The sequence below is a fragment of the Lotus japonicus genome, chromosome 6 (genome assembly GCF_012489685.1).
Source record: "Lotus japonicus ecotype B-129 chromosome 6, LjGifu_v1.2".
NCBI classification, from domain to species: Eukaryota; Viridiplantae; Streptophyta; class Magnoliopsida; order Fabales; family Fabaceae; genus Lotus; species Lotus japonicus.
In genome coordinates, this window is record NC_080046.1 from 33,083,761 (window position 1) to 33,155,849 (window position 72,089).

Sequence of the window (72,089 nt, forward strand, 5' to 3'; positions counted from 1 at the left end):
TCCAAATTGCACCCAAGGGGAGATGGACCTTTCCAAGTATTAGAAAAGATCAATGACAACGCCTACAAGCTGGATTTGCCAAATGAATATGGAACTATAAGTTCTACTTTTAATGTGGCTGATCTATCTTTGTTTGATGTAGGTGATGGGTTTGATTCGAGGACGAATCCTTTCGAAGAGGGAGGGAATGATGAGGATCGGTCCAGCCCAGACAAAGACCCTTTGCAGGAAATAGGAGGTCCAATGACAAGGTCCAAGACCAAAAGAATGAAGCAAGCTTTGCAAGGACTGATTTTGGAGCTCAAGGGAAAAGAAGATCAGAATAAATTAGAAGCAACTCCAAAGTGGGTCAATTTCCTTGAACACAAGAATGATGATGACTTGGACCCAACTTGAAGGCATAATTTCCAAGAACCCAATCTGCATGTTCAAGATGCACTCATGGACATTAATATTTAGTAAATAAGTCCATTTTAGTTATTTTCTTGAATTTTCGTATTTAATATAGGGGTGAATTTTCTGATGACATTTTGTATTCCCCCTAGTTGGTTTTTAATGTCTTTTATGAGCCTTTGACTCATCTTTAGGAACAGTGGGTTTTTACTCAAGTTTCCAATGCTAGTGGAGCTATAAATCTCTAGTGGAGTCTATTAAATGTTAGTGGGAGCATTATTACTTATTGGAAAGAGTAGCATCCCACTTAGCCTATAAATAGGGACTCAATGTATGGAACAAAGCAGTTTTTGAATCTGAATGATATTGAGTTTTCTCATATTGTGAGAGCTTCCCATTTGTTCTTGGGTTAAGAACTAAACTTGATAACTTTGGTTCTACCGGCAGGTCGCGGTTAGGGTCAAGTTCCCTTTTTATCTTTGATAACTTTGGTTCTACCGGCAGGTCGCGGTTAGGGTCAAGTTCCTATCTTTTGTCCCCGGTTTTCAAGACGATCCTTTGTGTTCCCAAATCATATCACTAGATGTTTGATATCAAAGGTGGATGAGTTGAATCTATGGCCCCAACGTCTAGGTCACATCAATCTCAAGAGTATGCAGAAAGTTATCTCTAAAGATGTTGTTCGAGGGCTACCAAAACTGAAAATAGATGAAGAAAAGATATGTGGAGAATGCAAGATTGGAAAGCTGACCAAAACATCTCATGCAAAGCTTCAGCATCCAACTACAACAAAAGTCCTTGAACTTCTTCACATGGACTTGATGGGACGCATGCAGGTAGAAAGTCTAGGAGGTAAGAAATATATTTATGTTTGTGTTGATGATTATTCCAGGTTCACTTGGATTGACTTCATGAAAGAAAAATCAGAAACCTTTGACATATTCAAAAAGCTATGCCTGAAACTTCAAACTGAGAAGAATTGCTCTATAGTAAGAATCAGAAGTGATCATGGAAGAGAGTTTGAGAACTCCAAATTTTCTGACTTCTGTAATTCAGAAGGAATAAGCCATGAATTCTCAGCTCCAATTACACCTCAGCAGAATGGAATTGTTGAAAGGAAAAATAGGACTCTTCAAGAATCCACCAGGGTTATGCTTCATGCAAGGAAGATTTCTAACAAGTTCTGGGCAGAAGCCATGAACACAGCCTGTTACATTCACAATAGAGTAACCATTAGAGCTGGAACCATAGTCACTCTATATGAACTCTGGAAAGGAAGGAAGCCAGTTGTGAAACACTTTCATATCTTTGGGAGCAAATATTATATTCTGGCTGATCGTGAACAAAGAAGAAAGCTAGATCCTAAGAGTGATGAAGGAATTTTCATGGGATACTCTACAAACAGCAAAGCTTACAGAGTGTACAATTCTCGAACAAAGGTAATGATGGAATCTGTAAATGTCTCTATTGATGATCAACCAAATGAAAGAGAAGACACTGGTGCAACTGAAGATGATGATGGTCCACATGTCACAGCCGATGTCCCAACTATTGACCTCGACATTGAATCAGAAACCAGTTCTGATGAGCAAGATCACAAGATGACCTCTACAAATAAAGCTCCATCGATCAGAATTCAAAAGAATCATCCTCAAGAGAATATTATTGGTGACCTCAAAGAAGGAGTTACTACCAGGGCTAGAAGCTATATTGCTCATGAATGTTTTATATCCAAGTTAGAACCCAAGAATGTCAAGGAGGCTCTGACAGATGAATACTGGATAAATGCTATGCAAGAAGAACTTGATCAATTCAGAATAAATAAAGTATGGGATCTCATTCCTAGGCCTGAGGGAGTAAACATCATAGGAACCAAGTGGATTTTCAAGAACAAGTCAGATGAGAATGGTGTAGTAACTAGAAACAAAGCAAGACTGGTGGTTCAAGGATACACTCAGATTGAAGGAGTAGACTTTGATGAAACCTTTGCTCCAGTGGCTAGGTTGGAATCCATAAGACTTTTGCTTGGTGTTGCCTGTCTTTTGAAGTTCAGATTATTCCAAATGGATGTCAAAAGTGCCTTTCTAAATGGCTATCTGAATGAGGAAGTTTATGTTGAACAGCCAAAGGGATTCACAGATCCACATCATCCTAATCATGTCTACAAACTCAAGAAAGCCTTGTATGGATTAAAACAGGCTCCTAGAGCTTGGTATGAACGTCTTACAGAGTTTCTGGTGAGCAATGGCTATTGCAAGGGAGGAATAGACAAGACATTATTTGTGAAAAATGAAAGAGGAAAACTCATGATTGCACAGATATATGTTGATGATATTGTGTTTGGTGGGATGTCGAACGCGATGGTGGAACATTTTGTCCAACAAATGAAGTCAGAGTTTGAGATGAGCTTAGTTGGTGAATTGAACTACTTTCTGGGACTTCAGATCAAGCAAATGGAAGATTCCATGTTTATTTCCCATAGTAAGTATGCTAGGGGCATTGTCAAGAAGTTTGGACTTGAAAAATCTGGACATAAAAGGACTCCTGCTGCTACACATATCAAGCTGTCTAAAGACAATCAGGGAGAGGATGTTGATCAAAGCTTATATAGAAGCATGATTGGAAGTCTGTTGTACCTTACTGCTAGCAGACCTGACATTACCTTTGTTGTTGGTGCTTGTGCAAGATATCAAGCTGCTCCAAAGACCAGTCATCTCTTACAAGTGAAAAGAATCATTAAGTACATAAATGATACTTGTAGGGTATTGTGATGCAGATTGGGCAGGGAGTGCTGATGATAGAAAGAGTACATTTGGAGGGTGTTTCTTCTTTGGAAACAACTTAATCTCTTGGTTTAGCAAGAAGCAAAACTGCGTGTCTTTATCCACAGCTGAAGCTGAATATATAGCTGCTGGAAGCAGTTGTACTCAACTTATTTGGATGAAGCAGATGCTCAAGGAATATGAAATTGAGCAAGATGTCATGACATTGTACTGTGACAATTTGAGTGCTATCAATATTGCCAAGAACCCTATTCAACATAGCAGAACCAAACACATAGATATCAGACATCACTTCATCAGGGAATTAGTGGAGGATAAAATTGTTACTTTGGAACATGTCCCCACAGAGAGACAATTGGCTGACATTTTTACCAAGCCCTTAGATGCTACTACATTTGACAAATTAAGAGGAAATCTTGGGATTTGCCTCTTCGAAGGAGCATAGCAATTAAAGCCCCTTTTCTGTCTAACGGCTAGTTTCCTCGTAACTACCATTAACTGTCGTTGTGACATCATTGCTTCCTTCTCACTCAACTGCTATATAATCATCACCAATGGCTTCATCACAATCTCACAACAAGTTGCCAATCTTGCTCTAACAATCTCTGTTTTTCATCACTTACATTTTTCTCAATTTCTTGTATTTGTCTTTTTGCTTTACCATTTCATCATGTCTTCAAGCAAGAAAGAGTCTGTGAAGGGAAAGATAGAGAGAACTGTTGGTGGTTCTAGGGTTATGGGTTTGCACACAAGTTCTTTCACTCTATCCAAGAAGAACTCAAGAACTCCTTCCAAGAAGCACTACAAGTCTTGTGCAACCCCAATGCAAAACCCTGAAGCCCCTGTGCCTGAGGATGTTTCAAACACTTCTGTCTCTGCAAATGATGATGACGATGTCGCGACATCTTCCCATGGCTCCGATGAGACATTGTCTGATAAGCCTGCCAAGGAAGTTTCACTCTCAAAGGATTCTTCCTCTTCATCCAAGAGTTCTGATTCCAAGGCTGCAAACTCAACGGATGTTTTGTCAGAGGAGTCGATGAAGACCCCTCCCATTGTTCATGATGTCTCTGATGATGAAGATTCAGAGGATGTGCCTCTGGCAAGTGTTGCTGCCAGAATGCTTAAACGAAGAAGAGCATCTGTTGAAGAAACCCCTGTTGTCCAGAAGAAGAAAGCCAAGATCACTACTGGGTCTTCAAAATCAAGGGCAACCGATGTGTCAAGGAAAGGCAAGCAGAAAGCTGTGGAATCGTCTGGGAAGAAAGCCAAGAAGACTCATGGGAAAAAGCAGAAAGTTTCCAGAATTGATTTGGAGACTGAATCAGATGTTGAAGGCGATGTCCTGGACATCACTGTCTCTGAGAAGAAAATGTTCTCTGGTAAGCGTATTCCGTCAGATGTTCCTAATGTTCCTCTAGATAATGTGTCTATTCATGCTCCAGAAAATGCCTTCAAATGGAAATATGTCTATCAAAGGCGTGTTGCCAAAGAGAGGGAGATTGATTCTGATGTGTTAGCCTGCAAAGAGATCATTGCCTTGATTGCAAAAGCAGGGTTGAGGAAGACAGTGATGAACATAGGAAAATGCTATGACAAGCTTGTGAAGGAGTTTATTGTCAATCTCTCTGATGATGTTAATAATTCTGCCAGTCCTGAATTCAGGAAAGTGTTTGTTAGGGGCAAGTGTGTGAATTTCTCTCCTACTATCATCAACCAAACTCTTGAAAGAAGTGTGGTAGAATTTATTGAAGAAGAACTTTCTCTGGATACAGTTGCTGAGGAATTGACTGCTGGAAGAGTAAAGAAGTGGCCTGCTAAGAAGCTTCTGTCAACTGGGTTCTGAGTGTGAAGTATGCTATTTTGAATAGGATTGGAGTGGTGAATTGGGTTCCCTCTAACCATACTTCTGTTGTAACACCCCGATTTCGGTGGCGTCACTTTAGTAACCAAAATAAACTTAATGCGGAAAAACGTGAATATTATTTTTTTTATAATAATAACTAAGACGAGACGGAATTAAATAAAACCCAACAATAACAAAAATCAGAACTAATATACAATATATAAACAGCCCCCGCTGTAGTAGCAACCTCGTCACGAGTAACCTCCAGTGACGGAAAGAAAAGTGCAACGCCCGTAGGCAATATATGCAAACCAAATGAAAAGGGTGAAGTGCCCGCAACACTATCCCTCAAAACTGAGAATCAGCTGACCCAATGGCCTGAAAATAAGACTTCCTAAGTCCAACCAACTCTCTGTGATTCCCGTAAGGAAACCACACAAAAAGCTATAGGCGGATCTACCCTGTCCCCTAAGTAACAAATGAAGCAAGACTGTCAGAGCTAAAACTCTACTCCTACACTAATCCTAACTCGAGGAGCTCATACCAACACTCAAAACTATGTGCTAGCATGATCGTCGTCTGAATCAGAATCCAGAACGACCAAGTCTACTAACCCTATCCGTCCTCCCCTCGCAACCGCAGTGCGCTCCGATGCTGGACTCACGGGCTTAGGGCCCGAACCCTGATCATCAATGATCGCAACAGAGGGTGCACTAGACCCTGCCGAAGGCACTCCCACTGGAATCTCCTCTGAGGGATCCTCCTCCTCTGAAGATGACGGTGGCGGCGGTGCTCCTCCGAATCCTGGTCCGCAGTGCACGCCCGGTGGCAAGTTGAAGCTGATAGAGCATCGCCTCAACACTCCTGACCTCAAGAGTCCTCCACTGTCCACGTGGTCCTCCATGATGCGCCCTGAATACGTCGCTCGGTGGCTCGCGGGGTCAACCACCCACGACCCGGGGTCGTCCTGATCTATCATCTCATACCTAATCCCCCCCGAAGGGTGGACCATGGTGAACCAGTCCGCAATACTCATCTGACAAAAGGCGTTGTCCGCCAAAACACACACAGAAGACGCGAGGGTTAACTCTAGAGAACTATGTAGATAATAAACCCAATAGGTACAAGTAATAGATAGCCACTTAGGCTTATAGCTAGAGATGTCATTCCTAGGGTTGCATGTTCCACAATAACATAAACGCAATAATAGCAATTAGCATGCTCCAAATAGGTTTAACAATTACCAATCACACTCAACAACTAAATTAGTATGCATGTTGCATGATATGTATGCAGGTTAACCCAGTCAACCAATATGCAATCCGGAACGGATGGACATCAACGGATCAGCCCTTCACCAGCCACGGTGGTGCCATTTCGGCCCGCGTGCCTCTTACTCCAACAACAACGGTAGTCAGATCAGCCGTAACCCGTAGGTCTGCCATTTCGGTCTGCTACAAGAGACGTCTACAGACGCTCTATCACGGAAATCCGGGTCTTATGACCATTTTGGAATCCGACGAGGTCCAGAGTACGTCCTGTGTTAATACCCCATTAATGTTGCATGAATGCAGGATGATTAGTCAACCAACGTCTCCGATCTCACTCGACACGTCGCCACGTGTTCTAGGTAAATTAAAGTTTCTAAAAGCTTACCCTAAGGTAAAGTCGATTCTGCGACAAAAGACACCCTCCACGCCAACACATAACCCACGATGATCTCCAAATCATCCGACTCATCTCAATCCGATGGTCACAACTGCTCAGCGAGCACAGAGTATCATACTCTCGGAAAGTAACGGTTTCCCGGACTTATCCCCAGGATAGCCCAACAACATCGCTGCTCCAACAGCACAACAACCAACGCTGCTCCAACAGCACAACAACAAACGCTGCTCCAACAGCACATCAACAACAGACTCAACACTTGGATCCGACGACACTTCTCGTTTTCCAAAACTATGATTTTCATCCAAAGCCTCCTTTCGAGATTTATACCATTACTTAAAGATTTAGAGGTTGTTTAATGTCTTATGAGTTTTCTTTACAAAATAATTATCCCTTTAGTCTTATCGCGAATCCTATAAGTTCTCGGGATCTTCGAATCCCCAAATGACTCCAGAGAATGTCTCGATCCATAAACCCTATACAAGGCCCGAATCTCATTCGTCCTATCAAACTTTCTCAAAACTCTCAAAATAAAATCGGCATGACCTGCCCGCTATTCTCACCATTCAGAATCTCAGATTTCCAGTGTAAAGCATATTTAAATCATCACAATCAACAACGTGTCATATATCAAGAAATCTCAACATTAACACTTAGCACTTAGCATATAAAGCATGCACCACACATCCTAGATTACCCACATAGCACATAGCATGTAAGTCAATCTCAAAAACATTCAGTAGATGAATCATCTACATTGTCAGCCGAAGCCTCAGAAAACATTTTCCAATCACACACAATTCCAGTGCATAAACAGTAAACAATGTCGAAACATCGACCCTAAGCATTAACTAGAGATTCAGTGAGAAGCCCTCACCTGTAGATTCTCCAGGACGATCTCCTAACACTCGTTCACAATCAAAGGCTTGCTCCTCTGGGAATTCCTCAAAATCACCTTTAGAGCAAAACCACAGAAATACTATCAGAATCTATCGAAAACTAAGTTATCGATACTTACTAAGGTTACTCGAAGTAATCTATACTCTAAGGTACGATAATCTAGCGCGAAAGGACAAGTTTTCGGAAAAGGAAATTTTCCTCCTCCCCCCTATAGGGCTCGGCCACTTTGGTTAATTGTGGGGTTCGATTTTTCTTCGATCAAACTTGGTTCCTATGCTTTCATAAGCCGTAACTAAGGGTATTCTGAACTCGGAAAAATTATCGGATCAAAAACTGTCGCAGGGGTATTTTGGTCATGATTTTTAACTTAGAATTTAAAAACTGAAATCCCAAAAAGCAAATTTGACAGGGACGTTACTAACGACGTTTATGACAACTAATCCTACTAGCACTAAGCTAAGGCGATAGTTTTCAGCCTAAAGGTTGAAGCTTTACTCCAAAAACTCCAAAAATGGGTATTTAAGGCTAAAATTGATTCCGGCGGAAATCCGGCGACATAACGGAAAATTTAATCCGGCAGAAGTGATCTTGGGCATGTAAGGAAGATGTTTAGAATCAGAAATGAAATATTCAGGATAGTTTTGCAAAAACCTCAAAACTATCAGCTCAGAAAAGTCTACAGAAAAGCTATGGAAAAAGCGATCAGAGGTAAGGATTAGCGACTATACCTCGAAGCCTTGAAGCAGCAACTGATTGATCGACGATCAAGCAAACGATGAAGAAAATCTTCTCCTCCTTCTTCCTCTTTGTGGCCGCGGGTTTGGGTGGGGAAATGGGTAGTTTTTTTTGGTTTTTTCTTCCTTTCTTTGCTATATATAGAAGGTGGAAATTCGCGGGAAAATGAAAGTTTCGCGAATCTGATTTTTCCGGCGTCATTCTCCATGAATTATTAGATATGTTTTGGCAAAAGAATTCCAAAACTATAAAGAGGTCTCCTTGTATTTTTGGCAACTAATGCATAGTCGGTATAAAACTATTTTACCCGATAAGTTGCTTTTTGCATCGGATGTCGGAATAGAAAACTTCCTTCTGAAGAAAGATTGAAATCATCGAGAGAAATGGGTGTACGCGTGTAGAATATTCATTTGAAGCTCTGAATAGATAAAGTCCCCATAGTCGGGTGATTCTAGGGTTTTGAAATACCAGGGATTCGGTTTCGGCAAACTTCCGATGATTGGAATCGGACGTTCGTAGATCCTAGAGTTTCGCCTCGAAACGATTGTGATATATGGAAAAAGAGAAGTTCTAACATTTCTCTGAAGATTTTTGGAATTAACTGCCATCGTGCCTAAAAGTGAAAATTAGCTATATACTAGGGTTTCTGACCTAGGTTTAAGCGTAAAACGTTCGTGCTATAACTTTTATCGATCATAATGCAATCCTTGAACTTTTCCTGAACTTTCTCCTTCATAAATATATTTCATTTAATAAACTTTCGTTCAGGTTTCCCTTCACATTACATCAACCCTAATCGTGAATAAGAAGTTTATTCACTTAGCATGAACTTAAAAACTCGGGCCTTACATTACTACTCTCCAAAAAGAAAGTTTCGACCTCGAAACTTAAGGGTTAGTAAAAAGTTCTGGATACTGTTCTTGAATCTTCTCCTTCAGCTCCCATGTCGCATCACCAGTGTCTTTATTCCAAATGACCTTCACTAACTCGATCTCTTTCCCTCTCAACTGTTTTATCCTGGTGTCACCAATGCTAATTGGCGGTGTCTCGAAAGACAGATCATCCTTCAACTCAATATCATCCAGCTCGATAACATGTGTCGGATCTGCAATATATTTCCTCAGTTGTGACACGTGGAATACATCATGAATATTTGATAGAAATGGAGGTAGTGCAATCTGATATGCGACTGGTCCAATTCGACGAGTGATCTGATACGGTCCAATGAACTTGGGCGTAAGCTTCTTTGACTTGATTGCTCGACCAACACCCGTCGTCTGAGTAACTCTCAGAAATACATGATCTCCTTCTTCGAACTCCAGAGTTCTGCGCCTCTGATCTGCATAACTCTTCTGTCTACTCTGAGAAGTCCTCATCTTCTCTCTGATCTGCTTGATCTTCTCAGTGGTCTGTTGCAGAAGTTCCGGTCCTACCAACAGATTTTCTCCGTTTTGGTACCAACACAAAGGTGTTCTACACTTGCGGCCATACAAAGCCTCATACGGTGCCATACCAATGCTCGTATGAAAACTGTTGTTGTATGTGAACTCAATCAATGGCAATAAGGTATCCCAACTGCCCTTGTTGTCCAGAACGCAAGCGCGTAGCAAATCCTCCAACGACTGGATTGTCCTCTCAGTCTGTCCATCAGTCTGCGGATGATAAGCAGAACTTAGTCTCAGCCTTGTTCCCAAAGCCTCTTGAAGAGCTCCCCAAAAATGTGATGTAAACTTCGGGTCTCGATCGGATACAATACTTGTCGGTACTCCGTGAAGTCGTACAATCTCCGCTATATATATCTCTGATAGTTTCTCCACGTTGTACGTAGTCCTCACCGGTACGAAATGAGCCGACTTAGTCAGTCGATCCACGATTACCCAAATAGAATCGTATCCCTTCTGAGTTCTTGGCAAAGCCACGACGAAATCCATCGAAATGCTATCCCATTTCCATTCTGGCACATCCAAGCTTTGTAGCATACCTGAAGACTTCTGATGCTCCACCTTCGCCTTCTGACATGTCATACATGCAGCTACATACTCAGCCACTTGTCTTTTCATTCCTGGCCACCAAAAATTCACCTTCAAGTCCTGGTACATCTTCTTCATTCCAGGATGAATGCTTAACTTGCTCTTGTGACCTTCATCCATAATCAACCTTCTCAAGTCAGGGTTGTTAGGTACACAAACCCTATCCTTGCACCGTAGGATATTGTCACTTCCCACCTTGAATTCTGGGTCCTTACCTTGACTTACCAAATTTCTTTTCCCGAGCAGAAACTCATCTTGTAACTGTTGGTCTCGGATTTCCTCCATCAACCCATTGGTAATTCTGATCATCCCGAACTTCAGTTCTCCCTCGGATAATTTCACATCCAAGCTCAAATCTAGAAATTGCTCTAACAGCTGCAGCTCCTTCACCATCATCGACGAGATGTGCATCTTCCTGCTCAAGGCATCAGCAACAACATTCGCCTTTCCAGGATGATATTGCAGAGTGAACTCGTAATCTTTGAGAAATTCCATCCACCGGCGCTGCCTCATGTTCAGCTCCTTCTGCTCAAACAAGTACTTCAAGCTCTTATGATCACTGAATATGGTAAAATTGCATCCATATAAGTGATGTCTCCAAATCTTCAGCGCAAATACGATTGCAGCTAGTTCCAAGTCATGAGTCGGATAATTCTTCTCATGCACCTTCAGTTGTCTTGAAGCATAAGCAACCACCTTCCGATGTTGCATCAGCACACATCCCAAACCTTGATGCGAAGCATCACAGTATACCTCATAAGGTTCCTCCGGTTGCGGTAAGACGAGTACAGGTGACGTCGTCAACCGTTCCTTCATCGTCTGAAAGCTAGTCTCGCACGCTTCAGTCCATGCAAAAGGTTGGTCCTTCCTCGTCAGTTGAGTCAAAGGTCCAACTATCTTCGCGAAGTTCTCGATGAAACGACGATAGTATCCCGCCAAACCGACAAAACTTCTGATCTCTGTCACTGTCTTCGGCCGTTCCCACGACAATACGGTCTCTACCTTTGCTGGATCCACAGCTATCCCCTTCTTAGAGATCACATGGCCTAAGAATTTTACCTCCTTGAGCCAAAATTCGCACTTAGAAGGATTGGCATACAACTCCTTCTCCCTCAGCACTTGTAAAACTTGTCGCAAGTGCTCCTCATGGTCTTCAGCATTCTTTGAATAGATCAGAATATCGTCGATAAACACCACGACGAATCGATCCAAAAATGTATGGAAAGTCATATTCATGTAAGCCATGAATATTGCTGGTGCATTTGTCACCCCAAATGGCATCACTAAGTACTCATAGTGTCCATAACGGGTTCTGAATGCCGTCTTCTGGATATTCTCGGTCTTGACCCTGATTTGATGATAACCCGACTTCAGGTCGATCTTCGAGAATATTGTAGCTCCTCGCAGTTGATACATCAAATCATCAATTCTAGGTAACGGATACCTATTCTTGACGGTTACCTTGTTCGTTCAATTGTCGGTAGTCGACACATAACCTCGACTTTTCGTCCTTCTTCTTCACCAATAAGACTGGCGCTCCCCAAGGTGAAACGCTTGGTCGCATAAATCCCTTCGACAGAAGATCCTCGAGTTGGGACTTCAGTTCCACTAGTTCCACAGGTGCCATACGATATGGTGCAATCGAAATCGCCCTGTTCCCGGTACGATGTCTATCGCAAACTCAATGTCGCGTACAGGCGACAATCCAGGTACATCGCCAGGAAAAACATCCGTGAATTCTTTCACCACCGGTATACTGTCAACTTCCGGGTTCCCTTTGCTCTCCAAGCTCAGCAAAACAGAATACTCCTGAGATCCCCCGTTCAAAGCGACGCTGATGTGATTGGCGGATAGATACTCGGAAAGATCCGAATCAGGAAATACCACTCTCTTTCGGTTGCAGTCCAAAAGACAATGATAGCGGGACAACCAATCCATTCCTAGGATAACATCTAGGTTCTTAAGAATTAGGCATACTAGGTTAGCATGGTACTAGGATAACATCCTATGCTTAGTCAAAGAAACAGTTAGTACTCATCACAAGATAGCATCTAGCATACTATGCAATATGATTAAGCAATAACTTCAATCAATTCTAAGCAAAAAAAATCGCTTGCAGACAATCAATTTTCACTCTTTGCAGAGTCACACAACCTAGCACAGAAGACCTATTTCCCAACAACTCCCGAAAGACTCGACCGTGCTCTGATACCACAATGTAACACCCCGATTTCGGTGGCGTCACTTTAGTAACCAAAATAAACTTAATGCGGAAAAACGTGAATATTTTTTTTTTATAATAATAACTAAGACGAGACGGAATTAAATAAAACCCAACAATAAAAAAAATCAGAACTAATATACAATATATAAACAGCCCCCGCTGTAGTAGCAACCTCGTCACGAGTAACCTCCAGTGACGGAAAGAAAAGTGCAACGCCCGTAGGCAATATATGCAAACCAAATGAAAAGGGTGAAGTGCCCGCAACACTATCCCTCAAAACTGAGAATCAGCTGACCCAATGGCCTGAAAATAAGACTTCCTAAGTCCAACCAACTCTCTGTGATTCCCGTAAGGAAACCACACAAAAAGCTATAGGCGGATCTACCCTGTCCCCTAAGTAACAAATGAAGCAAGACTGTCAGAGCTAAAACTCTACTCCTACACTAATCCTAACTCGAGGAGCTCATACCAACACTCAAAACTATGTGCTAGCATGATCGTCGTCTGAATCAGAATCCAGAACGACCAAGTCTACTAACCCTATCCGTCCTCCCCTCGCAACCGCAGTGCGCTCCGATGCTGGACTCACGGGCTTAGGGCCCGAACCCTGATCATCAATGATCGCAACAGAGGGTGCACTAGACCCTGCCGAAGGCACTCCCACTGGAATCTCCTCTGAGGGATCTTCCTCCTCTGAAGATGACGGTGGCGGCGGTGCTCCTCCGAATACTGGTCCGCAGTGCACGCCCGGTGGCAAGTTGAAGCTGATAGAGCATCGCCTCAACACTCCTGACCTCAAGAGTCCTCCACTGTCCACGTGGTCCTCCATGATGCGCCCCGAATACGTCGCTCGGTGGCTCGCGGGGTCAACCACCCACGACCCGGGGTCGTCCTGATCTATCATCTCATACCTAATCCCCCCCGAAGGGTGGACCATGGTGAACCAGTCCGCAATACTCATCTGACAAAAGGCGTTGTCCGCCAAAACACACACAGAAGACGCGAGGGTCAACTCTAGAGAACTATGTAGATAATAAACCCAATAGGTACAAGTAATAGATAGCCACTTAGGCTTATAGCTAGAGATGTCATTCCTAGGGTTGCATGTTCCACAATAACATAAACGCAATAATAGCAATTAGCATGTTCCAAATAGGTTTAACAATTACCAATCACACTCAACAACTAAATTAGTATGCATGTTGCATGATATGTATGCAGGTTAACCCAGTCAACCAATATGCAATCCGGAACGGATGGACATCAACGGATCAGCCCTTCACCAGCCACGGTGGTGCCATTTCGGCCCGCGTGCCTCTTACTCCAACAACAACGGTAGTCAGATCAGCCGTAACCCGTAGGTCTGCCATTTCGGTCTGCTACAAGAGACGTCTACAGACGCTCTATCACGGAAATCCGGGTCTTATGACCATTTTGGAATCCGACGAGGTCCAGAGTACGTCCTGTGTTAATACCCCATTAATGTTGCATGAATGCAGGATGATTAGTCAACCAACGTCTCCGATCTCACTCGACACGTCGCCACGTGTTCTAGGTAAATTAAAGTTTCTAAAAGCTTACCCTAAGGTAAAGTCGATTCTGCGACAAAAGACACCCTCCACGCCAACACATAACCCACGATGATCTCCAAATCATCCGACTCATCTCAATCCGATGGTCACAACTGCTCAGCGAGCACAGAGTATCATACTCTCGGAAACTAACGGTTTCCCGGACTTATCCCCAGGATAGCCCAACAACATCGCTGCTCCAACAGCACAACAACCAACGCTGCTCCAACAGCACAACAACAAACGCTGCTCCAACAGCACATCAACAACAGACTCAACACTTGGATCCGACGACACTTCTCGTTTTCCAAAACTATGATTTGCATCCAAAGCCTCCTTTCGAGATTTATACCATTACTTAAAGATTTAGAGGTTGTTTAATGTCTTATGAGTTTTCTTTACAAAATAATTATCCCTTTAGTCTTATCGCGAATCCTATAAGTTCTCGGGATCTTCGAATCCCCAAATGACTCCAGAGAATGTCTCGATCCATAAACCCTATACAAGGCCCGAATCTCATTCGTCCTATCAAACTTTCTCAAAACTCTCAAAATAAAATCGGCATGACCTGCCCGCTATTCTCACCATTCAGAATCTCAGATTTCCAGTGTAAAGCATATTTAAATCATCACAATCAACAACATGTCATATATCAAGAAATCTCAACATTAACACTTAGCACTTAGCATATAAAGCATGCACCACACATCCTAGATTACCCACATAGCACATAGCATGTAAGTCAATCTCAAAAACATTCAGTAGATGAATCATCTACATTGTCAGCCGAAGCCTCAGAAAACATTTTCCAATCACACACAATTCCAGTGCATAAACAGTAAACAATGTCGAAACATCGACCCTAAGCATTAACTAGAGATTCAGTGAGAAGCCCTCACCTGTAGATTCTCCAGGACGATCTCCTAACACTCGTTCACAATCAAAGGCTTGCTCCTCTGGGAATTCCTCAAAATCACCTTTAGAGCAAAACCACAGAAATACTATCAGAATCTATCGAAAACTAAGTTATCGATACTTACTAAGGTTACTCGAAGTAATCTATACTCTAAGGTACGATAATCTAGCGCGAAAGGACAAGTTTTCGGAAAAGGAAATTTTCCTCCTCCCCCCTATAGGGCTCGGCCACTTTGGTTAATTGTGGGGTTCGATTTTTCTTCGATCAAACTTGGTTCCTATGCTTTCATAAGCCGTAACTAAGGGTATTCTGAACTCGGAAAAATTATCGGATCAAAAACTGTCGCAGGGGTATTTTGGTCATGATTTTTAACTTAGAATTTAAAAACTGAAATCCCAAAAAGCAAATTTGACAGGGACGTTACTAACGACGTTTATGACAACTAATCCTACTAGCACTAAGCTAAGGCGATAGTTTTCAGCCTAAAGGTTGAAGCTTTACTCCAAAAACTCCAAAAATGGGTATTTAAGGCTAAAATTGATTCCGGCGGAAATCCGGCGACATAACGGAAAATTTAATCCGGCAGAAGTGATCTTGGGCATGTAAGGAAGATGTTTAGAATCAGAAATGAAATATTCAGGATAGTTTTGCAAAAACCTCAAAACTATCAGCTCAGAAAAGTCTACAGAAAAGCTATGGAAAAAGCGATCAGAGGTAAGGATTAGCGACTATACCTCGAAGCCTTGAAGCAGCAACTGATTGGTCGACGATCAAGCAAACGATGAAGAAAATCTTCTCCTCCTTCTTCCTCTTTGTGGCCGCGGGTTTGGGTGGGGAAATGGGTAGTTTTTTTTGGTTTTTTCTTCCTTTCTTTGCTATATATAGAAGGTGGAAATTCGCGGGAAAATGAAAGTTTCGCGAATCTGATTTTTCCGGCGTCATTCTCCATGAATTATTAGATATGTTTTGGCAAAATAATTCCAAAACTATAAAGAGGTCTCCTTGTATTTTTGGCAACTAATGCATAGTCGGTATAAAACTATTTTACCCGATAAGTTGCTTTTTGCATCGGATGTCGGAATAGAAAACTTCCTTCTGAAGAAAGATTGAAATCATCGAGAGAAATGGGTGTACGCGTGTAGAATATTCATTTGAAGCTCTGAATAGATAAAGTCCCCATAGTCGGGTGATTCTAGGGTTTTGAAATACCAGGGATTCGGTTTCGGCAAACTTCCGATGATTGGAATCGGACGTTCGTAGATCCTAGAGTTTCGCCTCGAAACGATTGTGATATATGGAAAAAGAGAAGTTCTAACATTTCTCTGAAGATTTTTGGAATTAACTGCCATCGTGCCTAAAAGTGAAAATTAGCTATATACTAGGGTTTCTGACCTAGGTTTAAGCGTAAAACGTTCGTGCTATAACTTTTATCGATCATAATGCAATCCTTGAACTTTTCCTGAACTTTCTCCTTCATAAATATATTTCATTTAATAAACTTTCGTTCAGGTTTCCCTTCACATTACATCAACCCTAATCGTGAATAAGAAGTTTATTCACTTAGCATGAACTTAAAAACTCGTGCCTTACATCTGTTGTTTCTGCTATGCTTGCCAAGCTTATCTATCGCATTGGGACTGAAATTGCTTATGACTTTGGCAACTTTGTGTTTTCCCAAACCTTGAAGCATGCAGAGACATGTGCAGTGAAACTCCCCATCTCTTTTCCTTCTTTACTGACTGCTATCATTCTGAAACAGCATCCTATTATCCTCACTGTTGATGATGTTCCTGTGCCCAAAGGCACTCCCATCACTTTGGACCAACGGTTGTTCCTGGAACCTCATGTCCTGGACATTGATCTGCCATCCAGTAGGACATCTGTTCCTGCCTCTATGTCTGCCTCAGGAACTCCCAGTGTCATTGCTGAACTTGAGGCCATTTCCAAGGAACTTCAAGAGACCATCAGGATTGCTGCTGCTAGGAAGATTAAGGTGGATGCTCTCATCCAAACTCTCAAGGGGGAAGCTGGTCAAGAGGGTGAGCATGCAGCTGATGCTGAGAAGGAAGGATCTGCAGAAAATGATGAGGAAAACTCCTCTTCTTCTGGTGTTTAGTGCATGTCCTAGTTTGTGTACTAGTTGACTTTTATTTGACTGTGTTTAAATTCTTTTCACCTTTGCCAAATTTGTGCTAAAAAGGGGGAGTAGTAGTGTGTTGTTTGTTTTATTCTGTGTTGTAATGGTTTTTTTTGAAGACTTGGTATTCTGGTTATGTTCTGTAATAAGTATGAAGCTTTGTGAAGACAAGTTCAGGAGATCTTCTATGTTCAAGTGCTTCAAGCTAGCTTCTGTTCAAGTGTTACCAAGTGTGGTTGTTTTAGTCTCTACTGCTATGCATATGGTTTCTATATACTTCAGGCAGTGTTTATTTGGATGCATCTTTTGAGGGGGAGTTCCTCTATGTTTTGGCTGTTGTGGATGCATTGGTTTGAGGGGGAGTATTTCTGCTGCTGACTCTGATGATTTTGATGTTTTTTTCCCTCTCTGGTAGTGAAGTTGTTTTTAGACAAAATTTGACAAAGGGGGAGATTGTTGTTCCTTGTTGTCATCAATTTTGTTAAAAACAACCTGATGTCCTAGCCGATGTTGTGACATCTGCCTTGGTGAAGGCCAGGACATCCGCCCCTGCTGGCATGCAAGTGGGTCCCTTATGGTATGTTTTGTGCTTACTTGGAGGTCAAGTAACTGATTGTTGGGAGCCAATTGCGGGTTGTTTATTGTTGGAACAAATCTGTGACTAAGAGATTTGTTTCTATTTTATTTGTTGATCACTCATATCAGATCTTGGAAGATTCTCTACTGATATGAGTTGGATCAAAGTGTTCTTCAGCCCAAAATAAACCCTAGCCGCCTCTGCTGAAGGATATGTAGACAAAGACCTGAAGCTTGAAGTGATCGACAAAATTACCTTGAAGATCAAGTGTTCTTAAGAGTGTAAGTTGTTCTTTGTCTTTGTTAGTTGTGAACTAGTCTTGCTCACTGATTCTATAAAGTGAGACTGAGTTCTGTGTTGTGTTTGAGTGTCAAACAAACCTTGTGTTATTGTTGTTACCAATCACTGTGGCAGTGATTGAGGAAAAGTGAGAGGGGCTCTCATACTTAGGCTGTGGTTCTAAGTAGAAGACCACTGTGTAGATTAGGTTAAGAACAATGAACTTGATGTGTTCATGTGTGTCTGTAATACCTAGATCTTGAGATAGTGGAATTCCTTTTCATTGGGCGAAAGCTAACCAGACGTAGGTGTAGTTTCACTGAACTGGGTTAACAACTTTCTGTGTCTTGTTTCTTTTAGTTGTTTTTGTGTTCATGCTTTTCAGTCATATGATGTTCTAATCGATTGTCCCAGCATCGTGTAGGACATTTGTTCTAAGGGATCTAGAATTTCACTCATGAATTCACCCACAGCAGGCAATGGTTTCCAGAAAGGGTTGGAGCACATCTCCTCATTTTCTCCGCAGAGGCGACGTAAGAACTCCGGGCCCCAAGTTGTCAATTGATCTCTCACCATATCAAGTTTCTTCTACAGCATGGCACACACGTCGCAACTTTCGACGTATTGTGCTTGAAGCGCCTCGTGGTCTTTCTTGGCTTGAAGGAGCTTGGCATTCTGAATTTGTAATTCATTGGAGCTTGTCATCACCTTAAAATCTTCTTTCGGAGGAGTGCTAGTATGCTCAAAATTTTCCATTTCATTTTTTATCAAAAGCAATGCCAACCTCTAAGCTTACCTATCGTAGGAAAAAAGAAAAAAGAGTTAATAGTATGCAACATGATATATACAATATTTACATTATTAATTTTTAAGGATAAAAAAAAAAACAATATGCTCCCATGTGTCTTACAAGGGTAAATCCTATGGATGGCAATACTATGGCCGGACTATTTGGGTACTGCTTTGAGGAGGGGTCTAAAATTCTCTCAACTGAAAAGGTCCCCAGATTGAACCTCTCATCATGACCTAAACCACAGGGAACCAAAGTTCACATGTGGTAAGCCCATAATGGCAGTAGAAATCTGGGCGGGTATCCAGTGACTGTCAGGGAGCATAGCTCACATGCCATCACTGGGGTCCCCTTCTCATCCTATGGTTGTTCCAGGACTCGGGTAGAGAGCCCAAAATGTGGAACATACTTGATTAGTGTGGTGTGTGTAGGGAGCATAGAAACCTTTATCTCTATTACTACCCCACATGCAAAAAGAACAGAAAACACAAATATACAAATACTAAGGTAGCGTTTGGTGACGGAACGGAACAGGACAGAACAGAACGGAACGGGACAGAACAGGATGGAACAGGACAATAATGTTCTATGTGTTGTGTTTGGTAACTCCAAGTCAATAGAACAGAACCATGATTTTAATTACATATATAACCTTGCATGTTTAATATTTGATTGAGAAAAACAAATTGAACTCAATTGAACATTTTGCATAGAAACTGTTTGTTATTGCTTACTTCATGAAATAATCACTTATTTCTTTAAAATAATCACTTGTATATTGTTTAAGTTGTTTCAGTATGCTATTGAAAAAAGCAGAAACCTAATTATCTATTTAAGCTATTTTAAGTGCGTTTATTTAGATTAAAAATATTGATTTTTAACTATAATTTTTTTAAGAGATTTTGAGAAAAGCATAAGTTGATTCGTGTTCGACTACTCTAATTAAAATCACTTTTTTTTACTCCCCTCATCTATCATCATAGATTTTCATTATAAGTTAAAGTAACTGTTTCAAATAATTTGTTTTCAGCTTCAGCTGAAACAAACACAAAAAGTGATTTTTCTAAAATATGTTGAATTAAACGCATTCTAATTAACTCGTTTATCATTGCTTACAAAAACTGATTTTACTTTTGAAAAAATAATTGATTTTATTTTAATTAAGTTGATTCGTGTTTGATTACTCTAATTAAAATCACTTTTTTTATCTCCTCTCATCTATCATCATAGGTTTTCATGATAAGCTAAAGTAACTATTTCAAATAATCTGTTTTCAGCTTCAGCTGAAACAAACACAAAAAGTGATATTTGATTAAAAAAGTGATTTTTTTTATTTTAAAAGTGATTTTTTGATTTTAAAAGTGATTTTTTGATTAAAAAGTGATTTTTCCAAAATAAGTTGAATCAAACGCACTCTAATTGGCTCGTTTATCATTGCTTACAAAAAGTGATTTTACTTTTGAAAAAAATAATTGATTTTATTTTAAGTGAATTTTTTGAAAAAGTATATTTTTATTTAACTTTGTCTACAAATATAATAAGTGCTTTCAATTTTATAAGTGATTTTAAACTGTTTAGATACATAAAATTTCAAATATAAATTAGGGGTATTTTTGAACTTGCAAAAGTTTTAAAAGAGTGTTCTGTTCCGTTCCCTTCCGTTCCACCCTTTTTCAGGGAACCAAAGTGTCCCGTTCCTGGAGCCTTTTGTCCCGTTCCGTTACATCTTAAAAACACGATAAACACAGAACAGAACCCATGTGTCCTGTTCCGTTCCCTTCCCACCTGTCTACCAAACGCTACCTAAAGGTCATCTATCCTAGGGTTCACAAGATCAAAATTAAGAAAAAAGGGGTTAAACAAATAAAGCTAACAAGAAAAATCACACAATTAACCATGTCAGGCTTGACTCTCGAAGTGTAGTCCCCAGCAGAGTCGCCAACTGTCGCAACCAGGATTGCGGCGGGACGATGCTACAAACATTAGAATTCAGAAGAGTCGCCACCAACATTTTTAAATAGGGAAAACGTTAGAAAACCCATATGAATATAGTCTTCGAAACCAAAACGGGTCCGGGAGTCAGTTACGCGTAGGGAAGGTACTAGCACCCTAAGCGTCCATTTATAAATGGTTACCCTAATTAATCGTGTGAAAGAAAATAGCTTTTTATTTATTCCACCCCAAGAAAATGATTTTTGAATAGAGATTAGTTTATATTTATAAGAAAAAAAAGATTATTTACAAATTTGGCTTGACGGTTGTTGATGCCCGCTCCTACGTATCCCCAAAGTGCGATGGAGAATTCAAAGCCACGTAGTTCTTGAAACATTTTTTAGTTGGTTTGTGTTTTTTATTTTGAAAAGATTTGATATATTAACATGTCTTACTTATGTAGAAAAGAGATCATTTTTAGTTGGTAGGTGTATTTTATTATATAAAAATAACCATCCATTAAAAGATTATGTTATTTTTTTTTTAAAAAAAGAACAGGTTACGTTACTTTAGTTTTAAAAAGAAAAACTTATATTTGGAAGGTTGTGATTTGATTAGTAACAAAGGGAGTAAACCACGACAGGTGCTATATATTTGAAAGAAATGTAAATAAGAAACAAATCCCTCACTGGAAAGAGAAATAAAAACTCACCCTCTAATAAGACATGAACCGACAGAGAAGCAAAGAGAGGATACTTGCAGTACAAACTTTTTTAAAATCATGCCAAAATCCCTTTTAACAATTAAAAAAACATTTGTTTCCCAGGTTCACATAGAAATTTGGAATTAAAAAAACATTACCTTTCAAAACTCATGCAATTTACGACAGAGGAGACTTTCTATCACAAACAGATCAGATTAGAACAAACAGATATATCAATTTGCAAAGGGAAAACATAGTGCATATGAAACAGAGAGCAAAGAGGAGCCAAACCTTTTCAATCACCACTTGAGGATCTTGCTACTCGAAAATCACTCTCACACTCCCACTCACACTCTTATGTCTTAGAGTAGGTGGAACTACAACCCAAAAAGTGATCACTCTGTTTTTTCACACTCTCTTTTTGCCTCTCTCTGAACATGATCTCACCACACAAAACCCCCTCTCTATTTATAGTTGCATGTCTAGGGTTTCTTTATCACCACTCCTAGAATATTCTTGGGATCATTCTTCACCATTCTTGGAGAGGAAGAAAAGCCCATCTAGAACAATCTAATTTATTTTTGGTATTTATTATTTATTTTCGTATTTAGTTATTTAATTAACATTATAATTCTGAAATCATTTAAATAATTACTATTAATATAATTTTGAGTGCTATTTTTTATATTAAATTAATTTTATTAAAAGTAGGATAAAATTAGGTGTTCACACACATTTATGTTTTATTCCCCAACCTTGAAGAAGAAAATAAACAAACACGACATATCCAAAGAATATCATAAGTTCTCCCTAAAAATTACAGGGTAGTTTTCCCACAAGTCAACTAGCTTGCTAAAATAGTATGTGCCCAAAGCCACATAATTTCACCTTTATGCCATTTATACATGAACCAGCCTAATGTTTCGACACTTAAGCAATAGAAGTGTATAGAAATAAGCAATCACATCCATTTCAACTTCCCACTTTAACAACAAGTGAATCAGATTTGTGGTTATCTAGTATGCTTTTTATCAGTGCTATCATTCAAGGAGAAATGACACAAAATAGGGAACATGTAAATTTAACCATTTGCAAGAAAATTCTTAAAACTTCCCTGTCCCGAGTGAGGCATATTATTAATCACTTGAAAGGTGAACCTTGACCACACACTATGCACTTTTTGCATGACACAGGCCTAAGCTTCTCCTCATCAATCATGAACATATGAAGAAAAAGAGATATAATTAGTCAAGAATTTTAATGACATTATGGAGTAAACTAAGTATATGTTGATTAGAGTAAAGACGTTTTAGAGCATCAGGACAAATTTACTGTCAAGCACATAAAGCATATGCTATCATACTATCCTTAATTTCTTTTGAACTCACATAGAAAAATTTTCAAGCATGTGGGAGTTATTTGGGGAACACTTCAAACATTTAGCATATGAAGAACATACCATCCTTGCATTGAAACATCATGGATTGACTATAGGACCCCGTTAAAACAATCAAAGAAGCCAATCACAAGTCAATATGAAACTGTCAACATAAACAGGAAACGACCAACATATACTTAAGATAGGAAACCATTCCATTCAGCGGGAAGAATTGCTATGTGCATAGGAGTCACAACAAAGTAAATTTTAAACAACTGGAAATGCGAATTTACTACATCATAGGTTCTCCCTCAAAACATGATAAGCTTACTTGCCTTGTTCATATATTCCAGCTTAGAGTATATTCCAACTATAATTAAATCAAGATGTTAAAACGACGACAAATACATCAAGATCAATGAAACCAGTTTCAAATCACACAACAAACACACCTTAACATCTTTTTAAGAGCCTTTCTTGCCGGAAATTTAAAAAACCTTTAGCAAATATAATTTTAATAAAATCACCTTTAACTTCCTTATTCATCAAGGTTGAAGCTCATTTATTTTTTGTAACTCAAACAATTCACATTCATATAAGGATATATAAACTCTTCCAAAGTTAAACGCTTTCCAAAAGTTCATTAAATTAAAGCTGCAGGATTGTTCTTCAACGTATGATTATCAAAAGAAAATTTGGGGTTTCATAAATAAACAATTGGGAATTTATTATCACGACAAATTAAGATTTATCTATGCAAGAATACGAAGTGTATAATCATAAGAGGAGATCATTGACATCTAAACAGGTAGCGTGCAGTTTGTGCAGAAGCAAAATTCAACTTAGCAGCAGACTAGTTTTACTCTCTCAGAGAGTTAAGGAGCATGTGCTCTATGTTCAAGCTAATGATTTAACAGCAGTACCATTTAACGTTGTTTCAGCAGATTGGAAAGGAGAAGAGAACATTGTTAGCTTAGTCGCCAACTCGCAAGAAAATAACTAGTAAATGGTAGAAGTTTAACTGAGACAACCATCATGTGAACAAGGATAAAGTGAACAGGAACAAAACATGTTATAACCAGAAAAGTAATCCGATTTAAGCAAGGGAATTAAATCAAATCATCATTGATGTAACACACTCCAAAAGTCATATCAAGAATATTAAAAAGAATTAAAAAAGAGATTGATCAAACCAGGATTTGTCTTAATTCGAGATTTTATGTTCTTCAAGATTAGACAACTTCATATTTGCGATCCCTCTACTTAGGAGCACTTTCATCTTCCTCCTTTAATGCATCATTCATGATCTCATGCTCCTTGCGAGTATCGAAATAAAAAAGTAGTAATCAACAATTATGTATATATTTAGATGTACTTTACCATTTTCTAACTAGAAAATTCTTCCATTTCAATTCTCATACAAATTTATGGGAATATTATCCAGCCAAACATTAGAGGTTAAGTGGCTTGCTAATAGATTTCTTCTAAAGTAGTGTGTGTGTGTAAGGGCACGCGACAGATAGAGCTTTGTGTTTATGTCACCAAGGAACCAAAGGGTAAATTAAAATCAATTGAAATTCACATAGGAGTATCCAAAACAAAAGGTCAATGCACCGACACAAGGTTAGTCAAAGAATGTGAGAACTCTTGAGAGAGATTGAGAGAGATTGAAGAAGAAGAAGAAACTTTGATATTCTGATTTCAACTGAATTGCAATACAACACTGTAGATAGCTATTTATACCTAGATTAGACACTAACTAATTATATAACAACCTAACAAACTCTAAACTAATCAGTAACTAACATGCCAGCTCATGCCAGCTTACAATGAACTTCTATATTATTACAATATAGTCCTTGTACTACTACTTATTACTAATAGTGATCCTGTGAACTTTTACACCCTCCCACAAGCTGAAGGTGGAAAGATATTGATCATTGCAAGTTTAGCCAGAAATCCCTGAAAGATCCGAGGCTGCAAAGCTTTAGTGAAGATATCTGCAACTTGCAAAGCTGTTGGAATAGGCAATAGCTTGACAACTCCAGCTTGCAACTTCTCTCGGACAACATGGCAATCAATTTCCAAGTGTTTAGTCCTTTCATGAAACACTGGATTGGCAGCAATATGCAAAGCACTTTGGTTATCACAAAACAAAGCAGGTGTTTTAAGACAAGAAATTCTCAAGTCTTTCAACAAGTAAAGTAGCCATTGTAGTTCACAAGTGGCATAGGCAAGAGCTCTATATTATGCTTCACTAGAAGACCTGGATACTGTGACCTGCTTCTTTGCTTTCCAAGATATGAGTGAATTACCAAGATAAAAACAGTACCCTGATATTGACCTTCTCGTATCCAAGCAACCTGCCCAATCTGCATCTGAATAACCTTGTAAAGTGATTGGAGTGTTCCTGGAAAAAAACAAACCAAGTCCTGGAGATGCTTTCAAGTACTTTAAAACTCTAAGTGCTGCTGTGTAATGTATATCAGTAGGTTGGCTCATGAACTGGCTCAGTTGCTGTGTTGCAAAAGAAATATCTGGTCTAGTGTGTGTCAAATACAACAATCTGCCTACCAATCTGCGATATCCCATGACATCTTCACAAGGTTTTCCTTGATCGATTGTTAACTAGGTCTATATTATTACAATATAGTCCTTGTACTACTACTTATTACTAATAGTGATCCTGTGAACTTTTACAGTTAGCAAATCATGTTATGAGGCTTTATCCGAGACATCATCGAAATTTTAAGAGTTCATGCAAGAAAGAAATGAACTCATCCACAACTAAATAGAAAGACTCAAATCAGCAAATAAAATCATTTGGATATGTCATGTTTTGTCAAAGCTCACATGTTGTTTTGCAGGTATCAAAAACCAATACCAACAAATTTATTATGCCTGGTATCACATAGACCCTGACACACTCAAATTTCAGAAGTGAGAGCCAACATAATTGAGCCAGTAAAATTTGACAATCATTCATGCTATCTAGTAGCTTTAAAATTTGTAAGCATCACATGACATTGATTGTAACACCCCGATTTCCAGGTGTCATTTTAGTAACTAAAAATAAACTTTACGCGGAAAACAGGTAATTTTTTTTTCGTTTGATTCCTTTTAATTAAAGCGATAGAAAATAGAGACATAACCCAACAACTAAACTAACCGATATACAAATATATACACATGTACAGCCTCAGCTGCACTCCCACGTCACGCGCACTCGCAGTGACTCCAAAGTAGTGTGCCCGTAGGCAAATATATACAGAACCAGTAGTGTGAGTAAAAGTATCAAAAGTACAGTCATCCAAGAGAAAGTCGGCTCCAAAAATGGCCTCAACAAAAGACCCCTATAATCCGACAGACTCTCTGTGATTCCTCATCAAAAGAACCACACAAAAAGCCACACATCGGGAACCTACCCTGTCCCAAAAGTAAGACGAACCAGAGCTCTACACAAAAAAAATGACGCTGCCTAACCTACCCTCCCAGTACCGCTCATAGCTCCTCATCCTCCTTCTCGTCGCTCGGCGAGTAGCTGTCCCCACTGCTGTCGGAGTCCGAGTCGGAATCCACCGTAATCATCTCGGTGTCCAAGTCCACGACCTCCCTCCTAACTGTCATGCGCACCGTCCTAGTCGAGCCCGTCTCAACATCCACCTCTCCAGTAAGAACATCCTCCTCCACCACCCTAACCAGGGGATCCACACGGTAGCCGCGCGGTGGAGTAAAAGGAAAGTGACGTGAGGCAGATGGGACAACAGACTCCCTCTTCGGCTGCACGAGCCTAGAGGACGACGCCACGTCGGTAGGATCGATAGCAGTAGCAGGAGGTGGCGCAACAGGTGTAGCAACAACAACCTCGATCTCAGCTGGGTCCTCGTCATCAGAAGAAGATGAAGTCGGAGGTGGTGCAGGTGGTCCTCGACCAGTACCTGGTCCACAGCGAACTGTAGGCGGCAAGTCAAAGCTCAGCTCCATACGTCGTAGCACTCCCCTCGTCAATCGTCCACGCTCGTCTATCCGGTCCTCCATGACCCTTCCCCGGTACGTCGCTCGGTGACCCGCAACATCGATCACCCAAGCGGTGGGGGCATGACGGTCCACCAACTCATACCTGATCCCCCCCGAGGGAGAGACCATCGAAAACCAGTCCGCCATCGACATCTGGCAGCAGGCCGACCGCCCAAACACAAACATGAAACCAAAGCCAAAGCGCTAGGGTCAACTCACGGAAATAAGTAATTATACACTCAACATGTGATTTGGGGTATAGATATATATATGTTGATGTATATATATATATATAAATAATCCTAGCATGTCATTGGCTCTAACAATGCTTCAATAAATCAAATAGCATACAATTCCAGTCATAGTGAATGTATGCGTGAAATGCAATCAATATGATCCGGATAGTTCAAGTGGGATGGGCACCATCGAGTCAGTCCTAACACCGGCCTAGTGTTTAACCATTTCCGCTCGGGTGTCACTTACAAACGCAGGCATAGTCGGTTCAGCCCGCTATGCCGAAGATACACCCAGGTGTTCTTCGATGAAGGCAATCCCTAACCTTCGTGAAGCATTCCCGTTCTTCACAAGTGAAGCATTCCCGTTCTTCACTATTGATGAAGCATTCCCGTTATTCATCGAATGATGCATTGGTGAAGCATTCCCGTTCTTCACCGAATGATGCATGATGCAATATGATTAGCCAAACATCGAATCGTCCTCACAACACAAGTGTTTAGCTCAAAACCCAATCTCAAAACCCAAGAGTTTAGTGTCGGTCAATACAACACAACTCCAACAACAAAACCCAATGTCAAAACCCAGAGTTAGCGTCGGTCAATACAACACAACTCCAACGACAAGAGTACTAAAGTACTCGGTGACTTTCAATCATCACCGTGGCTCACCCTCCCCCCCCTGGTGTCCAGCAAATCTCCATAACCCACAACAAAAGTCGACTTTTCCCCGTCTTTCGCAATTATTTTCCCCTCTAGTGTTCCTATGTTTATTCGTTAATAAAAATTGTTTCGAATCGAATTAGTCAAGTTATGAGTTTATTTCTCAAAGTCTAAATTTCCCAAAGTCTCTAGTTTTCAAAATCCTATTTTCTTTCTAAGTTTTCCAAAAAATCACCAAAAGAAATTCCCGGGGAAAGTCTAAGTATACGAACAAATGGCTAAGTCTCAAACCCCAAGTTTGAACTTGCCTAGGGTTGTTTCCCCAACCCGAAATATCAAATATCACCAGTTCAATGATTCCCCACTCCGAAGTCGCGTCAAAACGCACAATTCAATAACATCTCAATATCATAAGTTATGGAAAACATCATAACATCAGTTCATCATCATAAACAATATCAAAATAAAGCATAAGTCGAATTTATCGACGCCTATCATGCAGTCATAGCTAATAATAAGTTGCCCTAACCTCGAGCTGCTCCAGCCTCGTGGTTTAAATTCCCTTCACACGATTGCTCTGAAAAACCAAAAGTTCCTTCAACTGAACCTCGGAGAAAACAAAGCAGAAATCCAAACAAAATCGATTAGCTCGATCACAATACAGCTAATTAACGATAGACAAAGCATCGATGCTTCAGAATACAACAATCGGGTACGAAAAGACAAGTTTTCGAAAACGAAAAACTTCCCCCCCTTGCACTAAGCTCTCGGCCATAAGGAGAAAAGAGCTCCGACTCTTTTTCTTCGATCTAATCTGTTTACAAGGTAGTTTTAGGGTAAAACTAAGGCAAAGAAACTGTCGGAAAAATTTTCGGACGATCGGATCGAAATACGGCTATTCAGGGGCGTTTTGGTCCAAAATAAAAGCTCAAAACCTCAAAGTTAACACTTCGGAAAACAAATTTGACAGCGATGTTCCTAACGACATTTGTAACAACTAATCCTAAAGGCACGAAGTCGGATTGCGACTTTTCGACATTAAAGTTTCGTAATGTGCGCCAAAAAGGGTTTTGAATCAGTTTTTCAGATCCTTGACAACTCGATCAAAATCGGCGAATACCGACGAAGGTTCTAGGCTCTTGGGCACGTACAGAAGATACCCCAACAGAGAAATCAGGAAAAACGGACAGTTTTACGAAAAGCTCGAAACTTTGAGCACAGAAACAACTAAAGAAACGCAGTAGAAACAGTGATCAGAGGTAAGAATCAAGCTAGTTACCTCGATACCTTGAAGTAGGAACGAACTGCGCGAAGATCGGTCAAGTTTCGGCGAAATTTTTTCTCTCCTCTTCTCTCCTTGCTCGCGGCTCCTTTGGGAAGAAAATGAAGATATTTTTGAATTTTTAACTATTTATAGGAAGGTGAAATTGCGGGAAAATGAAAATTTCGCAATTCCAATTTTTGCAGCACATTCACCGATGAATTCTAAGAGAGATTCTGGCGACAAATTTCCAGAACTCAAAACAAATCTCTATAATTTGGGAAAAACGATCCTTAAAATCCCAAAAGCGGTGTAAGTTAATCTGTCCCGAAAAACTACTTTTTGCTGTGATGGTCAGACGACAAAACTTCGTTCTGAAGAAAGATTGGAAACATCGAAACAAATCTGGCAACGCGGACGAAAACTTCGTTAAAAGCTCCGAATAGAAAAAGTCTTCATTCAGTGATGGAATTTAGGGTTTCGAAGCAAAGAAATTAGCGTCGTCGGACTTCCGAGAAGTGTATACTATCGTGCGTACAGTCTAGGGTTCCGAAATGAAACACCGGTCGAAGGAAAAATAAAGAGAACTTTTTATTTTCCCAAGGATTTGAAATCTCACTTAAACGTTGCTTTAAAAGCGAAATTAGCCTATTCTGGACACTCTCGCCATAAGGCAGGTGTGCAGATGACTCGCACTAACTCCTAAAACAACTATGAAACATTCCTCAAGCAATTCCTGAACTTTCTTCTTCATTAGACTTTCTCGAACAGCAAACTCCTGTCACGCTTACACTGATCCTACGCGTGAGTCGGAAATTAACTTGTTCTGAAAATCCAGGTCTTACAATACTCCCCTCCAAAAAGAAAGTTTCGTCCTCGAAACTCAGAGTTCTGCGAAAAGTCTGGGATACAGTTCCTTGATCTTGTCTTCCAATTCCCATGTAGCGTCTCCCGTATCGTTGTTCCATATCACTTTCACTAACGCAATCTGCTTCCCCCTCAGCTGTTTCACTCTTCTATCCCCAATACTCACTGGCGGTGCCTCAAAGGTCAAATCATCCTTCAATTCAACGTTGTCTGGCTCGATTACATGAGTCGGGTCTGGAATGTACTTCCTCAACTGCGACACATGAAATACATCGTGAATGTTGGAAAGAAACGGTGGTAGTGCAATCTGATACGCAACTGGTCCAACACGTCGAGTGATTTGGTAAGGTCCAATAAACTTTGGCGTGAGCTTCCTTGACTTAATAGCTCGTTCAACTTCCGTAGTCTGAATAACTCGTAGAAACACATGGTCGCCCTCTTCAAACTCTAGGGTTCTGCGTCTCCGATCAGCATAACTCTTCTGTCTGCTCTGTGAAGCTCTCATCTTTTCTCTGATCTGCTTAACCTTCTCAGTCGTCTGTTGCAACAATTCTGGCCCAATCAACAAACTCTCCCCATCTTGATACCAACACAACGGTGTCCTACACTTTCGACCATACAAAGCTTCATACGGTGCCATCCCAATGCTCGCATGAAAACTATTGTTGTATGTAAATTCGATCAATGGCAGAAGATCATCCCAGCTTCCTCTGTTATCTAACACACAAGCACGTAGTAGATCCTCTAGCGACTGAATAGTTCTCTCTGTTTGCCCATCAGTTTGTGGATGATACGCCGAACTCAATCTCAGCTTGGTTCCTAACGCATCATGAAGAGCTCCCCAAAAGTGCGAAGTAAACTTTGGATCCCGATCAGACACAATACTCGTCGGAACTTCGTGTAGTCTCACAATCTCCGCCACATAAATCTCAGCCAACTTTTCCACATTGTAGGTAGTTCTCACTGGTAGAAAATGCGCTGACTTAGTTAAACGATCCACAATCACCCAAATCTAATCGTGTCGCTTCTGTGTTCTTGGCAAAGCTACCACGAAATCCATGGATATGCTATCCCATTTCCATTCTGGCACGTCTAAACTCTGTAGCATACCAGCAGGTCTTTGATGCTCTACCTTAGCCTTCTGACAAGTCAAACATGCATCTACATACTCGGCCACTTGTTTCTTCATTCCCGGCCACCAAAAATTCAGTTTCAAATCTTGATACATCTTTGTCATTCCCGGATGAATGCTCCATTTGCTCTTGTGTCCTTCATCCATGATTAGCCTCCTCAATTCTGGATTGTTGGGTACACAAACTCTGTCTTTGCATCGTAGGATATTGTCAGCTCCTATCTTGAATTCCGCGTCTTTCCCTTGCATTACTAAGTTCCTCTTCTCTAGCAGAAACGCATCTTGCAATTGTTGCTCTCTAATCTCTTCCATCAGTCCACTGGCAATTCTGATCATACCGAACCTCAACTTTCCCTCGGACGGCGTCACACCTAAACTCATATCTCGAAATTGTTCCAGTAACTCCAGCTCTTTAACCATCATTGGCGAGACATGCATCTTCCTACTCAAAGCATCAGCAACTACATTTGCCTTCCCAGGGTGATATTGCAACGTAAACTCATAGTCCTTGATAAACTCCATCCATCTTCGTTGCCTCATATTCAACTCCTTCTGATCGAACAAGTATTTAAGACTCTTGTGATCGCTAAATATCGTGAAAGTACATCCATAGAGATAATGCCTCCAGATTTTAAGTGAAAACACAATGGCAGCTAACTCCAAATCGTGAGTCGGGTAGTTCTTCTCGTGAGTCTTCAACTGTCTCGAAGCATAAGCCACCACTTTCCGATGTTGCATCAGTACACATCCCAAGCCTTGATACGAAGCATCACAGTAGACCTCATACGGTTCCTCCGGTTATGGCAAAATAAGCACAGGTGACGTCGTTAAACGTTCCTTCAAAGTCTGAAAACTTGATTCACGCGCCTCAGTCCATGCAAAAGGTTGATCCTTCCTCGTTAGTTGAGTCAAAGGTCCAACAATCTTGGCAAATCCCTCAATGAAGCGTCTATAATATCCAGCTAAACCCACAAAACTTCTGATTTCTGTCACTGTCTTCGGTTGCTCCCAAGCCAAAACAGTCTCTACCTTCGCTGGGTCCACAGCTATGCCTTCCTTTGAGATAACATGGCCTAAGAAATTGACTTCCTCCAGCCATAATTCACACTTGGAAGGGTTCGCATACAGCTTTTTCTCCCTCAACACTTGTAAAACTTGGCGCAAATGTCCTTCATGTTCCTTCGCGTCCTTTGAATAGATCAGTATGTCATCAATAAACACCACCACAAACCGATCTAAGAATTCATGAAAGATGCGTGTCGCAACCGGGGGTCGCGGCGGGACGGCGCGCTAAAACTTAATCGAGTATCAGAAGAGTCGCCACTAATGTTTTTAGGGAGAACATCAGAGAACCCAAATAATAAAAGAGAACCAAATCTAAATTCGGGAGTCGGTTACGTTTAAGGGAGTGTTAACGCCCTACAACGTCCGTTAAGAAACGGTTACCTATGGTCAATTATGCAAGATTTCTAAGCTTTCTAAATCATTTAATTTACCCTTAAGAAAATGTCTTGTATTTTATTTTTTTTTAAAAAAGACTATTTACAAGTTGCTAGTGTAATGAAAAGATTATTTTACAAAGAAGAACAAAATTTAGATTTTGTGTTTGGAGTGCCTGGCGGGAGTGACCCCGGGCCTACGTATTCTCTATCAACAGAGCAAATCAAGGCTACGTAGTTCTTGGGTAGAAAATGATGAGTTGGTTGTGATGTTTTTTTTAGTTTCAAAAGATTAATTCATTTTGAAAAAGGATAATGACTTGTTTATAATTTTATTTGCAAAGAGGGTTTAACCTTAACACTTCATTATGAATTCTTGACATCATTGAAGAAAACATGTTTTGGGATTTTTCTTAAGAAAATAATTAATCAGAAGAAAAACAAAAAGTAAATACAGTCCCTAATTATTCACATTTTAATAGTTAAGAGCAATATATCCCTATAATGGTATCAAAAAAACCGAAATTAGGCCATGATTCAAAGCCCATCATATACATATAAAAATATGCTATGAAGAGACCAAGAAAGGGAGCAACGAACTAGCCCAACAAGAAGATTCAGAAATAAGAAAGAAATATAAAAGGAAAACCAAGGAAGAAGGGCCAAGGGCCCGTAACACAATTAGGTTTGCTTATATTTAATTAAAAAGAAAAGCAAGAGTTATAAAGGGAAATAAACCCAACCCCGTTTTTCCGGGATTTGGGTTTGGCACCCCACCCTTTAGGCTACGCGCCCCAGCATTTTTTTTTTATTCCAAAACTACCCATCGGTAAATGATTTGCCGATGTCAAAATACCAATCGGTAAATCATTTACCGTTATTGTTCCTCAGTATGAACACCTTCATCCCATTACCCAGAACACGAAGAACAATATCGGTTAATAATTAACCGATTCTAATATTGTATCGGTATATCATTTACCGATTTGTAATCTGGAAGTTTGATCACCTTTTCACCATTACTCCTCCCTCCACCAACCCCTCCACCATTACTCCTCCCTCCAACAACCCCCCACCAGCCCCCCATAACTCGCCCAAACTACCTTATTCTCCATTACTCCACTCCTCCCTCACATTTCACCTTCCCACCACCACCACCATCTCCACATTTCCACCACCACCACCACCAACACCACCACCACCAAGGGAAAGCTTTTAACTTCTGGTAAGTGTTGTTAGCTTTGGTACTTTATTTATAGTTAGTTTAAGTAGTTAGTTGTTAGTTTAAGTAGTTAGTTTAGTTAGTTAAGTTGGTAATTTAGGCTGCTGAATCGTGAACTGAATCGGTAAATGATTTACCGTTATAGTACCGGAATTTGATTTACCGTTATGGGGTCGGAATTTGATTTACCGTTATATGGTCGGTTATTGATTTACCGTTTTTGTTCCAGGGATGACAGAGTCATTTTTCTTTGGTGAATCACAATTGATACATGCTGCTGGATTGGAAAATGATAATCCAGAGGAGCAACCATCACTAGCTGAACCTCCGATTATATCTATAGATGTCTCTCATTTGTATCATACTGATCAGGTACTCATTGCACAAATTTTTGCATGCTTTGTTTGCTTTGTTTATGCCTTGTTTTATGCCTTATGCCTTGTTTATCCTGAAACAGCGTTTCCCTTTGAAAGATGATCTTATGAAATGGGTTCGCGACATTTCTATGGCAAATAATTTTGTTTTGGTGACAACAAAGTCTGATAGTGGTGCGAAGGGAAGAAAAGAATATGTCATTCTGGGGTGTGAGAAGCATGGTGCGTATATTCCCTACAGAGAACCGGATCTTGTTGAAGGAACGTCAACACAAAAGACAGGTTGTCCTTTTAGGCTAAAAGGACGACGTACGAAAGATGATAAAGGTTGGTGGTTGAAGGTGATGGACGGTAGACACATCCATCTCGCAGCTGAGTCACTAGTTGGCCACAATTACGCTGGTAGACTGAATAGTGAGGCGAAGGAGGACGTGATAAATCAGGCTAAGACTTGGGTTCCACCTAGAAAGATGTTGGCGTCCTTGAAGGAAAAAGATCCTTCAAACTTGACTACCATCCAACAAATTTATGGTGTTTGCAAGCGGTTCAGACAATCCGTTCGTGGGTCACTGACAGAGATACAATACTTGTTGAAGAAGTTGGACTGTGAGAAGTATGTTCACTTCGAACGAAATGAACCCGGATCGGAAGTGATTAGAGATATATTTTGGGCTCATCCGAATGCCGTCAAACTTTTCAACACATTCCCATATGTAGTGATCATGGATTGCACATACAAGACCAGCAAATACAAACTACCCTTGCTCGAGATTGTTGGCCTGACCTCCACGGATAAAACATACTCAATAGCATTCTGTTACATTGGCAGTGAGACCACAGAGGACTACATTTGGGCATTGGAGTGTATGAAGTCTCTGATTTCCGACCAATCCAGGTTGCCTAGAGTGATTGTGACGGACAGAGATCTTGCTTTATTGAGTGCTGCTTCACAAAGCCTTCCCACCACCACCCATTTACTATGCTTGTGGCACATCAACAAGTGTGTTTTGGCAAAGTGCAAAGAGTATGTTGGCACGGATGATTTTGCTCAAGAGGTTATGGACAAGTGGGCCGAATTGGTAGATGCTCCAACAGTTCCAGAATTTGAAGCTCATTGGATTGAATTGTTTAACATGTGCAAGCATAAACACAAGTTGAAATTTGCCACTTATTGTTCTACTACATGGTTGGTCCACAAGCAGAAATTTGCCAAGGCATGGACAAATCATGTGATGCATTTTGGAACAACAACAAGTAACAGGTACAAAAATTATGTTATGACTTGTTATATGTATTTCATTTCATAGATTATTACAGTATTAATTCTTACATGTGCGTTGTTGGTTTGCAGGGCTGAAGGTGCACATGCCAGCTTGAAGTTGATGTTGCGGAACAGTAAGGGTGACCTGGCCACATCATGGGATGCGTCGCATAGTTTGACCACCAATCGCCACACTGAGATAGTAGCATCGTTTGAGCGCAGTATGAATAAAATTGATCACCTTTTCAAGACCCCTTTCTACACAAATATTAGGGGATTTGTGTCAATCAAATGCCTGAAACTCATTGATGCTGAACTGACAAGAATGCGAGCCTCCGGCGGCAGATGCGATTGCTTATTGAGAGAGACTCATGGACTACCTTGCGGTTGTCAACTTGCAGGTTACCGGTCAACCACTCTCCTCTCAACTACTTCCAATTATTTATATTTGTGATTCAATGTAACATGTCTGTGAACTTGCAGATTATGAGAGGATTCCGTACGAGGCCATTCATCCATTCTGGAAGAGCCTAAGTTGGGAGCATGTACCTGTTGTAGATACTGGCAGCTCAGATATTTGCGGACTAAACCATGGAGAGATGCACCCAGAAGTTGAGGCACTGACACGTTATTTCCATTCTTTGGATACTGGAGGGCAGAGTATGGTAAGGAGGAAGCTTCAAGCGATATATTGTCCTGAAAGGAGTACACTATGTACTCCTGAGCTTCGGATAAAGTCCAACCGCACTCCTAAGTTGAAGGAGAGCAAACAACCCAAGGGTCGAGCAATAGGATCCTTGACTCGTGATCCTTCAGCGTTTGAACTTACTGACAAGAAGATTAAAGAGGAAAAGAAGTCTTCACAACCAGCAAAGAGGAAGAAGCGTGTGAAGAAGTCTGATACAAGCCATTTCATGTGTAACTTTCCAGCCTTTCTCCATCCATATATTGGCACAATTACAGATGTTGAGGATGATGGTAACTGTAGCTATAGATCCATTGCTGCATTAATGGGGCATTCCGCCGGTCAGGACGGTTGGCCTTGGGTTAGGGCTACATTGATACAAGAACTTGAGACCAATGTGTTAATGTATAATAGGATGTGGGGCACAGATGTTGTTAATGCCTTACATAATCGTCTCACTCTTCCTATTGGTGACCCGGCCACCCCTGACAAATGGTTTCAACTGCCAGAGATGGGATACCTTGTTGCCACAAAGTACCAATTGGTTCTCGTATCCTTATCCTCTATGGGTTGTAACACATACTTTCCACTGATAGGAGCCGGCCCACGAGATGAGCATTCTGTTATAGCTATTGGACATGTGATAAATCACTGGGTACAGGTATATTTTGACCAAATACACTAATATTTTAGTTGCCTACTAGCTTGTCGATTAATTTTTGTATGTGGAAGTTATCTAATTTTATGGTTATTCTCTAAAATGCAGCTCCAATTAACTGCTGGACATCCTATGCCGACTATTGCTCCCCAGTGGGATTGGCACGCTGATCTTGCCTCCAAATACTGGAGGAACCTATATCGTCCACGTTTAGACATGTATGATGCACAATTCCATGCTTGGCTTGGTGCTTTTAGTGGTCATGCGGACTATGTGGACATCACCACAGATTGAATGTTCTTGTATTGTGTAATATTAATTTGTAAACTCTCTGTAATTTGGTAGAATGTGGCCCTTATCACAGGTTGTTGTTAATGATGAAAACCTAGACATCATCGTAGATTGGCAGGTTCATGCGTGTACTTTTGGTAATGTTAATTTGATGTACTTTTGGTAATGTTAATTTGATGTACTCTTGTCATTTTCATTTTCATTATCCTCCATCACCAACCCTGACATTACTCTCAACCACCAGCCCCAACCACTCTTCTACCATCCACCAGTACACCTTAAATGTTTTGACCGCACTCCTGAGCTATAAATCTATGTTGTGTCTTGCCTCTTCTTCTCACTCTTCATTCCTCATCTTCCTGTCTATTGTGTCTTGACTCTTCTTCTTACTCCTCATTCTACACAATGGAACAAGACCCAAATCCATTCCTCCGCCATTGCAAAGGTCAAAGCAACAACTCTGGCAGCTCTCGTCCTCTCATTCCTGGCCCGGCTGGCGCCATCCAGGCTGCCATGTATGCCCGTAGATCCACCCCGAACACACCACTCATTTCGACCCAGGAAATCGTGAGGCGTGTGCTAGATCATGGATCAACCGAAACCGATCCTGATTTCAACTCACATGCTTGGCTATCAGCCCTGCAAGAGTGGGGAATAGCCACTCCGCTGGGCTCTCTGACAGCGAACGTTGAGAGGGTGGAGAATGTTGTTGCTGTTATCAAATCTTGCACTCCCAATGGATTTGGAGATGCGAAAGTTACCCTCAAGGTATGTCTTGAGTTTGGGTTTTGTAAGGCCTTGTTTTTTGTCCCCCTTGACTAACCGTTCTAATTTACTTCTCAAACGATTTCAAAAATTTAGGACCCCACGGGTGCCGTTGATGCTAGCATCCACCGCAAGGCATTTACTCACAGTGAATTTGCGAATGACATAACTGTTGGATCTGTTCTCGTTCTCCAAAAGGTCTGAAACCTAAACATGAAACTTGCTTCATTTTTTGGACAGTTAAGCATGGTTTAATTAAAGTATACATTTCACTTGCAGGTTGCTGTGTTTGCACCTAGAGGAACTGTTTGTTATCTTAATATAACATTGCCCAACCTAGTGAAGGTATTCCCAAAAGATTGCGGACCCCATGACTTCATCGATATCACAGAGGAATAATTTTGTTTTCGGTGTTGCTTATGTTTAATTTGGTTGTGTAACCGTTTAACTTATTGTCATGGATTACTACATGCTTTGAATTATTTATATGTTGTCGTTGTTTCTGTTTTTTTCATTATAAGAGTCATAATATTAAGACTAAAAATATAACACATGCAAATAAAACGAGGAAAGAGTCATAACATAACATAAAAAGTCCTAACATATACATAATAATGGATCCCACATAACAAGTGTAATAAAATCACTCTCCCCGACCCCGCCCCCTGCGACCTCTGGGTCCACGAGCTCGACCTCCACGAACACCCTCTCCAGGATCACCCTCTCCACGAGCTCTGCCTCCACGAGCTCCGCCTCCACGAGCTCTGCCTCCCGCAGCTGCGGCTCCTCGAATAGCAGAAAAGGCAACTCTCTGGGTACCAACGAAGGAACTCCGTCGAAAGAGATCGAGCGCCCTCTCCGTGAGGATCCGGGGCTGTGTCCCTGGAGCATAAGCACCTGGCACCTCCAGGGACTGCTCCAACAACTCCACACCCCTACGTATGGCAGACTGCATAAAAATAATATACAAAAATAATTTCATTAACAAAAATCACAATTGAAAGAATAAAAATAATATACAAGTTTAGAATCCAAACTTACCACGGCACTAAGCTCCTCCCTCCTATCCTCAGGGATGATGAACACATGTGACACTCTGCTATACCACCTCATGTAACCCTCCACCGCCTCTCCCGGATATGTAGCAGGTATCCCCTGAGGGCGGAGGTGCGGCTCAAACTCAGCATAGGCAGCATCTGCGGTCTCAGCAAGGGACCCCGTCGTCTGGATCTCAGAGGGGTGTCGAGGGATGTCCTGTATGAAGCCAAACTGGCGCATAACCCGCTCTGGTAGATGTAGGCTCACAGACCGGCCGTAAGGTGTCCGGATGTAGCCGGAATAGAGGGCCCTGGGATCCCGCGGTCGAACATCTCGATGGTCCTCAAAAGGGGTCCATGTGATATCATCCACTGTAAGCTCATCGAGCATGACCCGTCTCTCATCGAGTCCGGAATGCGCGATCCGAGACGTGGACCACCGCTGCGCCCTAGGCTGGTCCTGTGTGTAGCCGGGGACCTCCGTCCTGATAATGACGCTGCTGGATATGTACTCATACGCCCATGACAACACGAGGGAGGTGAACCCACCGATCTGCGCTGTCTTCCTGCGGGAAGCACGACTCAGCTGTTCGTACAACGAAGCCAGCGCAATCGCACCCCACGCGTACTCCGACACGCGACCGAGGTCCTCAAGCATCTCGATCCAGTAGATAGTAGTGTGGTAACCACCACTCTTGCTGGCAAAGAGGGTGGCACCAAGCTGGTTCACCAGCCAGATCCTAGCAGCATCCTCATAGCGTCCCCCTACAATGAAATGAATTAAGTTAACAGTTATTAATAATACTCTAAAAATAAATACAACTTAATAAAGTAATTATTAAGACATACCATCCATAGCAGACGTGTACATGGTCTTCAAAGTAATGAACCGAATGTTCTGGCCACCCGCCGCCTCAAACTCAGCCAGATAAGCAGCAACAGATCCTCCCAGGAGCTGGGCGCAGAGCGCTGCAACCTCGTCTCGCTCCCCTCTGCCCGGAGTGTAGAACCTCGACCCTGTGGGAAGATGGAGAATAGCCGACACATCGTCCAGGGTGATAGTCATCTCCCCGAACGGCATGTGGAAGCTACTCGTCTCCTCATGCCATCTCTCAACAAGGGCCAGTACGACAGCTGGGTCTGTCTCCGGTAACCCGCACCAAGGCAGGTGATACAAACCCGTCTGCTGCACCAGCTGTCGCACAGCTGTGTGGGCCTCTGAATCGCCATCACAGGGGAGGTTCCATACCTTCCCCCCAACAGTGGCCACCCTCAATGTCCGACGGTCCACGTACCGCGGGTCTGTGCGAAGAAGTGCCTGCCACGTCCAAGGAGCCTTGTGGTCAGGATAATGCGCAAGAAGCGACAGATCCTCAGGCCCCCCGGGAAACGGTGCCACCCTCTGGATGAGGTCGTCATCCGCGCCGCCCTCTGCCACCACATCTGGCACAACATCAGCAGCATCAATCTCCTCCTGGAGAATAAGAGGCTCCTCCTCCTCACCACTGGCCTCAGAAGCAGTCTCAGAAGCAGACTCCTCGCCACTGGGCTCCGAAGAAGACTGCTCGCCAGATGTCTCCTCAAGAGGTAACTCAACCATCGGAGAGACCGGAGTAGGATGAGGCTGAGGCTCAGCCGGAGTACCTGACGGAGCTGTAGTAGATGGACCACCTGACGGAGGTGTAGCAGACGGACACGGAGACGGCGCCCCGGCCGGAGTAGCAGACGGAGACGGAGACGGGGCCGAAGCCTCAACCGCCTGACTAGCTGCTCGATGGTCGCCGCACCGCGTAGAAGCATGCAAGCGCTCGTGGCGATCCTCTACATCATCGACTGTAGAAGATCGAGACCTCTTCCTCCCGCCCTTCATTCTCCTATGAAAAGCAAACAAATTTAACATCAAATTACAACTTGAACAACTTTAACAGTTACAACTTGTACAAACATCTCTCATATAGCAACAAACATCTCTCATATAGAAACAAACATCTCTCATATAGCATCAACACCCTTTCTAATTTGTCAATCTAGATAACTAAAATGCAACATTAAGGAAGTTCCCTAGTTCTAATAAGCCGATACCATCAACACCCTTTCCCAGTGTCATGACACTAAAATATTTGAAAATTTGTACAAAATATTCAGCCCAATAGATGGAGGAAAACTAAAAAAAACTGGCTTAAAAAAACTGCCTTAAACTGCCTTAAACTGGTTTAGAATCGGGAAATGTTTTCCCATTACAGAATCGGAAAAACATTTTCCATTACAGAATCGGAAAATGTTTTTCCGATTTTACAGTAACCCAGAAACCAGAACTGGAAACGACCCACTCGTGCCCATGACCGTTTCATGCCATTTCAGTCAATAAAACCTACCTCTAATCAATAATCAACTACCCTAGTGTTCAACATTCACCTAATAATCCATCAACTACCTCTAATCATCAAGCAATGTGAGAGAATCAATAAAAATGGAACTTACCTTTTGAATGTAATGGAATGGGAGTTCCGGAGCTTTGAGGAAGCTTTGATGATGATGGGACCGAACGCAAGTTTGGGAGAGATTTGAAGAGGGAGTGATTTGGGGAGGGAAATGGGTTTTGAAAATTATGTTTCAAAACCTATCTGATGCTGTTATATCAATACGAATCGGTAAATGATAAACCGATACGTATCGGAAAATCATTTACCGATATTAATCCTGAGGGTTTCCGGTAATTTCCCCACTTTAAGTGGGGCGGGAAGCCTAAGGGCTGGGGTGTTAAACCCAATTCCCCGTTTTTCCAAACCAGTTCCCTTCTTTTCTTTTTATGTTCTCTCCTTCTCTGTTACTGTCTCTGTTTCTTTCTTCCTCATTTTTGAAACCCTAGTTAGTTTCCAGCACCGCAGGCTTCTTCTATGAGACCACCATGGAATGATGATGCCACAACATCCAAGGCCGCAGCCATGGCTGCAGCGTGGTGGGGGCTTATCGGGTTCGTAGAGAGAGCGACCACAACACCGAAAAACGCCGTGCTTCGACGGCGGTCCGGTGGGAGCGACTCGGGTCTTCAAGGGAGAGCACCATGATGCTTGAATCTGGACTCTCCGGTGGTGATTCTGGCTGTGATGAAGTGGATCGGAGCAGCAACACAACCACAATGTCGAAGCCACCACCTTTCGGCGATGCTCCGGCGAGGGTTAGTGAGGGTGGCCCGAAAACACGCTGCCACGACACCAAGCCACCACTCTCGGCGGTGACTCGGCGAGGGCGTCATCCTCTTTCTGCCATCATCACTGTTATGGTTGTTTTCTTGCTGATTTAGTTGTGTTTAGCTTAACTTAGTTTCTCAGATAGTGTATCATAATTGATTTAATTGATTTTTTTAGTCTACTGTACATATGTAATCTTTCCTTTGTTTTTATTGCACTAAGAATGGAAAAGAATAGCGAATAGGCACGAAAAGGAAAGAACCAAACAAGTACAGCAAGGAGAAATTTACATGTTTATTTGGAGCAGATCAATAGTAAGGATAATACCTTGACAAAAGCCACAAACACTACCCACAGCTCCATACCCATCACGCTCCTCCCTATTTTTCTTTCATTAGACCATGCTTATATTTATTAACTATGTTTTGTGTATTCAATCTTTTTTTTGTGCCCCTTGGAAAAGTAAAAAAAGTTCCTATTTATAGGGGATGGCTATACTTACTTCAGAAGGATCCGGAACCCACTTGCTGTGCTGATCATCTTTATCGTATTATTTTTCTTTTCTTTTTGTTTTTATATCAATTTTATCATTTTCTTCTTATGAGCATTTTTTGGTCGAAAATGGGCTAAAGGCCCACTAACCACACACTCTCTGGTTTTACTTGGCAGATCCTCTTTTTTTTCCTTTCTTATTACCATTTTTGGTCGAAAGTGGGCCAAAGGCCCACTAACCACACACTCTTTTTTTTTTATTTATTGTTACATGGTTAAGAAATCAAAAAAAAATTAACTCACTCGATCACTAATACTAAAGAGTTCACTCTAACTTTATATCCTTAATTAAGTTATTAATAATTTTTAAATTCAAACTATTAACCCGGACAAAAATGGGTATGCACAGCTGCCCCTCTTTACTTGTCTCTTACCATGGTAAGAGCTAAGTAAAGACGTGGATACAAGACGTGAGGACTTTACTTACACTGATATAAAGTCGGGTAACCCGCAGTAGGTTAGAGAGCAAACCTAGAGCGCGCAAACAACCTCGAGCGTCGGACTAAGCACCAACTCGAGTTAAAAAAAGACAACATAGGCATCGACATTCATATACCCGCCTAAGTCGAACAAAATTTAAACAGGCATCGGCAAATAACACACCCGCCTGAGGCTAACAGAAACTAAACAGGCATTGACAATAATGTACCCGCCTGAGTCCAACAGATATCGACAAGAACATACCCACCTGAAGCCAACGAAAAGATTAAACAGGCATCGACAAAAACATACCAGCCTGGGACCAACAGGTATCGACAAAAACATACCCACCTGAGGCCAACGAAAAAATTAAACAGGAATCGATAAAAACATACCAGCCTGGGACCAACAGGTATCGGCAAAAACATACCCACCTGAGGCCAACGAAAAAATTAAACAGGCATCGATGAAAACATACCAGCCTGGGACCAACAGGTATCGACAAAAACATTCCCACCTGAGACCAACGAGAAAATTAAACAAGCATCGACAAAAACATACCAGCCTGGGGCCAACAGGTATCGACAAAAACATACCCACCTGAGGCCAACGAAAAAAAATTAAACAGGCATCGACAAAAACATACCCACCTGGGGCCAACATAAACTAAACATGCCTTGACAATAATGTACCAGCCCGAGGCCAACAGATATCGACAAAAGCATACCCATCTGAAGCCAACGAAAAGATTAAACAGGCATCGACAAAAACATATCAGCCTGGAGCCAACAGGTGTCGACAGAAACATACCCACCTGAGGCCAACAGATATCGACAAAAGCATACCCATCTGAAGCCAACGAAAAGATTAAACAGGCATCGACAAAAACATACCCGCCTGGGACCAACATAAACTAAACATGCCTTGACAATAATGTACCCGCCTGAGGCCAACAGATATCGACAAAAGCATACCCATCTGAAGCCAACGAAAAGATTAAACAGGCATCGACAAAAACATACCAGCCTGGGACCAACAGGTATCGACAAAAACATACCTACCTGAGGCCAACAAAAAATTAAACAGGCATCGACAAAAACATACCCGCCTGGGGCCAACAGGTGTCGACAAAAACATACCCACCTGAGGCCAACATGATCCACAATAACAAGCAAATGCAGAATTTAATATACAATGATGTTATGCATGGCATGCAAATGCAGTGCATTAGTGATTTTTTTTATTAATTTTTTCATTTCTTTTATCTTTATCATTGGTATCCGTGCTAGACACCATTAATTTTTATTATCTTTATTTGGTGCTGATCCCCCATCCTTGCAGTCTCGAATGTTGTGGGACACTTGGATCAACTTTCCTTAGGCACAACTGTGATTCCTCATGACTCTTGTGATATTTGCATCAGATGCTCTCTTCTTTCTTCTTCTTCTCTTTTTTTTTTAATATTCTTTAATCCCTTGATCACATATACCCTTCTTCTGGACATGCCCCAAATGCTCGAGGCGAACAAAAAGCCTTTAATTAGGAATAAACTCACCTCTTAAAAAATATATATGTTCACCAAACAAATACAAGTTGAACAACAAATATTCATATGATATCCAAAGAAAGGGAGTTGTGTTTACAAGGATAATATTCATAATGGAAGAAAGAAGACAAAAGTTTGGAAAAGAAAAGGCTAGAAGCTGGTGACGCATGAACAAAGTAACGCCCTTTCAGTGCCAATGCCAACCATTCATGCCCAAGACCTCAAAGCCTGTTAACCACTTGCAAACTTCCCCGCATGAGGATCCGCTCCATGGCAAAGACTCGCTTTTCCACTTCAATCACATTTTTCCCCATGCCTCAACATTAGTCTTTATTTCTTCAGCTTAACTTCAGTCACCTCAAAGTGGGCCGCTCTTTCGAGTTTTCAGCTCACGGGTTTGCTCTAATTTTTGCTTAGGTCGCCTTTTCAAGTTTTCAACCTAACGAGCTTTTTTCTTTTTTTTTTTCATTTTTCATTTTTTTTTTCATTTTTTTTATATATATTATCATTTTTTTCTTTTTACTTTTCATTTATAGAATGCAACTGATTGTTCAGCCTGTCTGGCCGGCTCTAAGCGTAATACTTCTTGACCGAATCAGAATTAACAGGATGTGGGAGTTCATCGCCATCCATATTAGTAAGAATTAAGGCACCTCCTGAGAATGCCTTCTTCACAACATAAGGACCTTCATAATTCGGAGTCCACTTTCCTCGTGAATCCTTATGAATTGGTAGAATCCTTTTAAGCACCAAGTCCCCTTCTTGAAGTTCCCGCGGGCGTACTCTCTTGTCAAAGGCCTTTTTCATTCGTTTTTGGTATAACTGACCATAGCACAACGCATTCAACCTTTTTCCTTCAATAAGATTCAGCTGTTCAAAGCGAGCTTGGATCCATTCAGCCTCTTCTAACTCGGCTTCTTTTATCACTCTCAATGATGGGATCTCTACTTCAAATGGGAGGACTGCCTCCATACCATACACCAAGGAAAAGGGGGTGGCACCAGTGGAAGTTCGCACAGAAGTGCGGTAGCCATGCAAGGCGAAAGGGAGCATATCATGCCAATCTTTATAAGTTACGACCATCTTTTGAACGATCTTCTTGATGTTCTTACTAGCCGCCTCGACCGCCCCATTCATCTTTGGACGATACGGAGTCGAGTTATGGTGCTGGATTTTGAAATCGTTACACAACTCTTCCATCATCTTGTTGTTCAGGTTAGTTCCATTATCTGTGATAATCTTGCTTGGAAGACCATATCGACAAATCAGCTCCTTTTTAATGAATCTCACTACCACATTCTTTGTCACACTTGCATAAGACGAGGCTTCTACCCATTTGGTGAAATAGTCAATCGCCACCAAGATGAAGCGGTGCCCATTTGATGCCTTTGGTTCGATGGGTCCGATGACATCTATTCCCCACATTGAGAATGGCCAAGGTGTCGTCATAACATTCAGAGACACTGGGGAAGCGTTGATATTATCAGCGTACACCTGACACTTGTAGCATTTCTTTACGTGATTACAACAGTCTGTTTCCATGGTGAGCCAGTAATATCCTGCTCTTAAGATTTTCTTTGCCATTGTATGCCCATTCATATGGGTCCCAAAGGAACCTTCATGGATTTCGTCGATAATTCTTTGTGCTTCAGTTGCATCCACACATCGGAGGAGTACGAGATCCAAGTTTTTCTTATAGAGGACATCCCCGTTCAGGAAGAAGCTGGTGGCCAGTCTCCTCAGGGTCCTTTTATCATTTTCAGTAGCATCTGATGGGTACTCTTTGCACTTGATGTACTTCTTGATGTCATAATATCATGGTTTCCCGTCAGGCTCCCCTTCCACAACTTGGCAATATGCAGGCTTATCATGATTTTGAGTTTTTATGAGAGGCATCTCACCATCCTGGCTGACTTCAAACATTGATGACAAAGTTGCCAAAGCATCTGCTAACTGATTATCTTCTCGAGGGATGTGGTGAAGGTTAACCTCATCAAATTCCTCCATCAACTCTCTAATGTAGGATTGGTAAGGGATTAACTTTGCATCTCGCGTTTCCCACTCCCCTTTCAGCTGGTGGATTACTAATGCTGAATCCCCATACACCTCCAAGTTTCTTACTTTGGTCTCCAGGGCTGCTTGCAATCCCATTGCACACGCTTCATACTCTGCTATCTTATTTGTACAGTCAAAGCATAACCTGGCCGTGATTGGAATATATTGTTTTTCCGGAGAAATCAATACAGCTCCTATCCCATGTCCAAGCATGTTTGATGCCCCATCAAAAAAAGAGGACCCATTTGTCGTCTCTTGAAGTTTCTCCTTCTTCAAATAATGCCATTATATCCTCATCTGGGAATTCACATTGCATCGACTGGTAATCGTTCAAAGGTTGATGTGCCAGGAAATCTGCGAGTGCACTACCTTTTACAGACTTCTGAGTTACATACAGAATGTCGTATTCTAATAGTAGCATTTTCCATCTTGCAATTCGTCCAGTGAGAGCAGGCTTTTCAAAGATGTATTTAATCGGATCCATTTTGGAGACCAGCCAGGTCGTATGACTCAGCATATATTGTCTCAAACGCCGAGCAAGTCCAAGCCAAAGCGCAACAAGTTCGCTCTAACAATGAGTATCTGACCTCACAGTCAGTGAACTTCTTACTCAAATAGTAGATGACTTGTTCCTTTCTTCCAGACTCATCATGTTGCCCCAAGACGTATCCCATGGAACCATCCAGGACTGTCAGATATATTATAAGGGGCCGCCCTGGAACGGGAGGCACCAATACCGGAGGACTCTACAAGTACTGCTTGTTCTTTTCAAAAGCACGCTGACAATCATCACTCCACTCCATCAATTGGTTCTTATGCAGCAATTTAAAGATGGGCTCACATGTGGCAGTGAGTTGGAATATGAACCTGGCAATGTAATTCAGCCTCCCCAAGAAACCGCGAACCTCTTTTTCTGTACGTGGGGCTGGCATCTCCTGGATTGCTCGTACTTTGTCTGGATCAACTTCTATTCCTTTCTGGCTCACTATGAATCCCAACAATTTCCCAGACTTTACTCCGAAGGTGCACTTTGCTGGGTTTAACCGAAGCTTAAACTTCCTCAGTCGTTTAAACAACTTCTGCAGATTTGCTATGTGCTCTTCTTCAGTTGTTGACTTTGCAATAATGTCATCCACATAAACTTCAATCTCTTTGTGCATCAAGTCATGAAACAAGGTGACCATTGCCCTTTGATAGGTTGCCCCAGCATTTTTCAAACCAAACGACATCACCTTATAACAGAAGGTTCCCCACAACGTGATGAATGTCGTTTTTTCCATGTCTTCAGGGCCATTCGAATCTGATTGTAACCCGAGAAACCATCCATGAATGAGAAGAACGAATGGTGAGCAGTGTTATCTACCAACACATCAATGTGAGGCAGGGGGAAATCGTCTTTGGGGCTGGCTCGATTCAAATCCCTATAATCCACACACATACGAACTTGGCCATTTTTCTTGGGGACTGGGACAATGTTTGCAACCCATTGGGGATACTTCGAGACAGCCAAGAACCCTGCATCAAATTGTTTTTTATCTTCATCTCTTATTTTCAACGACATCTCATGCTTCATGCGCCTCAACTTTTGCTTGACCGGTGAGCATTCAGGTTTCAGGGGCAACTTGTGCACCACGATTGCAGGGTCGAGCCTAGGCATGTCTTGGTAGGACCACACAAATACATCTACATATTCAAAGAGTAATGAAACCAACTTGCCACGCGCATCTCCCGTTACACAAGTGCCAATCCTGACCTCCTTTTTGTTCTCCTCGGTCCCCAAATTAATTGTTTCCATCGGCTCCTCATGCGGCTTGATTTCTCTATCCTCTTGATCCACGAGCCTTAAAAGATCTGGGGAGGGCTCCCATTCATCTTCATCGACTTCATCAGCTTGATTTAACAGGACGATCAAAATCATGAGTTAAAGGGCTAGCACTGTCACAGTCAAGAGAATCACTTTCATACCTGCATTATTGGGAAATGAAAGAAAGAAAGAGAAGAAGGGAAATGAATGGAAGGCATCTATGGACATGCATGAAGCAGAGGATAAAAACATATTTGGAAACTCGAAATGCATTTTATTAATGACATATTTTTTTTAAAGGTGAGCCCTAATACAAAGGTGTATCCTGAAGCCTTGAGCATAGCAATAGGAGCGACTTTGCACATTACTTTGAATCAGAACCATAGACCACAGGAAGCTCAAGAACCTCCCAATTGCCGAGCTCTGTGTCTGGTGCACATGGTAGAACAAGATCAACACATTCATCACCAGGTGTCTCCGTTGCATTTTTTCTTCTTCTAAGTGCCTGCACAGCTTCCAAGATCTGCGCTAGTTGCTCCTTCATTTGGTTCACCTCACTCCTTAACCCTTCTTGAGATTTCTCGAATCTTTCCATAAGCTTGGTTCGGAGACGAGTCCTGTAAGGATGGCGGGGATACAACTTGCTTGTAAAAACTCTTTCATAAGTGATTATTCATTTTCATCTTTTTTATTAAAAAAAACTATTTGTTCCCTTGTATTTATTTTTGGGTTTTTATTTTATTTTATTTTATTTTAGGGTTAGTCCTTAAGCGTTGTTGCCTTTGTAGCGCGGAAACAGACCCATGTTCGATCAATAGAGTAGATAACTCATAAGATCGAAACATGGTTGGCAACCATCCAGGGGAGGGCGAACACTTTTCCACAATGGATGACGCCTTGGGTACTAGCAATATCTTGACAAGCAAACGATAGTCGAAAACCAAATACTTCACTAATAAAGATGTCTGATACATTGAATTTCATCCATTACATAGATAAGAAAACTCAGTAGACTTCTCTCTTCAGCTCTTGTGGTTGCTTCTTCATAGTCCCCGCAAATCGCTAGTACCCACTCTTCTTTCCACTTCCGGCTAAACAAGGCAACACCGATGTCTTCAACATCTTGAAGGGAAAATGAAAGAAAAAGAAAGAAAATAAAACAAAACAAAAGATGAAAGTGAGTGAACCAAACAAGAAACATAAAATATTTACATATCCTATTTTATTTTCCTTTCATGCCTAGTTTTCTACTTAAATGCATGTCACACAAGTGCAAATATACCATATGCAATATATGAGTGTGAAACATGATGGCATTAGGATCTCGGACATGGGCACATATTCAATTAGCATGAAGACAAATAGTGTGTGATAGCATGCATGCAAATTTGACAAATTGAATTATGAAAATGACATTATATGTACAAGGGTGAGAGATTGAAAATGATCTGTGTAAGGCCCTAAGTTCAATTTGGAACAATTTTATGGAAGTTTGAATAAAATTGAAGTTTTAGCTAATGTTTGATAACTGGCAGATTAGAACTGTCAACTTGTGTGAATTTGTAGAGGGTCTTAACGACTTCATTTGGGAAAACGTCCTTCATGAGAGTTGTAGCCCTTCAAGTATAGAAAATTCTCCAAGTGGTTTCGAGTCAATCCGATATCTGTAGCTTCAGATATCCCCGTTTTAGTGAGCAAAGGTCCAGCTGCCCAGACCTTACGAGCTCTAACTTAAAACTTTGGGCTTAAGCCTTGGTTAATGCGTTATTTGGGTTGGTTAGTGAACTTATGAGATCATGATCAGGAGATTAAGAAGAGGCTAAGTGGGCCAAGTGACTTGGATGAGAAGGAAGGAGCTAGGGCTATGAAAATCCTAGCCCATTAGTGGTGATGCCGCAGCCTTGCAAAGGGAAAAGGGAGGAAGATTATGACTTTTTTCTGAAGTAAAGAGTGATTAGTACCAATTAAACCCTGTCCCCTCTGACTTAAATCAGCATTAAACCCAAAAACCACAACCCTAGCCCACTATTTTCCCTTGACCGCCAGTTTTGTAAGTAAAAGGGGAGAGAAAAATCAATTTCTCTTTCTTTCTTTCATACTTCAGAAAAACAGAAGCTAATCACGTAAACACACCCTCATCTCCTTCATCTTGCTCCAAGAACCACCACCATCCAAGCCACCGCCGGCCACCATCACCGCCCATAACACCTTGCGCGTGAAGGAGGAGCTGCGAGAGGAAAGGGAACCGCGAAGAGGGGGAGAAGAAGGACGTGGAAAGCAAGCCTTTTGATCTTGAATCTTCATCTTTTCTTTCTTTTCAGGCCATTAACCCAAGGTAAGGGCTGGTTCTAGGAATGGGTAGGTTCTTTAGGGAATATGCCATGAATTGCCATGAGAAACAACTTGAGTTTTGGACTGTTTTTGCATGATTTCCTGTACATGCTGGCTTGCTGGAATTTTTCTCTTGAAAAGCCATGAATATGATCCTCAAACATTGTTTATGATCTGAATCTATGATTTTATGCGAGTTGTCATGGTATTTGTTAAGTTTTGTGCTATTTTGCACTTGTTATAACATGATCCTTGCTAAATGTTTGGTTCTGAAATTTTGAGTGGATATTTGGGTTGTTGGGGCTGTACCAAGGTTGCCATGATCAAAGGGGAAGGAAGGAAAATTATTTTTGAAAACCATAGAGCCATGGGAGTTTCGCTGCCAGTTTCCTGTACTGGACAGCGGACTTCAGAGCCCCTTTTTGCCTGTTTAAGGTCATCAAATGAAAAAGTGATTAAAATGAAAGTTGTAGATTTTCGAAATATCTTTCCAGACATATAAAAATCATAATTTTTGGTTTAGTAATGTGATCTGGGGGTCGTGTTTAGTAACTGTCACACCTGCTGTTTTTCCTGTTCCGGACAGTTAGCTTTAAGGCCTAATATCACCTAATTCTGGGACTCAAATGAACAAGTGTGTAACTAGAGAGTTGTAGATATTTAAAATAGCTTTCTAGAAAGGTATCATACGTGATTTTTGGTTGAAATATGCATTCTGTGGCTCTATTTTTGTGAAAGTTGTTTCTGCTGTCAATATGTTGAAGTTGCGATGATATATTATGCATGAGTGAATGTTCTTGCGTTCCTTTACGTGGATTATATTTATTTTCTCAGTTAATGGTTCAAGGGTCGCTCACCTAGCCGTAATTCCCTTGTAACCCGTGAATGTTGTGTTGTGAAGGTTGTTGTATAAAGAGTATGATAAGACTCTAGGATTGACTTTAGAGACTTAACAAAGAGAAAAGTGTAATAAACTCGCTTGCAAGTAAATGTGAATAATTGGGACATAGGTCAGGTAGACTATGGTCCATGAGAACGATGGTACCTTGCACGCGAGGGAGTTATTTGGGTTGACTGCGGTCTCCCGTGAACCTTGTGGGCCGGTGTGGCTTCACGTGATTTGGTTGACTGCGGTCACCGTGAACTTTTGTGGATCATTGCGGCTCCACGTGAATTGGTTGACTGCGGTCACCGTGATAACCGTGCCTCTGCGGAAGTACGAAGATGGCCATGGAAGTTTTGGTGGGTTGTGTGAAGTGAGATTCCGTTAGTAACTGACTCTTTCCCATAAAAGACATATAATGTACTTATATTATATATGTTGTTGTTGATTTTGTCATTATCATTCTTTTTGTTGGACCTGACCCTGCTTGTTTGCTATGTGTTTATTTGGGGGGGGGTAGATGGTCGGGAAGATAATGGCGATGACTCATTCTTGGGAGTTGATGCTACGTGACGTGCCAATACCGGAGGACGACTACACTTCAGAGGAAGAGGAAGAGGCTAAGGAATAGGGTTTGGGTTGAGAGTCTTTTGTTTTCTGTTGGGGTTGAGAGTTTCCGAAGTGTTGGTATCGAACAATTTTATTGCTTAAATTCGAATGAACAAGTTTTGATGTAATCTTTATTTTCATTCAGGCCTTTGATTCGTACTCTTTACAGTTGGTTATTTTAAAAGTTTTACGATGTTGGTTACTTCCGCGTGTTTTTGGAAAGGTTATGTTTCAAGAGTTTTCGTAAAATGGAAGGTTTGTCATTAATTGAAGATTAATAAGTGAATCGACGAAAACTCTTTACGAAAATTGGTTAATTAGTTACTGTGTAACACTCGAGAAATCGGGGCGTTACAATCTGCTCCCAATTGTCCTATCCGGGTAAATCCTAGAGGCTTCAATAATCACAGATTCTAAACCCTAGAAAGGTGGTTAACTATGGTCCAACTATAGTGTACGACACAGGAAGGATCTAGACTCCTAATAGAAATGGTCCCCAGATTGCCCTTAACTTCCATAGATAAGGTCCCAATATCATGAACTGGCCCGCAAGTACCACCGAAATGATCACAATACGGTAGTCATAATACTAGTAACAATCCAAGTGGAGAGTCGACGAAAACCAGGGAAGTCCTTAAAAGGACCTCACAATGATAACATCGAAACCCCGTTCTAATCTTATAGCTCGTCAAGACTCGGGTATAGAGCCTAAATGTGTGTGCAACACCAGTGATAGTGAAGTGTGTGCTAGGAGCATCCAAACCTTTCAAACACAAACACAAAACACAAAACCCCCCACCTGCAGACGAATAGCAAACACAAATATATAACAACCAGTTTATCTTAGCCATCGTCTACCCTAGGGTCCGCCACAACATGATAAATATACAAGACAATAAATTAATATCAGGACAAAATAAATATATACAAAGCTAAGAAAGTTGCACAATTAAACATTTTAGGCTTGACTCTCAAAGTCCCCAGCAGAGTCGCCATCTGTCGCAATCGGGGGTCGCGACGGGACGGCGCGCTAAAACTTAATCGAGTATCAGAAGAGTCGCCACTGATGTTTTTAGGGAGAACATCAGAGAACCCAAATAATAAAAGAGAACCAAATCTAGATTCGGGAGTCGGTTACGTTTAAGGGAGTGTTAACGCCCTACAACGTCCGTTAAGAAACGGTTACCTATGGTCAATTATGCAAGATTTCTTAGCTTTCTAAATCATTTAATTTACCCTTAAGAAAATGTCTTGTATTTTATTTTTTTTAAAAAAGACTATTTACAAGTTGCTAGTGTAATGAAAAGATTATTTTACAAAGAAGAACAAAATTTAGATTTTGTGTTTGGAGTGCCTGGCGGGAGTGACCCCGGGCCTACGTATTCTCTATCAACAGAGAAAATCAAGGCTACGTAGTTCTTGGGTAGAAAATCATGAGTTGGTTGTGATGTTTTTTTAGTTTCAAAAGATTAATTCATTTTGAGAAAGGATAATGACTTGTTTATAATTTTATTTGCAAAGAGGGTTTAACCTTAACACTTCATTATGAATTCTTGATATCATTGAAGAAAACATGTTTTGGGATTTTTCTTAAGAAAATAATTAATCAGAAGAAAAACAAAAAGCAAATACAGTCCCTAATTATTCACATTTTAATAGTTAAGAGCAATATATCCCTATAATGGTATCAAAAAAACCGAAATTAGGCCATGATTCATAGCCCATCATATACATATAAAAATATGCTATGAAGAGACCAAGAAAGGGAGCAACGAACTAGCCCAACAAGAAGATTCAGAAATAAGAAAGAAATTTAAAAGGAAAACCAAGGAATAAGGGCCAAGGGCCCGTAACACAATTAGGGTTACTTATATTTAATTAAAAAGAAAAGCAAGAGTTATAAAGGGAAATAAACCCAACCCCTTTTTTCCAAACCAGTTCCCTTCTTTTCTTTTTATGTTCTCTCCTTCTCTGTTACTGTCTCTGTTTCTTTCTTCCTCATTTTTGAAACCCTAGTTAGTTTCCAGCACCGCGGCTTCTTCTATGAGACCACCATGGAATGATGACGCAACAACATCCAAGGCCGCAGCCATGGCTGCAGCGTGGTGGGGGCTTATCGGGTTCGTAGAGAGAGCGACCACAACACCGAAAAACGCCGTGCTTCGACGGCGGTCCGGTGGGAGCGACTCGGGTCTTCAAGGGAGAGCACCATGATGCTTGAATCTGGACTCTCCGGTGGTGATTCTGGCTGTGATGAAGTGGATCGGAGCAGCAACACAACCACAACGTCGAAGCCACCACCTTTCGGCGATGCTCCGGCGAGGGTTAGTGAGGGTGGCCCGAAAACACGCTGCCACGACACCAAGCCACCACTCTCGGCGGTGACTCGGCGAGGGCGTCATCCTCTTTCTGCCATCATCACTGTTATGGTTGTTTTCTTGCTGATTTAGTTGTGTTTAGCTTAACTTAGTTTCTCAGATAGTGTATCATAATTGATTTAATTGATTTTTTTAGTCTACTGTACATATGTAATCTTTCCTTTCTTTTTATTGCACTAAGAATGGAAAAGAATAGCGAATAGGCACGAAAAGGAAAGAACCAAACAAGTACAGCAAGGAGAAATTTACATGTTTATTTGGAGCAGATCAATAGTAAATATAATACCTTGACAAAAGCCACAAACACTACCCACAGCTCCATACCCATCACGCTCCTCCCTGTTTTTCTTTCATTAGACCATGCTTATATTTATTAACTATGTTTTGTGTATTCAATCTTTTTTTTGTGCCCCTTGGCAAAGTAAAAAAAAGTTTCTATTTATAGGGATATACTTACTTCAGAAGGATCCGGAACCCACTTGCTGTGTTGATCATCTTTATCCTATTATTTTTCTTTTCTTTTTGTTTTTATATCAATTTTATCATTTTCTTCTTATGAACATTTTTTGGTCGAAAATGGGCTAAAGGCCCACTAACCACACACTCTCTGGTTTTACTTGGCAGATCCTCTTTTTTTTCCTTTCTTATTACCATTTTTGGTCGAAAGTGGGCCAAAGGCCCACTAACCACACACTCTTTTTTTTTTAATTATTGTTACATGGTTAAGAAATCAAAAATAAATTAACTCACTTGATCACTAATACTAAAGAGTTCACTCTAACTTTATATCCCTAATTAAGTTATTAATAATTTTTAAATTCAAACTATTAACCCGGACAAAAATGGGTATCCACAATGTGGTTCATGTAATCCATGAAAACAGCAGGTGCATTTGTCACTCCAAACGGCATCACTAGGTACTTGTAGTGTCCGTAACGTGTTCTGAATGCAGTCTTCGGTATATCCTCAGTCTTCACCCTGATCTGATGATAGCCTGACTTCAAGTCTATCTTGGACAATACGACAACCCCTCGTAATTGATCCATCAAATCATCTATCCTCGGTAACGGGTATTTGTTCTTGATCGTCGCCTTGTTCAGTTGTCGATAATCCACACACAATCTCGACCTTCCGTCTTTCTTCTTGACTAAAAGCACGGGCGCTCCCCACGGTGAAACACTTGGTCGAATGAATCCTTTTGCCGAAAGATCCTCCAACTGAGATTTCAACTCTACTAACTCCGCAGGTGCCATACGGTAAGGTGCAATCGAAATCGGTCCGGTTCCGGGTACAATACCACACACTCTCTGGTTTTACTTGGCAGATCCTCTTTTTTTTCCTTTCTTATTACCATTTTTGGTCGAAAGTGGGCCAAAGGCCCACTAACCACACACTCTTTTTTTTTTAATTATTGTTACATGGTTAAGAAATCAAAAATAAATTAACTCACTTGATCACTAATACTAAAGAGTTCACTCTAACTTTATATCCCTAATTAAGTTATTAATAATTTTTAAATTCAAACTATTAACCCGGACAAAAATGGGTATCCACAATGTGGTTCATGTAATCCATGAAAACAGCAGGTGCATTTGTCACTCCAAACGGCATCACTAGGTACTTGTAGTGTCCGTAACGTGTTCTGAATGCAGTCTTCGGTATATCCTCAGTCTTCACCCTGATCTGATGATAGCCTGACTTCAAGTCTATCTTGGACAATACGACAACCCCTCGTAATTGATCCATCAAATCATCTATCCTCGGGGTATTTGTTCTTGATCGTCGCCTTGTTCAGTTGTCGATAATCCACACACAATCTCGACCTTCCGTCTTTCTTCTTGACTAAAAGCACGGGCGCTCCCCACGGTGAAACACTTGGTCGAATGAATCCTTTTGCCGAAAGATCCTCCAACTGAGATTTCAACTCTACTAACTCCGCAGGTGCCATACGGTAAGGTGCAATCGAAATCGGTCCGGTTCCGGGTACAATGTCGATCACAAACTCTACATCGCGTACTGGCGGTAGTCCAGGTACATCTCCAGGAAAAACATCCGCAAAGTCTCGAACCAACGAAATACCATGAACATCCGAATCCTTCTTCCCCTCCAGACTTAGCAATGAAAAGTACTTCTGAGTGCCCTCGCTCAACGATGCACTAATGTGGTTAGTAGAAAGATACTCGAAAAGATCCAAGTCTGGGAACACCACTTTCTTTCGACTACAGTCCAAAAGACAATGGTAGTGGGATAACCAATCCATCCCTAGGATTACATCTAGGTTTTTAAGGGGTAGACATACTAGATTGGCATGAAAAGTTCTATCTCTATATACTACTAAACAGTGCATGCATGCGACATTAGCAATTAGGGTCCTAGCAGGTGTAGTTACCATAAGATCAAAACTCAAAGTAGTAATAGGCAGATTCAGTCTTGATACGCAATCCTTAGAGACAAAAGAATGAGTTGCACCAGAATCAAAGAGTACAGTTAGAAGATTACCGTCGATTTCACATTCCCCTCTGATCAATCCATCCGCTCCATCAGCCTCTTCACCATCCATTGTATACACTCTTCCCTTCGCCACTGGGCGCTTCCCACTAACAGCATTCACAGACGGTTCAGCCTTTGGTGCCTTGCAATCCACAGCCAGATACCCGGATTTATTGCAGTTGTAGCATCTTGGCGGCATCGTGCAACTGTTTGCATAGTGCCCGACCGCTCCACATCTGAAACAAGTCACATCACGGTTTGGGGTACAGTTTCCCGACCCTCCAGAAGTAGCAGCAGCAGCCATCGGCTTGTAAGATCCTGGGGTAAACCCTCTCCCCGCAGGACGTTGATACGGCTTCCTCGCCTGAAACCTTCCTCTTCCTTGAAAATTCTGTGGTGTCGACCTCACTGGTCCTCCTGTTCCAGCCCTGTTCAATCTTCTATTCTTCATCAACTCCACCTCTGTTGCTTTCTCAACCAATGCCTGAAATCTCATGATCCCCAACGGTCTCACTGAGTCCTCAATGTCAGCTCTCAGTCCCCTCACAAAGAGCTTGCACATGTAAGGCTCATCAACTTGGTCACGGAAAAATCGAAAGTGTTTTGCTAGAGACTCCAACTTAGCAGCATATTCCGGAATGGTCATGCTCCCTTGTCGAAGAGTCAGAAACTGTGATTCACGCTCGTCACGAGCACTGTCAGGAAAATACTTCTCGAGAAAAGCAGTTCGGAAAGAATTCCAGTTCACCTCAACATGATTTGCTTCCATTATCCCTCTGGCGCCTCTCCACCAGTACTCAGCATCACCCAACAGCAGAAAGGTTGCCATCCCCACCTTGGCTCCCTCAGCAGTCTGTAACACACCAAAGATCTTCTCTATTTCTTCAATCCAGAGATCCGCTTTGTCCGGGTCAGTACCTCCCGAAAACTTAGGTGGATCCTGTCTCCTGAAATCATTCAAACCCTTCTTCTGATTCAGAGTCGCCTCCCTCTGACGCTGGCGTTGATCACGCGCTTCCTCCGCAGCACGCCTCAGAGCATTGTCATTCGCTTGATTAGTCATTGCCTGAGCCATAGTGACCATCATTTCCGCTAGTTGATTCGTGTTCACCATCGTCTGTTACCCCCAAGAAATTATTAGTCCTAATCGTATGATAGCACCAAAACTATTCCATATGATTAAGTAACAATGCAATCAATTAGAACGAAAATCGTTCTGCAGACAATCAATTTTCACTCTTTGCAGAGTCACACAACCTAGCATAGAAGACCTATTCCCCAAAGACTCCCAAAAGACTCGACTAAGCTCTGATACCACAGTGTAACACCCCAATTTCCAGGTGTCACTTTAGTAACTAAAAATAAACTTTACGCGGAAAACAGGTAATTTTTTTTTCGTTTGATTCCTTTTAATTAAAGCGATAGAAAATAGAGACATAACCCAACAACTAAACTAACCGATATACAAATATATACACATGTACAGCCTCAGCTGCACTCCCACGTCACGCGCACTCGCAGTGACTCCAAAGTAGTGTGCCCGTAGGCAAATATATACAGAACCAGTAGTGTGAGTAAAAGTATCAAAAGTACAGTCATCCAAGAGAAAGTCGGCTCCAAAAATGGCCTGAACAAAAGACCCCTATAATCCGACAGACTCTCTGTGATTCCTCATCAAAAGAACCACACAAAAAGCCACACATCGGGAACCTACCCTGTCCCAAAAGTAAGACGAACCAGAGCTCTACACAAAAAAAATGACGCTGCCTAACCTACCCTCCCAGTACCGCTCATAGCTCCTCCTCCTCCTCCTCGTCGCTCGGCGAGTAGCTGTTCCCATTGCTGTCGGAGTCCGAGTCGGAATCCACCGTAATCATCTCGGTGTCCAAGTCCACGACCTCCCTCCTAACTGTCCTGCGTACCGTCCTAGTCGAGCCCGTCTCAACATCCACCTCTACAGTAAGAACATCCTCCTCCACCACCCTAACCAGGGGATCCACACGGTAGCCGCGCGGTGGAGTAAAAGGAAAGCGACGTGAGGCAGATGGGACAACAGACTCCCTCTTCGGCTGCACGAGCCTAAAGGACGACGCCACGTCGGTAGGATCGATAGCAGTAGCAGGAGGTGGCGCAACAGGTGTAGCAACAACAACCTCGATCTCAGCTGGGTCCTCGTCATCAGAAGAAGATGAAGTCGGAGGTGGTGCAGGTGGTCCTCGACCAGTACCTGGTCCACAGCGAACTGTAGGCGGCAAGTCAAAGCTCAGCTCCATACGTCGTAGCACTCCCCTCGTCAATCGTCCACCCTCGTCTGTCCGGTCCTCCATGACCCTTCCCCGGTACGTCGCTCGGTGACCCGCAACATCGATCACCCAAGCGGTGGGGGCATGACGGTCCACCAACTCATACCTGATCCCCCCGAGGGAGAGACCATCGAAAACCAGTCCGCCATCGACATCTGGCAGCAGGTCGACCGCCCAAACACAAACATGAAACCAAAGCCAAAGCGCTAGGGTCAACTCATGGAAATAAGTAATTATACACTCAACATGTGATTTGGGGTATAGATATATATGTTGATGTATATATATATATAAATAATCCTAGCATGTCATTGGCTCTAACAATGCTTCAATAAATCAAATAGCATACAATTCTAGTCATAGTGATTGTATGCGTGAAATGCAATCAATATGATCCGGATAGTTCAAGTGGGATGGGCACCATCGAGTCAGTCCTAACACCGGCCTAGTGTTTAACCATTTCCGCTCGGGTGTCACTTACAAACCCATGCATAGTCGGTTCAGCCCGCTATGCCGAAGATACACCCAGGTGTTCTTCGATGAAGGCAATCCCCAACCTTCGTGAAGCATTCCCGTTCTTCACTATTGATGAAGCATTCCCGTTCTTCATCGAATGATGCATTGGTGAAGCATTCCCGTTCTTCACCGAATGATGCATGATGCAATATGATTAGCCAAACATCGAATCGTCCTCACAACACAAGTGTTTAGCTCAAAAACCAATCTCAAAACCCAAGAGTTTAGTGTCGGTCAATACAACACAACTCCAACAACAAAACCCAATGTCAAAACCCAGAGTTAGCGTCGGTCAATACAACACAACTCCAACGACAAGAGTACTAAAGTACTCGGTGACTTTCAATCATCACCGTGGCTCACCCCCCCTGGTGTCCAGCAATTCTCCATAACCCACCACAAAAGTCGACTTTTCCCCGTCTTTCACAATTATTTTCCCCTTTAGTTTTCCTATGTTTATTCGTTAATAAAAATTGTTTCGAATCGAATTAGTCAAGTTATGAGTTTATTTCTCAAAGTATAAATTTCCCAAAGTCTCTAGTTTTCAAAATCCTATTTTCTTTCTAAGTTTTCCAAAAACCCACCAAAAGAAATTCCCGGGGAAAGTCTAAGTATACGAACAAATGGCTAAGTCTCAAACCCCAAGTTTGAACTTTCCTAGGGTTGTTTCCCCAACCCGAAATATCAAATATCACCAGTTCAATGATTCCCCACTCCGAAGTCGCGTCAAAACGCACAATTCAATAACATCTCAATATCATAAGTTATGGAAAACATCATAACATCAGTTCATCATCATAAACAATATCAAAATAAAGCATAAGTCGAATTTATCGACGCCTATCATGCAGTCATAGCTAATAATAAGTTTCCCTAACCTCGAGCTGCTCCAGCCTCGTGGTTTAAATTCCCTTCACACGATTGCTCTGAAAAACCCAAAGTTCCTTCAACTGAACCTCGGAGAAAACAAAGCAGAAATCCAAACAAAATCGATTAGCTCGATCACAATACAGCTAATTAACGATAGACAAAGCATCGAAGCTTCAGAATACAACAATCGGGTACGAAAAGACAACTTTTCGAAAACGAAGAACTTCCCCCCCTTGCACTAAGCTCTCGGCCATAAGGAGAAAAGAGCTCCGGCTCTTTTTCTTCGATCTAATCTGTTTACAAGGTAGTTTTAGGGTAAAACTAAGGCAAAGAAACTGTCGGAAAAATTTTCGGACGATCGGATCGAAATACGGCTATTCAGGGGCGTTTTGGTCCAAAATAAAAGCTCAAAACCTCAAAGTTAACACTTCGGAAAACAAATTTGACAGCGATGTTCCTAACGACATTTGTAACAACTAATCCTAAAGGCACGAAGTCGGATTGCGACTTTTCGACATTAAAGTTTCGAAATGTGCGCCAAAAAGGGTTTTGAATCAGTTTTTCAGATCCTTGACAACTCGATCAAAATCGGCGAATACCGGCGAAGGTTCTAGGCTCTTAGGCACGTACAGAAGATACCCCAACAGAGAAATCAGGAAAAACGGACAGTTTTACGAAAAGCTCGAAACTTTGAGCACAGAAACAGCTAAAGAAACGCAGTAGAAACAGTGATCAGAGGTAAGAATCAAGCTAGTTACCTCGATACCTTGAAGTAGGAACGAACTGCGCGAAGATGGTCAAGTTTCGGCGAAATTTTTTTCTCTCCTCTTCTCTCCTTGCTCGCGGCTCCTTTGGGAAGAAAATGAAGATATTTTTGAATTTTTAACTATTTATAGGAAGGTGAAATCGCGGGAAAATGAAAATTTCGCGATTCCGATTTTTGCAGCACATTCACCGATGAATTCTAAGAGAGATTCTGGCGACAGATTTCCAGAACTCAAAACAAATCTCTATAATTTGGGAAAAACGATCCATAAAATCCCAAAAGCGGTGTAAGTTAATCTGTCCCGAAAAACTACTTTTTGCTGTGATGGTCAGACGACAAAACTTCGTTCTGAAGAAAGATTGGAAACATCGAAACAAATCTGGCATCGCAGACGGAAACTTCGTTAAAAGCTCCGAATAGAAAAAGTCTTCATTCAGTAATGGAATTTATGGTTTCGAAGCAAAGAAATTAGCGTCGTCGGACTTCCGAGAAGTGCATACTATCGTGCGTACAGTCCAGGGTTCCGAAATGAAACACTGATCGAAGGAAAAATAAAGAGAACTTTTTATTTTCCCAAGGATTTGAAATCTCACTTAAACGTTGCTTTAAAAGCGAAATTAGCCTATTCTGGACACTCTCGCCATAAGGCAGGTGTGCAGACGACTCGCACTAACTCCTAAAACAACTATGAAACATTCCTCAAGAAATTCCTGAACTTTCTTCTTCATTAGACTTTCTCGAACAGCAAACTCCTGTCACGCTTACACTGATCCTACGCGTGAGTCGGAAATTAAACTTGCTCTATAAATCCAGGTCTTACATTGATCATTTAACATCAATTCAACGATTCTATCGAACAGTTAGCAGACACCACAGCTATGATGGAAACATATCAGAGGAACAAATGAGAGCTGAAGCATAAAAGACTTGGAAAGAATAAACCGGTAAAAATTGCAGGTGAAACAGGAGTTTGAATCAATCGTTGTGCTCTCATCTGCGAAGCTGAAACCTAGAAATCGTTCACAGATTTCGTCAAACAGTTGGTGTGCGTAATTCACCCACTCCTTCTCCTTGATCTATTAGGTTTCTCCCCGATTCGGCGGTTCATTCTGTCCCAGAAATCATAGCCAGCCCACAAGCAACAGCTCGCTAAGACATATCATCAAACACCTTATGTGCTGTAATTTGTACTCTCCCTTCTCCTTGGTCTACCACTTTCCTCTCTGTTCAGCATCATATATAAGAGAATGATAATATCAGCTTCAAAATAATGAGAACCAAAAGATATAACAAATGGGAAGAAAACCAAAGAAAAATCCAAAGAAAAGATTGAGAGCATTGAAATATGTTTGCTATTTGGGCGGTTCTGAATCGTGTTTAGCTCGCCCTTAGCATGGAGCTTCACGGATGTGCATCCAATTTGTTTGAGATTAGAGAACCTGAGCATCTGGTGGCCTTGTCACCGATCTTTACTCCCGTTCAGCCAATCGACGATGGCAGTGATTTGAACCCGCTCTTCTCCTTCGTCAATCTCGAATAATCTTCTTGTCTGTTTCAGATCGCCGGGAAGACTTCGTCTCGTCTCAGCTCCTACATTCAATTGATCTCTTGACGATAAGTACACAGTTGCTGTCCTTTTCTTCTCTGCGTTCTGGCCCCATATCAAGGCTATTGCTGCTGTTAGCAAACCCATCGTTGATGAAGATGGCGGCCATTGAAGATGCCTCCGCTTCATATTCTTCAGCTACTGCTACTTCTTCCTTTAATTCCATAACCGATTGACGTGCTTTCTCAACTCAGCAAGAACAAAAAAATTTCACGGGCATGGTACGCCACAGACGGCGCCAATGTTCTAGATCTAGATCTGACATGAAGAAGAGACCTTAATCGAAAACCCTAGCAGACAAAGTTAGGAGAAAATAAAAGTGTAATATAATAATGGAAAGATCCTTTTTACAATGAATGACCTCCCATTTTATAGTGGAATGGTCCAATATCCTAATGCTATACTAGTTGGGCCCTTGGGCCTCAAAAATCCTAGGCCCAAAGAGTTGGTCGCCCTGTGGAGGTCTCGCCTAGCCGTCTTATAGTCGTGCCAAGCTCTAACTCTGGGCGGGTCCTATCATGAGCAGGTCCCGCCCAATCCAACCACGAAACCCTAACTTCAGAAACCTTCAAAGCCCGATCTCCGGCGAACCATTCAGTTTTTGGAGAAACTAATATCCCCACTGCACTCCCCTCATCATCTGCTTCAAAACCCCTCAATCGATTCGATGATCGGCCACCGTGACTCCGGCGACCGCCGCCGCCGCCTCCTCCGGCGAGTTTCGTTCTTAGAAAGGAGGCCAATTTCTTGAAGCTTTCGACCTCCTCTTTCCAAATCCAAAGTCAGATCATTGTTTAGAGGTGATTCTCTCTTTCAATTTCAAAACCCTAATTTTATCTTGTTCATCTCATGAGTTTCATGCCCTGAATGTTGTGCCTTTGCTGTTCAGTTTTGGTAGCCTCCAGAGGGAGGGGAGACCACGACAAGAGAAGATGGAGGAGTTCAGATTAGCCCCACAGCCTTGAGAACTGAGGTAGTGGGAGAAAGACTTGAACACTGTACTTAGAAATTATGTGAAGAGTAGAGGACCACCCTACTACATCTCTAGTGTATGGTTTTTGTCAGATTTTAGGGTTAATGTAATTGCTGATTTGGGAAGTTTCAATTGAGTCATTGAAAATTGATATTTAAAAATTTCAATCCCCTATGCACTTGTTTTGCCATGATTCATGGTTATTTAGAGTTGCTCCTTACTAGCTAGGATTTGGATTTTTCACTGGACTTTTTGTTGTCAAAATGGTCATTCTCGTGAGCTGTATAGTGTGTCAGACCATCTCTCCAATTCTGATGTAATTAAATTTCAATTTCCTTAATCTTTCTAATTACTTAATATGCTAGTATACCTTGGCTGTACCTTCCACAAAGATGTGATCAGTTTAGTAATTACATGAAATTTATTTATAAATCAAGTTTCAGAATTCTTCTTCGCACTGAAGCAATTCTATCATCTCCTTTCTTTTGTTCTCGAACTGTAATCCTTAAAAGTAACATTTTTCAACTTGCCATAAATAAGTTCAATCAATTTTAATTTGGTCCATGAACTTCGTTACTTTCTCCTTAGATTGAAAAGCTTTTTATTTGGCTAAATTGAAGCTTGAGGTGACACCATCATGTGCGTGGGAATCGTTCACATGTAGGAAGATGAGGGTTGATATGTAATCTGTACTCACCTCTATTTTTATGATAACAAAAAAAAAAATGCAAATCTTTGTTAAAATGTAACTGGAAAAGGACAACCTCTTTGAAAGCATGTTTTCTATAATTTAGCTCGTGGGAGCATAAGCAAGTTTAAAAAGGGAGAAGTATAATAGTTTAGTAAATTCTTGTTGTCTATGTACTGGAAGAAAACATAAGCTTTTATTTTTACAAGTCAATCAGTTTTGCTTTTCTTTTCTAGGTGCTTAATGAAGGAGGCCTAACTTAACCCAAAAGCTAGCTCAAGAGTTAAGGTTTGCACAACCATATATAAGCAATTGCTTGGCCACATCTCTAGCCAATGTGAGACTCTAACACACCCCCTCACGTCCAGTGTAGAACATCTGGAGCGTGGAATGAAACGGGTGGCCCAAATATGGGAGATCTCCACAAATGGATCTAGGATAGGGGCCCAGGCCCATGGTCAAACAACCATCAGCTCTGATACCATGAATTCTTTATTCAACATGGTTAAATTCTTACTCATTGTTATGCGTAGTTTTTTTAAACCAAGGTCCAAATAGTTGTAAAAGGGAAAAGGATCACAATTTAATTATAGATAGCTTGGTGTCTTGATTAGTACTAAAAGAGTAAAGAGACTATGTTATTTCCTTATTGAAGTACTTGTCACTAATATACGTGACTTTTGGAGTGATATGAGTACCTTAGTATTTGTCTAGGTGTTTTTGCATTTATTGATTGAAATACATTATATGGGACTCGTTTATGAATGGTTTTAATTTAGTTCGGGGAGAAAATCTTTTCTTGTTCCAATTAGAGGTTGGATAAGTTGTTTTGTTAGTGAGTCTAATTCCATGATTCACATGAAGTATATAACTATACAATTGTTAGGGTATTATTTTAATGAAGAGTTTAGTGTGCGTAGTTGTTTACGGTGATATTTGGTAAATAAACATTCTCCAAATTCGACTGGAAGAAGTTTAAGATTAAGGGGTTCTTTTGGGAAAACATCTTGCCAAAGTGTTGTGCGTGGAATGTGATTTTCGACAAACAAGTATCAAGGGTTGAATTTGTGACTTAAAGCAAATATTCAAGAGTACTGGAAACTGAATTTCATTAGTGACTTAAAGTCGAAAACTGGAAACTACATCAAGTAAAGAAAATCGACAGGAAATCAAATGAACGGAATAACAAGTTTGAAAGCATTAAACGCAGGAATGGTAAATGGCTGGTTCTGCAACATACTCCTTCATGATCATGTTAGGCTCCTGGAGTCTCTTTGATACGGACATGTGAGCTTTTTAGTGAGTTTTTGGAGTTGAGTTGGGAACCCTTTCTTCTGAATGATCTTCTCCTATTTATAGCACTTCATTGCCTCATATCTCCTTGGCGATTTTCTTTTCTGCTAGATGAGTTAGTGGGCTTGGTGATCCACGATCTTTTACTTGCTACAGAAGCTTCTTGCATCGTGGGGGAGGGGTGTACCTCAACCGCTTGACTGCATCGTGGGTGGCCATCGTAGGTAAAGGCACACGCTCTCAACCGTTTCTGTTGCAACGTTGCAACGTGCTAATAACTGCTCACTTTTCACGTAACTGTTTCGGGCATCATGTTTGTCGATTTCCGTCATCTACTTAACTTATGTTTTCCTGGTTTCTCTGGAGCCAAATTTCGACAAGCTTGTGTCGATAAACCTTAAGGAAAATTTTGGATTAACAGTAGTATTGCGAAAATGCCTCAATGAGTATCCTAATAGAGACAAAGACTTTAAGGAAAACGAGAGGAGTAATTACTAGTTATGTGTACTTTTCTATTTTGAAAAAGATATAAGTATTTGGCTTTAAAGTTAATTTGCGAAGTCAAAACTTTTTAAAGCATTAAATACTGTTATTGGTTTGTTGTCATTATGACGACTTGTCTTGATTTCTGAAATTGATCCTCATGGGTTATAGTCATTATAGGGATTAGGCCTAACATACGTTCACTTCGAGTCAATTGCATGAAGTCGTAGCTTTAGACCTTGAGTTAGTAGGTTAACTCAATTAGTAATTACGCTATGTGTACTTATGAATGGTGCGAATTACGGAAGCGCTTGGCAACAAAGCCAAATGACAAAAGGAAGCGAGCTAACACGAGAAAACAAAGATGTGATTGGATTGGAGTTGCAGCTTAATCAGGAAATTGGCTAAGGTGAGGGCTACTCACTGATTACTAGCTAATGATTTATGTGTCGACGAATTCGACTTGATTTATTGTTTATGCACTTGATTGTGATTGAACTGGGAAATGTTTTCTGGAGGCCTCGGCCGAGTGAACTAATTGAGACGCGTGTCTCCGTTTTTTGAGGCTTTGGCCGACATTGTTGATTGAGATTTACTTATTGCTTTGATTGTTGTTGATTGATTCACATGTTGTGTGCTAAACGATTAATCTTAGGATGTGTGGATATATGTGTCATGATTGTTGGATTGTGCTGATTTGTTAATGCAATTACACATATATCTGTTGTACGTCAGAGTGCGGAAAACGAGCGATTATGCCATTCTCATGATGAGATTTTGGGAAAGTTTGACGGGACGAACCAAGGTTCGGACCTTTATTACTGTTTTAGTGGATCGAGACCTTCTCTGGGAGTTACTTAGGATCACGAGATCTTTTAAACTCGTAAGATTAGAGACAAACCTAAATGGAAACTAGTTTACAAGGAAAACTCATAAGACACTAAACAACCTCTGAACCCTTTAAATAATGATAACAATATCAGATGAAGGCTTAGGGCTTGGATAATACTTTTGGAAACTAAGAAGTGTCGTCGAATACCAGTTTTGGGGAAACTAATGAGTTTCTGAATATGTTGATACTCTTTTGCTTGATGAGCAGTTTTATTGTTTGGCTATCTAAAAGATAAGCCCGGAAACTAATAAGTTTCCGAGTATGTTGATACTCTTTTACTCGATGAGCAGTTTATTGTTTGGCTATCTAATAGATAAGTCGGGGAACTATAAGTTTCCAAGTACTTTGGTACTCTTCGCTCGATGAGCAGTTTATTGTTTGGCTATCTAAAAGGGTAAGCCGGGGAACTATAAGTTTCCAAGTACATTGGTACTCTTTCGCTCGCTGAGCAGTTTTTGACCATCGGAATTGGATGTGTCAGATGACTCGAGAGGTCATCAGGAGTGATTGCACTCTTTTTATTGTCTTTTGTTGCAGAATCAACATTTACCTTAGGGTATTCTTTTTAGAGACATAAAGTTTGCTAGAACACGTGATGACGTGACGAGTGAGGTCGGAGACGTTGTTTGGCTAATCATAATGCATCATTCATACATTTTGAGGTTTATACACGGTGGGATGTCGGACCTCGGTGAATTCCAAAATGGTCATAAGACTCGGATTTTCACATAAGAACATTGCGGTGGTTCTTAGTAGCAGACAGAAATGGCAGACTTGCGGGTTACGACTGATCTGACTACATTTGTTTGGTGTAAGAGACGCCCGAGCGAAAATGGTTAAACACTAGGCCAGTGTTAGGACTGACTCGATGGTGCCCATCTATCCGGAGCATTTTTGTTCTGAAGCATGTCATTGCATCTCATCATACATGCTAACCTAATTGCCGAATGTGATTGATATTTGTTATCTTACTTGATAATTGTTAAATTGTCAGTGATTGTCATTCATGATTCATTGGAGGATATGCTACTTATATTGCTATTATAAGCCTATTGAACCTAAGTATCTATCCTCGTACACTCTATCGATTTTGTGTATTATTTATGTAATTATTGGAGTTGACCCTTGCGCATGCTGTTTGTGTTTTGGCGGTTGAACGCCTGCAGTCAGACGACGATAGGTGGCAATGTGAGCAGATGCTACTCCATGTGGAAGAACTATAGAGGACTCGAAGAATAGAGTCGGGTGTAAGGCTAGAGTCTTTTGGGTAAAGAGCTTACCATTGTTGGTTAAAGCTTACAAGATTATTTTATAAGTATTGTTTGAGGTTTTGGGTAGGTTCCGGTGCATTGCTATCCTGCGATTCTTCGATGAGGAAATCGTAGGGAGTATATCGGATTTATGATGTCATTGCATAATAGATTCCTTGTTGAATCTAGTTCTGTTTGTTAGGGTTGTAAGTTGGGTTCATTCATTGTTACCTCCGGGTACTTGCCTTATTTAAGGCTGGATGTAAATTTATATACAGTTGGGAGGAGTATACATGACACGTTTTAGAAATACTTTGAAAAGGAAAAAAAATACTCGCATTTATAAATCCCTTTTTGAAAATATTGCATTTTTACTTTAATAGGTTACTAAAGTGACGCCACCGAAATCGGGGTGTTACAAATACATTACAACAAACTCACATTGACTCAAACTATGTTTTGCAAACTGAAATCCAAACACACACTAAGTTAAAGGATGGAAATCAACAAAAAATTTGTTTAGGGATGTATCCCAACATCCGACCATAGTTCAGGGACCCCGAGCACAAATAACCCTATCATTAATTTTTCATGTCATTTTATATTTCATTAAAAATGACGCGGCTTGCCACTAAGCCACTTCGCTGGAGATCAGTCCTCCAGCGAGGACTAAATGCAAACATGCTGCAATTGTGGGGATAATAATCAAAATATTTTTTGGTGAGGGACCAAACTCAAACAACATTACAAAGACATGGACCAATTTGATGATTAACCCTATTTTGTTTAACATTTGGAAAACAATAAGAGTTTAATTTTGAATTGTAGTGTAGAAAAATGTTAAATATGTTTTAAGTCCTTGTAAAATATGGTGGATTCGATTTTATCGGTCTAATTTTTTTTGATAATAAGTCTAAAAAAAGGTATAGATTCTCGTTTAATTTTATATTTGTGGCGGTTAAAAATCATTGTTATACACAAAAGGACCACAAATAGTATAATAGGGATTAGCTTCACCTATTTCAATAATGTCGTGGACTAAAAGTTATGAATTTTTTTTTGAGGGATCAAGTTCAATTCATCTATATTTTACAAGGATTAGCTTCAATTATATGTTGTGCCATGGACTTGAGAAAATAGTTTGCACCCGAGGTGTTTGATGAAATGATTCAAAGGGGAATAACATATTGTTTGAGGTAATTCAAAACTGGATTAATTTACGAAAAGTTTAAATTAACGGTTTGTTGCGGGGTGGAAAAACCCCAAAGGGGTGATTCAATAGAAACAAAGTGTCAAGAATCACCCTGGGAAAGCCCATGCAACCGTCGGATCTACAGACAACGCGTGGGGTAGAAACTACCCGCCAAAGACTCCCCCGGAATAAGGGCGAGAAGTTTACTGAGCACAGCCTTGGAAAATCCGAAATGGTCATTGGAACCCAAGCACAAAAGGAAGCCCAAAGAGGGTGAAAACTTTGAAAAATGCAAAGTCTCACATAGTGAGGACAGGCCTTGATCGAATTAAATCAAGCCCATCCTCATTTTTTAACACGCAAATTCATTGAAACGCAACGTAGTAAAATGCAAAGCATGAAATTAAAATTTCAAAGGCGTAGGTGGCGACTCACGCTTAAAGGGTGGCGACCCCCGCCAAAAGGTGTCACCCACGCTAAAAGGTGGTGCCCCACACAAGCCAAAATAATGTGTGGTGAAGCGTGTCAATAACTCAGTTTTATTAACTTTGTTTTTAAAATGTCTCATGCTCCTAATAAGGAAACACCTTAGGTGATTGATTTCTCTAATGGTTTGAGTGATTGCATACTTATAATTGAATTGTTCGATTTGATATACCCGCCAAGGAGGGAAGCGATGAAATTAAAATTGTGATTCTTGATGTAGCTGATGATTATTTGTAGTTGAGAAATGTTATAAATGAAGGCATGAAAAACACTAGAAGGGGGGGGGGGGTTTGAATAGGGTTTTGAAGTCTTAGAACTTTCCCTCTAAGAATTTGGTGAATCTTTTCGGTATAAAGAACACAAGGCGCAAGAGATAAAGGATAGAGAAAAGCACACAAGTATTTTATCCTGGTTCACTTGATAAATCCCTCAAGCTAATCCAGTCCACCTGTTAAGGTGATTTCTTCCTTCTTAGAATGAAGGCAATCCACTATTCAAAGATTGTTACAACTGCACTAGCACACCTTGCTCAGTGACTAACAACCTATGAACTAGCAACACTAAGATCACTTGTCTTAGTCTTCTCAAGAAATCTGACCTCACTAGTCTCTCAAGAAACTTCAAACAATTTGTAGAAGGTTTGGTTTACAAAGAGATGCTTCTAAACAAGCAAAGGTGAACACAATAAGAACAATGAAGAAATATTGCTAAGGTATTCGCTTGAAAGTTTTAACTTGTATTGAACAATAGTTTCTCAGTTAATTTCTTCTATCTTCAGCCTTTAAATACTCCAAGGTTTAGGGTTTGTATCCGTTGAAAGAATCCATCCGTTGGAGGGCAATTCTAGAAATTCCAGAACCTGTTGTGGCTGATCATCGTAGATAAGGCGGTCAGAATAGTATACTTGCTTTTGTACTATTGACAATGACATTGCCTTAGCCTAGTTGACTCCTGATCTTTGGCGACGCATCATGTTGGAACTTGTGAAGCAATGTTATCAGAGTCAAAAGGAAGCTTGGATCCTCTAACCTTCAGAACTTCTGCTTTTGGACCGTTCACTCTGAACTACTGATCTTCAGAATTGGAAGTACTTTGGTCTTGAGAGCCAGCTTACTCTTGGACTTCAGAATCATCAAGTCTTCAGCTTCTGGACCGTTCCTCAGAACTTCTTGTCTTCAGAACTATAGCATTTGAACTAATCAGAGTCCACATCAGAGCTTTAATCTTTAGAGCATCTGAAGCGTTTACTACCATTTAGAAGAACGTAGTGATTGCAGAAGCGTATCATTGGTTACTCCTTGGTCTTCGACTTCTGATATATATGACTTTGAATCAGAGTCAGAACCTGTTTCTCACACACTTAAAAGACAAACGTTAGAGTATTCTAATTGTTCATACACAATAATAAACTTGTTATGATCAAAACATAAAGTGATACCACATGACCAACTCTTGATCTTATAATAAACACAAAACAAGTCAAAAACAAGACGGCAATGGCGATGCGGTGAGTGAGGACACTCTTAGCCCTCGTGACTTGGGCATGGAGTCTAGCAGACTTGTGGACTGCGGCGAGAGAATGCATGCAGATTGAGAGGATCCTCGCCTTGAGATGATTGACTCGCCACGGAGATGATGCGGCGACGACTTCTGCTTGAAGACACACTGCGCTCTCATGCTTCGAGCTTAGTGTCTTGTGGACTGGTCGAGTCCCCTTGCGATATTAGAGAACTCGCCCAGGAAGC

General features: G+C 41.2%; 2 protein-coding genes, 1 long non-coding RNA gene and 1 pseudogene across 5 annotated transcripts; 2 read left to right on the plus strand and 2 right to left on the minus strand.

Moving 5' to 3' along the window:
• Nucleotides 1–33,237: 33,237 nt before the first annotated feature.
• Nucleotides 33,238–37,153, plus strand: LOC130726246 (uncharacterized). The gene is made up of 5 exons (XM_057577482.1): nt 33,238–33,699; nt 33,926–35,331; nt 35,422–35,732; nt 35,815–36,677; nt 36,783–37,153. Exons 2-5 carry the CDS (start codon nt 34,040–34,042, stop codon nt 36,966–36,968), a joined length of 2,652 nt encoding a protein of 883 aa, XP_057433465.1. The 5' UTR covers nt 33,238–33,699; nt 33,926–34,039; the 3' UTR covers nt 36,969–37,153.
• A 385-nt stretch (nt 37,154–37,538) lies between these two features.
• Nucleotides 37,539–38,246, plus strand: LOC130726248 (uncharacterized). Its single transcript, XR_009014761.1, has 3 exons — nt 37,539–37,733; nt 37,827–37,928; nt 38,010–38,246. It is a non-coding gene; the product is annotated as an uncharacterized LOC130726248 (long non-coding RNA).
• A 15-nt stretch (nt 38,247–38,261) lies between these two features.
• LOC130726247 (serine/threonine-protein phosphatase 7 long form homolog) lies at nt 38,262–42,462 on the minus strand. Of its 3 annotated transcripts, none has more exons than XM_057577486.1 (4): nt 42,286–42,462; nt 39,617–40,641; nt 38,772–39,532; nt 38,262–38,679 (listed from the first exon to the last, which is right to left on the minus strand). In XM_057577486.1, exons 2-4 carry the CDS (start codon nt 40,635–40,637, stop codon nt 38,374–38,376), a joined length of 2,088 nt encoding a protein of 695 aa, XP_057433469.1. In that variant the 5' UTR covers nt 40,638–40,641; nt 42,286–42,462; the 3' UTR covers nt 38,262–38,373. The 3 variants fall into 3 exon arrangements, with proteins under 3 accessions (XP_057433469.1, XP_057433468.1, XP_057433467.1); XM_057577485.1 differs by having other exon boundaries at nt 41,249–42,461; XM_057577484.1 differs by lacking the exon at nt 42,286–42,462 and having other exon boundaries at nt 39,617–41,217.
• A 377-nt stretch (nt 42,463–42,839) lies between these two features.
• Nucleotides 42,840–55,003, minus strand: LOC130726245 (uncharacterized; annotated as a pseudogene).
• Between the last annotated feature and the right edge of the window lie 17,086 nt (nt 55,004–72,089).

Bases quoted from the DNA above. Each gene is read 5' to 3' on its own strand.
- LOC130726246 (XM_057577482.1), top strand. From the start codon at position 34,040: ATGTCTCTCATTTGTATCATACTGATCAGGTACTCATTGCACAAATTT. The intron at 35,332-35,421 runs GTACAAAAATTA...GTTGGTTTGCAG, and splicing joins GGAACAACAACAAGTAACAG to GGCTGAAGGTGCACATGCCA. The intron at 36,678-36,782 runs GTATATTTTGAC...TCTAAAATGCAG, and splicing joins TGATAAATCACTGGGTACAG to CTCCAATTAACTGCTGGACA.
- LOC130726247 (XM_057577484.1), bottom strand. From the start codon at position 40,667: ATGTTAAATTTGTTTGCTTTTCATAGGAGAATGAAGGGCGGGAGGAAG. The intron at 39,533-39,616 runs GTATGTCTTAAT...ATTTCATTGTAG, and splicing joins GTACACGTCTGCTATGGATG to GGGGACGCTATGAGGATGCT. The intron at 38,680-38,771 runs GTAAGTTTGGAT...ATTTTTATGCAG, and splicing joins GGGAGGAGCTTAGTGCCGTG to TCTGCCATACGTAGGGGTGT.